Source organism: Muscardinus avellanarius, assembly GCF_963383645.1.
Source record: "Muscardinus avellanarius genome assembly, chromosome: 3".
Taxonomy (NCBI): Eukaryota; Metazoa; Chordata; class Mammalia; order Rodentia; family Gliridae; genus Muscardinus; species Muscardinus avellanarius.
Window position 1 is genome coordinate 72870383 of NC_137788.1, and position 72089 is coordinate 72942471.

Genomic DNA, 72089 nt, shown 5'->3' on the forward strand with positions numbered 1-72089 from the left:
ATAAATCTCTTTTGAAGGTTTTCACATTTTTATAAATTATTTCTAGGTATAAATAGGGGGTATTTATGGCCCACTCGACCTTTCCCTAGAAAGTTTCTTATGAAACTAATTTTTATTTGTTTATGGTATGCTCATTAATTTTTAGAAAATAATTTTCTTTTTTATTTACTTTTTTAAATTTATTTTTTTATTTTTATGTGGAACATATAGAAAATGGCATACATTCAGACTATTAGAAAATGATTTTCACACAAATAATGCCAATATAATTTAACTGGGTGAAAATATTTGAAATCATTAACTGAAATTGTCTAAGTCATCATATATTTTATCACTTTAAAGAGTGATAATTCCACATTCATGTTATGAACAACCAGCTATTTTTCAAGACTGCTTGAGAAAAATACCAGGAGAAAATGATTTATATTTTATAAGAAAGATAAATACTTAGTTTGTTTCATTTTCCCCACAAAAAATTTACCCTCAAATTTTATTGATAATTTATTTACTAGTAAGCTAAACCAAGTTTTGGTTTAGGTACATTTCATATGTGGTTGTCTCCATTTAATATTCTTCTAGAACAAGAAAGTTGTACTGTTGTACTTTGGACTACTGCTTATTCCTTTTTCTGGACACAGAATCATGGGGATCACTACCAAAAGAACCAGAAGCTATCATATATTTATTTAGCTGATTAACAATCATTAACAGAATATTATTACATTTAGTTGTTTGGATGTATATTTTGAGACTTTTCCTCAGGAGATTTTCTCTTCTAATAATTCAGTATTGATTTTTTTTGTCTATAGTCATATTAAGTAATGTTTGTATGCATTTTACATTTTTCTATTTGGGCAAAATTAATGAGAACATGTTTCCAAGTTGAAAATTTGGGGATTTTATCATTAATTTTTTTATGCTAAAGTGAAGCCATAACTTTCTGCGATGAAATCTTCTTGCTACCCATGTAGTATCTCCCTGAACCATGTGTAAGGTTATCTATCACATTAGTACAGAAATAAGTTCACAAGAGAAAGGCAACCCTGTCTTTTCCTGGATTGTTTGTTACATGACAAACAATATATATAGATCTCAGTATTTTTGTTGTTGTTGTTGTTGGTCAGACTATGTAACCTTGAGTTTATTGCTGCCTTGCTTAAAAATTTGGCTGTGCAACCAATATTCTTGCAGGAGTTTAAAAAATATTCATATGAAAATATTCTTGCAGAAGTTTATAAAACTAATTTTTAAAAGTTTATTCCCTTGAAGAGGTCAGCAAAGTACAAATGCCTAAGCCTCACCCATGAAAATTCCGATTCCATAAATTGGGGACAGGGAAGGGGCAACTTTATATTTTAAAACCTAGAGTTGATGCTGAGAAATAAGGAGGATTTTAAGCCACTTTTCTAGGTACTTTAAATTACATTCCTGAATCATTTCCAAGAGTCTTAAACTCCCAATTGCCAAAGCAAGTTGCAAATTTGATTTGAACTTTCTTCACAGCAGAAACTCTGGAGGTTGCATGTATCGGAATAGTCGAAGCCACTCTTCTGCAATTTACTTTTATCCACTTGGCCCAGGATGAGCTCTGGAGCATCAGAATGATACAGATGTATGTTCTTTGAGGTAATTCATTATATGTGATAGTGTCTAGACAGGATGGCAAAAACCAGATTCCTAAGAAATGCAGAGACCCTCTTCTCACTGAATACAACTTTATTAACATCCCTATCAAACATTCCATGTTTCCTAGGGATTTAGCTCTGCCTTAGGTTCTTACATCATTTTGTTTGAATGTCTGTTAGTAGCTTTCATTACACTGAGAGGTAGGGTTCAGCACGTGTTTCTCCGTCTCTCCCTTAGTTCTCCCCTTGAGTACATGGACATTGTCTTTTCAGCACTTATCAACATTTATCATATAGCTTTTCAAGAGGATGTACTCAGTTAAAAGATATCCCTAGGTTCCAAGTACGAGCTGAGTTCTAGTAGCATAAGTGACATTGCTTAATTTTATAAGGTAAATATTATATAATCAAGTTAAACAAGTACCATCTTGTACTAGTTTTCTTCTACTACTATAAAGTCTGCCATAAATGTAGTGGCCAAAAAACCACACAAACTTATTATTTCACAGTTCTGCAAGTCAGATGTCCAGGTAGACTTAGCTAATTCTTCTACTAAGGGCCTAAAAAGGCCAGAATCAATGGGTCAGCTCACTTTTATTTGGAAATACTGGGGGGATATCTACTTCCACACTTATTTAAGTTGTTGGCAGAAACCAGTTCTTTGCAGTTGTAGGCTTCGGTCCTGTTTGCATGTTGACTCCCCTCTCAGATCCTTAGGACTACCTACATCTTTTGTCTTGATATCTCTCCTCCATCTTCAAATTAACAAGCACAAATCCTTATGATTCCAATCCCTCCGATTTTTCTTCTTGATATATGTGTTCTGTCTCTAGCTTGAGATAATTCTCTACTTTTAAGTGCTTATGAACTTAGATTAGAACCTGCATTCTAAAATAACCTTATTTTAATTACTTCTGAAAAGTCCCTTTTGACATGTAATATAAAATATTCATAGGCTTCAGGGATTAGGGCATGGGCATATTTGGGAGTGGAATTTTGCCTATATGACTTTTGTAAACCGATTAGCATTCTACTTCTACTTTCCCCCCTCCATTTGATTTTTACCACTTTAACTCCTAAAAATTTCTGCTATCCTACATCAATTGTTGATGCAGCTACTTAGTCTACTTGTATTAGGATTCTCCAGAGATCCAGAAATAATAGAATTTACAGTATAAAAAGACAGATGATAGAAAGAGAGTAGATAAATAGACACATATAGTTTTTTAGAGGCATTGAGGCATTGAATCACACAATTATGAATGATGAGAAGTTCCATGACATGCTGTCTGCAAGCTGGATACCACTAGATATCAGTAGCATGGCTCAATCCAAGTCCCAATGTCCCAGAACCAGGGAAGCCAATGATTTAATTCTTAAAAAATTCTTAGAATGAGGCTGAAGACCTGAGATACTGGAGTGCAATTAGTGTGAATCCCAGAGACTAAAAGCTGGACAGCTTGGAATTTTGATGCCCCGAAGCAGGAAAAGCGTGTCCCAGCCCTAGGATAAAGAAAGGATTTGCCTTTTCTCTGCCATTTTTCTCTGTCTGGGTCCCAACCCAACTGGATGGTGCCTAACCACTGAGGTAAGATCTTTCCCACTTAGTCCACTAATTCAAATATTAATCTTCTCTGTAAATTTTATCACAAACACTCAGAAATAATGCTTTATCAGCTCTTTAGGTATTCTTTAATTCAGTTACTTTTACACCTCCAATTAACTATCATGCCAATGATAGTTGAATCAAGAAGTTGGTGAAATGTGGCCCCTTTAGGTAGATTCTATATTCATCTGGGAATATTTTTTCTACCATAATTTTTCTTCTCCCCTAAAGACATACTGACTTTTAGACTAATTTTCTTTCTTACTCTTGTTTCATATGAGCCTTATCACACTATAATCCAGAATGTATTTGTTCGTGTTTAATTAACTCTGAGCTCATAGCATGTCTTCATCTTAGAAGCTGCAGAGAATGTTTTTATTAATTTATATAAATAGATATTTTTACTAACAATAATGAATATGAGCAATTTAAAATATATGTGAGCCTCTGTGGATTTAGGCTACCATTTGTTTCTTTAACTGCAAAAAATAAATGAGATACCAGGGATATGTTTTCATAGAGTTTACTAGAAGAAAAAATACACATTTAAATTGCAACTTCAAGATTTGTTTCCTTTTTAAAAATAGGCAATGGCATTTTGTATGAAAGGATGAGGTACTAAAACACAGCCATTTAAAATAAAAGCATAATAGTCTTAAGAGCTATATCTTATCACACTCACTTCTCAAGAGAAAACCGTGTTATATGCAGACAGAAGCAGAGATGTAATGTATATGGAGAGTATTAAGATACCATTGGGAGCCAAAGCTTTACAGCACCTGCAGTCCTTTGTTTGCAAGCAGGGTTTTAAGAATGATTTTTCATCTGTTCAGATTTTTTTTTCAGAAAGTCTCCAAAAAGTATTTCATTATTCTACCTTTTCGATGACTTTCCATAAAGGAACATAAGATGTGATTCTGTCTTTTAATATGTACCATTTGAAGTAGTTATCAATGATACATTAGTCATTCCATCCAGTGCCCCTGTGAGGTGGGTGAGTGAATAATTACAGGTGTCTTTCAGACAAGGGAAGATCTAATGTAGCCTTGAAGGTTTCTAAGTATGGGGTGTTTTGTCTAATGGGTGAGTAGGCACTGAGTCATTTGCATGATATTTGAGAGATCGTTTGGAATTTGTAACTAAAATAAACCTGTTTTTCTTTGCCAGGATAGTAGACTACTGTTCTTACCTGTAATGCTAGATATTAAATATTTCTTTCCTTATTTTAAGATTTATCAAATAAGGGATCTATTTTCCTTCAGGAAAGGACACAGGTAGAGCTATGAGAAGCAGAAATGCTTAATTTAAAACATTCAAAGCCAGGATATGAAAAAGTAAAAAAAAAGATGAATTCCTATTTTCTTTTCTATGGATATCTCAAAAAATATATAATTTCCAATGTCTAAATGTTTAAACCAATTTTATAAAACTGATCTGATTAATTACCTTTAATGAATCATTTATCCTGTTGTTTACTGCATTAAATTTGTCCAACTATTGGATCATATACAATTATGCTATACATCTTCACATCATCTGATGTATGTAGAATATGCTTGACATAAGTGTATCATTTTAAATTTCTGTTTATTCAATAATATCTCCTCTCTCTCTCTCTCTCATTCTCTCTCTCTCTCTCTCTCTCTCTCTCTCTCTCTCTCTCTCTCTCTCTCTCTCTCTCTCTTTGTTTCTGTCTCGTTTATCCTAGCTTGTTATCTTTATTTCTTATTCCTTTGCAATATCTCCTCTTTATCTCTTCTATAGCATTTTTCCCAATTACAAAATTAACATTAGACCCCATAATAACAAGCTTTCATCTTTACCAGACTAACTGTACTTTTATCTTAGATATGGGACATTAAATAAATATTATATTGCTGTTTATATATTACATATACATATATAGATATCAATTAAGTTGTAGAGATTAAAACTATACACTTTTCTCATTTCTCATCTTCTCAACATTTTCCTCTTTCCTTTTTTAAATCCTCTTCATGTTTTCAATGCCCTCCTTTAACTTATCTTTCAGTTTTTTAGGAAAAAATACGAGCAATTCAGTTTTATGTCTGAGTAGTTATGCTAACTTGAACAGTCCTTGGACATCCATTTGGTTAGGTGCTGGAAGCTAAAATGGTAGCAATTATATTTAGTAAACAGCAGAATCAATCTGGTGTCAATCTAAACTTCCTTACTGTAACAACAGCTGTGTGGAGTCCAAGTGTTCTGAAGAAGCTGCATCTAAAGTAAAGATCCTGCTGACTGCTTGACCTTGCCTGACTAGACCATAGCAACTGTAGAGAAAGGGAAGGGTGTAGGTTGAGAGCCAACAGTATCTTTTCCCATCTTAGGGTTTTTAATAATCATTTACTTGAACTTTTGTATCTGACCTAACATTCTTGTGACTATTAGGTAGACCTCTAGAAAATATTTTCTTAAGCTTAGCAAACCTCTAGCCTCCATCAACCCTAAAGCTAAGAATACTGTGAGATAGTATCTGAAACCAATAGAGAAGATTTCCCCACTTCGCTGTAGCCCCCACCAACTTATTTCTTGAGTGCATTGATTTATGACCTTCTTCATTGTGTGGCTATATAAAAGTTCATGTAACCTCTTCCATGGCAAAACATGTTATTCAGGATAACTTAAATCTCTTTTCAGGCCATAGAAATTCATATTTTCTTATATCCCTTAAGGCAGGGTTGTTACTTTATGTTGACACCGGAAAGCAAGCTTCTATGAAAGGCAAGATACACTCCCAATCACTCAATTATTACAATGGCTCAGAGAAATAGATTTACTTAGAAATTACATCATTTATTAAAAGAGGGGCAATGCTATTATCAACTACCTTTTCAGGATTGGTTTGAACTAAACTAAACAGAACAAGATGGACAGGAATAATATTTACAATATCATCTGGAAAGTGGCAACAAAAAACTATAGTATGCATTATTTAGTTAGTTCTCTTATTCATTCAATATATATATTTCAATATATATACTAGTAGTTCAATATATACCTAGATAGATAGATAGATAGATAGATATAGATATAGATATAGATATAGATATAGATATATAATATTGGGCTATATTGAACTACTAGTAAGTACCATAGTGCTGTGCTAGGGCATTTGTCTTAAGTGTGACTAGAATGAAGGAAGATGTGGGTCAAAATGTGAAAATATAATAAAAACCCACTGCCTAAAAACTGTTACAGAATTTTAGAAGGAACACTGGAACACTCAGAAAGAGCTGATTGCTAATGATTAGAGGGAAAATGTAGTTGAACACGACCAACTGAGAAATTCCCCTAGTTCTGAGGTTACTGAGTGACCAAGGTAAGCCCCACTAGAGTTCAGTTATCTTGTGTTCACAGTGCGATTTGATAAGAAGTATAGCTACATTTATTGAATGCTTCAAATCTGGTACATGCTGTTCTAAGAATATTATACATGTTATTTTTCTAACCAACCTATCACATAGATGCTATTAACATGCCATTTTTATCCTTGACAAAACTGAGGCCCAGGAATGTAATTTGGGCAAAGACACCCTGTTAGTAACTGGTAGGAGCAAGAGACTGTTCACTCTTTTCTTCTTTGAAACCTAACTGAAAACTCTTGTAGTAAAAAATTCTAAATTCATTTACTTAGAAAGCAGCTGGAGAAAATTGTCTAAGTTTAATATAAAATAAAAGGAGTTTCTTACAGTGAATTCATTGTTTACATGTTTTTTTTTTAAGCTTATGTTTAGTTTCCATGGTACCCATGAACTTGTGGGGAACAGAGTGTACTTTATTCTAAAGTCAGATGCTTAAATCCTTTTAGACTTCTGACATAGGAGTTAGAGCTAAAGGCAGAATAACTAAATTGAGAGTGGGTGGCAGAGGCAGCATGGATACTCAACACAGAAAATTCATGGCCTTAAAAGATTTTCAAAGGCTCTTCTTGAGTTAGTTGGTGTGATTGTTTCTAAAGCCATAAACTCACCACATGAGGTAGAGTTAAATGAACCCACTGTACTGTCATTCTCTCTCCCCTGGAGTCCATCTGATGGCAGTACCTGTGCACATAGGTACAGAACTAAACTCAACATGGATGGCAAGTAAGCCTGAGCTTCCATACTCACCTTTCTCTCACAGCTCCAGGAGTTCTTTTCACTGCCCATTTCCAAAAGATGGGCATATTTCCACATACTTCATATTGCTTGCAAAGAAAACATGTCTTTACAGAGTCTTATTCAAAGATAATGGTAGCATTTAATTTTCCTGACTCATTTCAGAAGAGTGAGCTGTTGTAAATGAGAAAGTGTTCACTGCTTAGTCAATGATACCATTAGAGCTACACTCATATAATCCTTGAAACCAAGTTGGTTTTGCTGTTTTTTGGTATATTTGTACTCTTTTTGAAAAAATGTTTTGAGAAATTCATAAGTGAGAGATTTGTAGGTATATTCATGAATGTTAGCATTCTTAAAATAGTTATATAAGTTTTTCAGAAAAAAAAATACCCTCTCAATGTAGGTTTTTAATTGCTAATACAGCTGGGATTAAAAAGAAAATCATTAAAGTATCAAATATTTTAATAATGACATCACTGTGTCTACTTTTCTCAGTAGAAAATCTGAAAGCCAATTTGCTCTTGATTGTGTGTGTGTGTGTGTGTGTGTGTGTGTGTGTGTGTGAGAGAGAGAGAGAGAGAGAGAGAGAGAGAGAGAGAGAGAGAGATACTGAGGATTGAACCTAGAGACATTACACCTCTGAGTTATACTCCCAAGCTTTTTAATATTTGTTTTGAAACAGGGTCTTTCTAGGTGGCTTTAAGTCTTGCTAAGTTGCTGAGGCTGACCTTTAAAACCACGATCCTCTTGTCTCAACCTCCCAAAACTGGAATTATTGGCATGTGCCATCATGGCTAGTGACATTATTATCTGACTAATATGAAAATAAATTAGGCCTATGATTTGAATAATATTAATCATGAGTAGAATAAGAAAAATGTCTTTTGAATACCAGTAAGCATATTAAAATTTAAATTTGCATTTAAACATATACTTAAGACTTTGTGATTACTAAAATGACTATTTGAGTAATAAAAGGTGGGTATTTTTTGTGTGTGGTAATGGGCTTCCTGGAAGTCCTTCTACCTCCGGGCTACATTCCCAGACCTATTTTATATTTTTATTTGGAAACAGGGTCTCTCTGTGCGATTCTCCTATCTCCGCCTCCCAAGCTTGGGGATTACAAGCATGCGCCACCACTCCCTACTAAAAGGTGTTTTAACTCTAACATGATACATTTCAGTGAGAACTTCTAAAGCAAATAATACTGTCAATGCAAATAAAGGGACCACTATACAGTGGTTTGGGGTGGGATTATTTGACAGTTTTAATCCTCAAGGTTTTAAAGCCTATAAGTGTAATACGTGCCTTATATTTGGAATGCATTTTCAAGTGTCACAATTTATAAATAATTTTTATGTGAATTGTCTTTTTCTTCCTTAAAATACACTTAAGTTAGGTAAGGCAAGAATTCTGACTTTCCTATCAAGAATAAGTCATTTGAGCCTGGCGTGGTGGCACACGCTTGTAATCCCCGCGCTTGGGCGGCAGAGACAGGAGGGTCATGCTGGTTCGAAGCCAGCCATGCTGGTTTAAGAGACCCTGTTTCCAAATAAAAATATAAAAGTAGGTCTGGGAGTGTAGCCCAGAGGTAGAAGGGCTTCCAGGAACCCCAGTACCACCAAAAAAATAAAAAATAATAATAAAATAAGTCATTTGATATTGGAAAGTGCTGTGCTCTGTTCAAGTTCACAGTCTGACCAACACCTAGAACCCAGGCCTTCTAATTCCAGAATTCTATGTTTGCACAGGGGCATGATCATCTCTCAATGAATTAATGAAGTCATTATCAAATAAAGACTAAAAGAACATCTTTCTTGACTCCATACTTCTGGATAGATTTTCTTTTCTTTCTTTCTTTCTTTCTTTCTTTCTTTCTTTCTTTCTTTCTTTCTTTCTTTCTTTTGCTTTTCTCCATGAAACCCTTATATCTATTCTTTATCTTAATTTAGAGTCTAAATTCATCGCAGGAAGCCAGATGTAGTGATTACATGCTTGTAATCCCAGTACTTGGGAGGCTGAGACAGAAGAATCGCAGGTTATAGGACAGCCTCAGCAAATAGTGAGACTCTTATTACTTAGCAAGACCCTGCTTCAAAATAAAAATAAAATAGGGCTAGGGGGTATAGCTCAAAGTTAGAATGACCCTGGGTTCTATCCCCAGTGTCACAAAATAAATAAATAATTTAATTAATCTCATGATACCAAATAAGCCACTCACCTGAATGAGGAATTGTTGATATTAAAAGGTTACTTGGAAGATTTAATTTAGTCAGTTCAGTATCTTACAGTTGAATCTGGGGTGTGAAGAAATGTAGTAGCTGAGTTCACTAGAACACAAATAAATTACAACAAATACATTATCAGTGAAACTATGATGTTTAACTTCTTTGCCTTAGAGTTTCTCAACTATAAAGTCAGGTCTATGTTGGTACCAACCTTAGATAATGCACATGAGAACCAAATAATTCATTTGATATAAAGATCTTATCAATGTGCCTGGCACATATTAAGAACAAAGCTTATTAGCAATAATTAACTAATATCAATGAATGTTGTGATGATTTATTAACTGTTCCTTTAGTTAGTACAAGGATTCTTAAAAATCACAAATGTTTAAGTAAACTTCCTCATTTTTCTTCCCAACGGTCTTCACACTATAATTTTAAAATACTTAAATTCTCAGACAGCAAAGATAAATTTTATTAAGATTAAATAACCTCTGGGGTGAGAGTTCAGAAAAGAGGGTCAACACTAGAAATCCTGAGTGTGTTTTGGACGGAGATTTTCAGACATTTTGACCCAGGAGCATCCTGGAAGTTTCAGACTCAGCAGAGAGTGCTCTCTTGCTTCCATAATTGGCACTTAGAGTGATAATTACATCAATCATGCTGTCAAGAAACATAGTATTTAGACCTAATGGGAAGAAAACAACTTATTAAGAAAAAAATTCTGTTAATAATGTTAATCTTCTATATTAAGCTCCTGTTCATTTTTCCACAAAAATGGAATCTTTTTGAAGAACTAAAACTTCTCCTCAGTCCAAATTCTGTGCATTGCATTTCCATAAATGGCTTAGTCTTTTGGAAACTGACAATTTGTTGTTGGCTATTTATCCTGAAATGAAACTTCTCTTTCCAAGGATATGCAGTTCAGGTAATAAATGAACTAATGGATAATGTTAAACAGAGGAAAAGAAAGAATGAGGGAGGTAGGGAAAAAAGAGAGAAGGAAGAAGAAATGAAAGAAGGGAAAGAGTAAATAACAAGGAGAACTTAGAATCTGTTTCTTTATAAGTACTAGGAAACAAATAAGGAACTTTGAGATAGTTTAAGGAATAGAGAAATCATTTTCTAAATGCTCTAGTTCTTCACACAACTCAAAATAAAATACACATTTTAGTATTGAAGACAGTTAGACTAGGTGGCAAATACCACCAAGAATCTCTGATAACATCATATTAAAATATGAAAAAGACTGTTCACATTTCTTGGGTTTCATACCTCAGAATCAATCACCCCTTGAAGTTTAACTTGACTCTTTTTTTTCCAAGGCCACAATTGCCAAGGAAAGGATGTACTAGTCTAAGTTTAGTCCAAGGGGAGCCTCGGTGATCAGTGTGAGAGAGGAATAAATGGTGGGTGATCGGCTCAAGTTGGGTGAGTTATCTGCTCTAGAATCAGCCAACTGTGGTCATTGCTCACCTGTTTGATCTTAGTCTTATGAAAGTACAGGAGAAGAGATGCTATTCTAGAGAAGAGAACCTCACCAAGAGCCCTAGAACAATCCACTGAAATCCACCTGCTCATTCCACATTAACACAGTGAAGGTTTACTGAGCCACATCTGTGTGCCAGGCAGTGTTAGGTGATGGGGATTCAATGATGTGATTAAAAAAAAACACATTGAACTTCAGGAGTTTGCATCATCTTCATTAGAAAATGGTTGGGAAACATTGTGGTAACTACCCCCATTCTTTTACACCCAGCTCCAAAGGATTTGTTATTAAGGAAACTTGGAGCTAAAATGACTCCTTATATATTCAGTCTGAGCAGAGGAAGAGATTTGGTTTTAATGCTGATTGTTGTCAGACAGGGGTTGAATGTCAGAAATTCCCATGTTTCAATCTGTATCCTATTTACCTCCTTTTCTTTCTTTATTCTTCCTTCTTTCCTTCCCTTTCTCCCACCTTCTCTTTCTTTTATTTCATTTCTTCTCTTCCTCCTCCTCCTCCTCCTCCTCCTCCTCCTCCTCCTCCTCCTCCTCCTCTTCCTCCTCCTCCTCCTTCTTCTCCTCCTCCCTCCCCCTTCTCTCCCTCCCTTTCTCCCTCCCTCTCTCTCTTTCCTAAAAGGAGCATCTGAGAAGCTTCCAATTGTTTGCTAGGGATTTTGGCTGAGCCTTTTTTGGGAAGTGAAGAGAGGACTAGGATCAGAACACTTAACAGGCTGATAGAGTAGAATGCCAGTTATGAGGTTAGATGTCTAGCTTTGACTCCCATAAAAGGAAACTGAAACCACTATTTCTGGTGAGGTCAGAACTGCTGACCTGCTAGGCCTTGACAAACAGGAAGAAATGACAGGTACTGTGCAATGTACTGAGACAGAAAAGGCTTTAGTAGCTAGGCATGGTGGCATATACCTCCAATCTCAATAATTGGGAGGTTGGGACAGGACGATTGCAGGATCAAGGCCAGCCTCAGCAACATACTGAGACCCCTGGCAACTTAGCAAGACCTTATCTCAAAATTTTAAAAAAAATGAAAAGGGTCGGGAGTATGTCTTGGAGGTAGAATGTTCCTGGGTTCATTCCCTAGCATCAAAAAAGAAAAACAAACAAACTGACAAAATAGCTGTAGTATCAGAATGGGGATACTTTGGAAACGGCACTCAGTCAAGGGAAATGGGATAAAGCCCCAGTTCAGCCGGGAGGAACAAAACTATGAACATTTGTAGAAAGAAAGATTTGATTTCTTTCCTTGCTTCCTTGCTTCCTTCCTTCCTTCCTTCCATTTCTTTTGCTCTTTCTTTCTTTTTTTTTGTGGTACTGGGGGTGGAACCCAGCGGCATTTGACCTCTGAGCTACACTCCCAGCCCTATTTTTTATTCTTTATTTTTAAACAGGGCCTTACTAAGTTGCAGAGGGCCTGAGTAGCTGAGATTGACTGCTAACCTGTGATCCTCCTGACTTCATCCTTCTGTCTCAGCTTCTCAAGTACTGGGATTACAAGCATGCACCACCACGCCCAGCCCAGCCTAGCTTGAAATAAATTTTAAATCAAATACATGACAAGGTGAAAATATTAAAAAAAAATTGAAGGGACAAATATTGCCATTGACCAGTTTGAAATAATCTCTTGTTCACAATGAATGCTAATAAATGCGGTTAAGTGAATTATGTCACATTTTGCTCAATTATGTATTTTGGTAGTTGAAGATTGAACATATAATACATAGGACACTCAGCTTTTAAAAAGGTGATAAAACTATTGCACTGGACAGATTAATATAAATTTGAATGACACTTCGATTGTGAATAATGTACTTTGGCACCATGTATTATTATGCTTAATGAGAAAGAACTTTTAAATTGCTTGCTACTTCACATATAAGAATTACTCAACACATTTATTTAAATAAATTACACTGAGTTGTATAACAAGAAGCCACGCACCAGTTTCTTCTTGAACCAAATTGCTCTGAAAGTGGAAATATTTTGCAAGTTGGTCAGTATTTCTGCATCCTGAATGTAGCCAAAAGATTGATTGTCTCCTCAAAATACTCAGCAGCAGACCTGTGAAGTATATGCCCCTCTCTATGGTATTGCCGTGTTTTGCTATAAGCAAAACTCTGTAAAATAAACACAATTCTCATTGCATTAGAGATGAGGTTGTCACCATCATTCTAGTTCATACACGGTTGATATTAAAAATAGGATTTTTCACAAGGTAAGCAACAGGGAAATTACATTTCCTGAATTCAGGTCCCCTGCACAATTTCCAAGTGATGTAGCATCAAGAAGTTTGATTTTATGACAATGTATTTACAAATATATTAAGGGTGGAATTTTCAGCACCCTGAATGGGAATTGAGATTCAGTTCTTGCTTATCATAACTGCGGATGTTTATCTCCAGTTGTCTCTTGGCAATATCATGAAAATGAGTCCAGTGTTTATTGTTGTTCCTCTTTGGTTTAAACTACCCACCCCCACACACAAAAACCTATTTAGATGATATTTTAAGTGCCAAAAGGACACATTAATTAAATGTTACAGAATGTATGTTCCAGAAAGGATGTCATTCAAACAAAAGGCTTCAAAACGAAGTCATTTTTGAATATGGAGAAGCCCCAAATGAAATATAAATTACAGCAGCTCATCAAAACCAACATATATCTCACAAATCATCCAACAATTCTCCATCTCATAGTCTGAAATTAAAATCCATGTTTTTCTCTAAGGTCTAATCCCAGCTGTCTTATATTTTTGATGGGCAAAAATTTCTGAGATATTACTTTATGTAACTTTCTGTTCCTGTGTTTTATACAATTCTGTCTTATTGTAAACCTTTGTACTTGGCAATGCATAAAAATCGGAATTAGTTCAAAAACTAGACTTTTTAAAAAGATAATTTTTAAATAGATAATAATTAAGGTCAAAGTGGATATGATGGTGCACACCTATAATCCTAGAAACTTGAGAGGATGAGGCAGGAGCATCAAAAGTTCCAGACCACATTAGACAATTTAGTGAGACTGTATCTCAGAAGAGCAATGAAACAGTGATGTACATCAGTAGTACAGTCATTCTATGTTCAATTCCCAGGACTGAAAATAAAAATAGAAATATAATAAAATCCATAGTAATCTTTTTTGGAAAATTTCCTGAAATTATATATATGCATATATTATCTATCTATCTATCTATCTACCTATCTATAAATGAGGCAGGTTCAAGAATATTTGCTGAGCATTATAATGCTTCTGAAGCCATCCAACAGCTTCAGTGTGGATGGTTTCCTTGAGCCAATGTGAAAATCAGAGAGACTACATGACCTCTTTCATTGTTTCCACTTTATCTTGAATTGAGTTTAACTGATACTCTTTGTGTCTTTCTCCTTTCTCCATAGTTTTATTTCTGATTTATGCTGTGATGGGTCCACATCAGTAGTCAGAAAAAAGAGAATCAAAATTCTAAAATTGTGTTTTTTTTTCTGCCTTAACATTACAGTATTTTTCTCTTCTACCATGCTTAATTTTGCTTTTCTTGCAGAGAGAAATTTAAAAAACTATCAAGGAAATGTGTCAGCAAAAGGCAGGATATATCCAATTGAGAGTTAAAACTCTGATTTAAAGAACCAGCAGTTTATTTTGAGAAACTGTTGTGAATTTAGGACCAATTTCTTGTGCTGAATGAAACAGAGAAGAGAGAAAGCTAAAGAATTCTGAGAAATGGTGAACCTTTTGAAATAGGTGGAGGTAGGGTCTTTATCCATAAACAGAGAAAAAATTAAATATCTAAATAGGAAAAAGAAGACTAATAAAAGGGTCTCATATCTTGAGAAAGAGTGTTTTGGGGCTACTCTTTATTATACTGAATTTTAGTAGCCCTGAATTATGGATTTCCTTTCTGCATATCTAGAAGCAAAATAATTAGCATTTTTGTTGTTATTTTTTACATGAACAAGAAAGACTTGGGTTTATATATCTGCACTTTGTACTCATTGTATAATTTTGGCAAGTGAGCAAATCTCCTTAATGCTTGCATTTCACATTGGGAAATAGAAGCTAAGAATATTCACCTTGCAGGGATATTGGAAAGAGAACACAATATATTAAGTACTGAGCACATCTAAAAGTCTAATAAAAAATAACTGTATAGCTGATACAGCTGGTATACAGGATGAAGACTGAAGGGAGGGCTGAGGCCAACGGAGGATGCAATCTTTATCGCAGCCCCTAACACTCAGTCAAACCAGAAATTGCTGATGATCCAGGAGAGTCTACGTCTGGTTGACAGAATAGATGGGCAAAGGGCACTGATCTGGGATCAAGGGTTATATGCAATGGTGTCACTAACCTATGCATCCAGAGCCTACATTGAGAGATCTTAGAGGCCTACAGAAGCTGAGTTACAGCCCAGGCCACAGGAGGCCAAGGAGAAAGTCCAGCCTCGAGAGCAGGTTGAGGATGCATCAGTAGGAAGCCAAAGGCTAACGGCAAGCACCAACAGACCAGGGTCAGCAAGGCAGAGCCCTGCGGAAGCATCAGTACACCTTTCCCTACCAGGAAAACAAACTTTTATAAAGAAATAAGGATAATCTACCATGCCCTGAAAGGCCCTCCATCATTTTGCTCTAACTTTCCTTGAAAATCTCCTCATAAGCCATTCTTTCCTTCCTCTCTGAGCCCCAATCATGTAGGTTTCCTTTAAGAATTTTGAGCATCACATATCTTATATTTAAAGCTTTTTGTTTGTGCAATAATTGCACATGCCTGCCTACTTTAGATCTCATTTTAATGCTTTTTTGCACTCAAACTCCTACCTCCATATATGGCATGATATAATATGGTATCATACTGTACTTTTCCAATTGTCAATAATAGTAACTTAAATATCTAATTGGTCATATAAAGTCTCTTACTTAATATTTTTTTTTATTTTGAAGAAAGGGATTTTGCCTATCTTATTCAGCCAGTGCTTATATCCTTAGCACTACATCTTATGTAGCATGAGAAATTAATCAGTATTTGTTAAATGAATGGATGAATAATAATCAGACAGACTTAAGAGCCTTAAATCTAAGACTAAGAGCCTTAGCAGCAACAATAGCTGAGGATCAGAGAAATCCATTACCAGGAATGGGAGAAAAAGAGAAAGCAGAGTACATGGGAAATGGAATAGAGCTACCTTACCCAATGCTAATAATTTATCCATCTTTGGTGAAATGCTTTGAGGCTGAAAAACACTACACTATAGTTAGACCTAATTTAATTTCAGTAAAGAAAACCTGTGCGTGGTTTGTTCTTATGTTGTCTTGCTTCTTTTCAACTAGTATTACTTGGTGATTACTAACTTGTGATTCAAATAAATTTTAGTTTTAATAAAAACAGGCATTGGACTTTTTAGTCATAGCTTTGGCAACATTGGTGCCTAAATTAAGGCTGTATGCAGCCTTCACTAGAATCTAAGCAGATGCTAGTGTCATGCTCTTGTACCTCCAGCACCGTAAGCTAAATAAGCCCCATACTCTTATAAATTATTCTGTCTCAGGTGTTTAGTGATAGTAACAGGAAATGGACTAAGATAGCTAATAATTTCTTTTCTTACAATTACATGGCTTTCAAAGAGACTACATATTTCACTTATTTCTAGCTCGTGACCAATTATAAAATAAATAAAACTTACAACTTTGCAATAAAGAGTTAGAACTGAAAAAACGTTCATTGCCAGAATCCCCAACTCTTTATATTCATTAATTTTTAAAAATTCTTTCATTTGAGATGTTTATGTAAAAATAATATACTTGAGTCCTAACATGAATGTTAAGGCTTCAGATAACATATATACCCATGTAACCTCCACCCCTATTAAAATAACCATCACCCCCAAGTTCCTTCTTCATGCTTTCTCATAAATCTTCCCTAAACTCCAAAGACAGATACTTGGCTATTTTTTCACTCTAGACTGCTTATTCTAGAGATTAAATAAGTGCAGCCCCACTGTAAGAACTCTTCCATGACTAACTTGCTTCATACAAGCATAATATCTGTAAAATTAACTCTGTTGTTGCTCATAGCAATCATTCATTAATTTTTATTGAATAACATTCCACTGAATTCATATTACAATTTGTTTTTCTTCCTCCCAGTGTTGAGATATGGATTGTTTCCAGTTTGTCGCTCCTGAAAGAATTCGGTTGATACAATATTCTTGTCAAAGATTTTTAATGAATATATATTCTCATTTCTTTTAGGTAAATGGTTAGGTGTAAAATTGTTGGGTTATGCAGTCATGTGTGCATCTTTACATTTTAGATTTCCAACGGTACTAACGTGTGGTCTGGTGTTATACATATCCTTGAGAACTCTTGCTATAGTGGCATAAATTTTAGCCATTCTAGTACCTTTGGTAGTATTTCACTGTGGATTTTTGTGTGTGTGCATTTTTTTTGGAAGCCTTTCGAGTGCGATTGATTGGTTGCATATCTTCCTTACAAAGTGTCTACTCTGGTCTTTTTTCCTTTTTATTTTTTCTCAATTATATTACTCCTTTTAATTATGGAGTTCAGGAGTTATTTATATGTCCTAAATGAAAATCCATTGTCATATATGTATATATGACAGATATTATATATAGCAAATATTTATATATAGTGCATATATATATGGCAAATTTATATGTATAGCAAATATTTTATCCCAGTTTATGGCTTGCTAATTAATTTTCATAATGCACTTTGATAAGTCTAGTTTCATATGTTGATAATAAGTTACTTTTTTCATATATTTTTGTGTACTATCTACGAACTCATTGTTTACTTACAGATTGAACAGTTACTGTTTATAGTTTTTCCTAAAATCTTTATAAATTTAACTTTTTCTCAAATGTTTAGCCTGAATACAATGCCACATTTTTTCAGTAGACTGTCTGGATTCCCAGTGATGCTCTTTTCATGTCACTTATTATCAATGATCCATACCAGCCCTAGCTTTTGCTGCTACTTGACTCCACTTTGCCTCCTATCCTTTTAGTCTAGACAGAAGAATTTAAACACAAACTATGATGTAGTATTTAGAATCTAGTCATAAAGGAAAGCCACCCTCTGTATTTCAGAGAGAATGTAATGAAGAATTGCTTATGAGGATGACAGAGGCGCTAGAGAAAGCAGAGTTTAGCTGAAGGTTAGTAACTACAGAAACCAGAGTCAGAAGAGCAAAACAGAGGCAGGACTTTCCCAGCTTCTGAGAAATCAGCTGTTAGAAGCTCCTGCTGTTGGAGTCAAGGAGCAAGGACCTGTGCTACTTCCTGCCATCAAGAATGCTAATCCTTAGCCGGGCGTGGTGGCGCATGCTTGTAATCCCCGCGCTTGGGAGGCGGAGACAGGAGGATCGCGCAGGTTCGAAGCCAGCCGCGCTGGTGTCTCAAAAATATAAAATAGTCTCAAAAATATAAAATAGGTCTGGGAGTGGAGCCCGGAGGTAGAAGGGCTTCCAGGAACCCCAGTACCACCAAAAAAAAAAGCTAATCCTGTAAAGCATGGCATTGCATACCTGAATCCCAGTACTTGGGAGGTATAGATTGAGATTTGAGACCAGTCTCATCAACTTGGTGAGGTTTTTAGTGAAACCCTATTTCAAAAACAATAAGTAAATTTTAAAAAAAAGGAAAAATAAAAAGAGGCGAAAAGGCTAGAATGTAGCTCAGAGGCAGAAAGCTCCTCAGTTCAATCCCCACTACCACAAAACAAAAAATCAAAACAAAAAAATTCAGCCCCATTGCTGCCAAAAATGAACCTAAGCCTGGAAAGACATAAGAAGTTACTTTTTTCCTTGTTTCTTTCAGTCTACCACCTGTGCTTCTTGTCCACAGAAGAGAAACCAAATCTAATATTTTCAGGAGTCCATGAAATATCATCTGTGGGTTTCTAGCCACTGACATACAGAGAAGAGCATAAAAAAGTACAAAAATAATTGACCGACATAGAAGGCATCGGGATCTATTTCATTAAATGCTTGTGAGGCGGAAAGACTCCAGGTCCACACTGTTGTGTTGATGTAGATGCCTGATAGACAGCACATGTTTGAGGACTTGCCATGCTTCTTCTAAGATTCTTTGTAGCCTGTTTAGAGCCAAGAACCAAACAAAACCCTCAGAATATACTATTCTTACCCTAACTCCTCACAAAATATAAATCAGGACATAAAGTAAGAGCCATCTGCTGAGGATATCCTGAGTAAGCAGGTTCCCAAGGTCTATCCTCATCTATATTCACAGCTCCAGGGCTTCTCTGGGGTTTGAGGTCATTGAGCTGCTGACTGGAGCAATCCGCTGCCTGATGTGGCCAGAAAATGTTTGTTTAGACAAAAAGTACACTCCAAAGCACCCTTCCCATATAATTGCACCAAATGAGAGAAACCACAAGAATGAACTAATTAAAAACATCCCAGGGATAGGAAGCCCTCCAGAATGGTATAGGAACTGTGCTAACTCTTGCCAGAAAAATAATCATAACAGGTAGAAATTCAAAATAAAACCAAAAACAGATCTCAGGAAACTGTCTTAAGCAAATGAATAAATATTTATGCAAGAAAAATAGATGGAATTTTGATGAAAATAGAGTCTGTAGCATTTGGGCCATGACAACCCCCTTCTCTGCCCCAGCTCAGAGCAATGGAAGTCTTACTCAGCATGTTCAGCCAAGAACATAGAGCAGCCCAAGGGGTCTGACTTAATTGGGAACAAAATATGGGGAAGTTCATACCTAAAGACACTGTGGACAGAATGGAGATTTCAGCTAAGTAGAATTTTTAAAGGGTAAAAAGTAAGCCTCAAAGACTGGCCTAAAAAACATCCTACAAAGAGGCCAAACATTACTTCAATTAGATGGTGGAACAATTTATGTTTCGTGACACTGTTGAAGACAAGAGAGCAGTTAACTAGGAGTTAGTGAAGTCTAGTATCTGGGTGTGAACCCATACAAAGACCAGCCAGAAACTTAGAGGTAGATAAGGAAGATTATAGAAAGTTAACAGGCTCAGTCAAAACCACTGTCATCCCAGGGATGGGAAGAGGTAATCAAGGGTGCACCTTCACAGAAAAATTATTATATGCTGAACACTGAATAAACCTCCAAGAATGGACCGACCCCACAAATACATGAGACAATAGATGACAGGAATGAATGGAGAAACAGGAAATTTAAATATAATAGTGGGAGACTTTACCTACCTACTTTCAACTATGGATAGAATAAGTAGGCATGAGATAAAGATATATGTAATTTGAACAGCAGTATAAACCAAATAAACATGATGTATATCTATAGAACACTCAGTAACAACAGACTATATATTCATCTCAAGCGCATGTATTATTTTCTAGGATCATCTACTATGCCGTAAGATAATCTTTAGTAAGTTTAAATGAATAAAAAATCATTCAAATTATGCTCCCTGCTCATGGGAGAATGAAATGAGAAAACAGAAATTTGAACATTTAAAAATATGTGAAAATAAGCAATACACTTTTAAATAACCAGTGGGACAAAAAAGAAATTATTAAAGACATTAGAAAATACTGTGTGATGAATTAAAAAAAAAACAACAACAACATACCAAATCTTATGGGATGCAGGTAAATAGTGCAAAAAGATATAGTTTGGACCTATAAGTATATTGTTGGTTTAAAAACCCAAGTCAGTATCAATTTCCTAATTTATAAAACATAAAAAAGGACCAATACTGTAAGCAGGATGGATGAACAGATAATGGTAAAATGGAAAAGAGAAATGTGAAGACAAATTAAACAAAAGCTTATTTTTATTTTTAAAAATTGTTAAAATTAACAATCCTTTGGGGTGAATTACCGAGAAAAAAAGAGACTCATATTATTAAAATTGAGAATAAAAACTTTGTTTTATTCACATTAATGAAAATGATTAAAAGAAATAATATAAAAATTATACCAAAATCAGGTTACATTAATGAAGTGGGTAAATTCATGGAAAGATTCATAACATCAAAACTAATTCAAGAAGAAATAGAAAATCTGAATGTACATCTAATACATCAAGACTGAATAGACATTTTTAAGTATCTCATTGACAAAAATGCTCGCAGCCATATCCTTTATTGGTGAATTCTTACAGACATTTAAAAAACTACCGTCAAGTCTTCAAAAACACTTTCAAAAAATAAAATAGAAATACATTTCTAATCATTCTGTGGGATCAATATTATCCTGATACAAAACCAGACAAAATAATGATAGCAAAAAATATAGACCACTATTGCAAATAAATAAACATAAGCTTTTTATAGTGGCAAAATGTCCCAAATTGATCTAAAAATTTGACAAATTCCATATAATAGCCAAACCAATTTTTTCACAAGCAAAAATGGTGATGTGGAGAAGAGAAAGGGAGAACTGAGGAAAGACACACTTTAAATAATACTACTTCCTTATATGAAGGTATCACTATTAACCTCACTAACATAGACAGGGAGGGGGATAGGGATCTGAAAGGAAACACTTTATTATGTGCATATATGTTTGTATCACTTTGAATGAACCTCACTATGATGTATAATTATACTGTGCCAATGAGATCATATTAAGAAAAAAATTGTTATTTCTAGGAAAATGAATGGAATTGAGAACATTATGTTAAGCCAAAAAAGCCAAACTCAGAAAGTCAAGATTCAAAGTGGGGGGAAGAAACTCAATAAAAATTAATGTAAACTAATAGAGTAGAGGAAGGAGACCAGGGTGAGTGAGAAGCTTAGGGGAACAAGAGGTGGTAGGCGATAAAATTGACCAAATTATGTTATGCTCATGTACGAATATGTCACAGTGAATCCAATGATTATGTAGAATTATAATGTTCCAATAAAGTTAACTAATAAAATGAAAACATTTGAATGGTTCTTCAGAATACTAAACACATTTAGCAATTCCATTCTTTTTATATACCGGCAGGAATTGAAAATGTATGTCTGCACAAAATCTTGTTTCTGAATGTTTTTTTTGTATGGGTGTGTTTTTGGTACAGGGATGAACCCAGGGATTTTCTACCCCTGAGATGTAGCCACATACCTATTTTATTTTTTATTTTGAAACAGCATCTCACTAAGTTGCTAAGGCTGTCCTCAAACTTACGATCCTCTTGTCTCAGTCTCCCAAGTACTGGGATTATAGGCAGGCATCACCAGGCCAAGCTCCTGAATGTTCTTAGCAGTGCTATATACAATTGCCAAAAGATAGATGCAGCAAAATTCTATCCACTGATGAATGAATATACAAATAGTTTTATACCCATACAGTGAAATTATTAAGTAATAAGAAGGAATGAAGCACTAACATATGCAACAGAATGAATGAAAACTTGAAAATATGTGTTAGGAAAAGAACAAAGCCACAAAATAAAACATATTGTATAATTCCCATTCTATGAAGTATCCACAATAGACACATGCATAGAGATGGAATGTAAAATAAACAATTGGATTTTAAGGTATTTGGATTATACCTCAATGATGCTTTAAAACCAAACAAAGAAACATTGGAAAACAACATTTGTTTCTCATGCACTGCAATGCTTTTCTTGGCTCGTCTCATAAAAGCCTATAAGAGCTGCCATGATGATAAGTAATTTACCTATATATTTTTTCAAGTAATGCTACTTAATAACTATAGCAACTCCAAGAAGTAAGTTTACTATTATCCATTTATTTTATTTTACTGAAGGCTAAATTCATTGGTCATTTTTATATCATTATTAAGTCCCACAGGAAATTCTCGTTTTGAACTGTAATATTATACATCCCATCTTGTCACCTCAAGACAGGACCGTTAAATCCATTTTATTATAAAGGTCTAACACCATGGGATGTTATATAGAATGTTTATCTTCCTTGAGGAAAGTTCAAAATTCCAATGGTAATGTTACAAAGAGATTTCGTATTTTGGCAAACAGCAAGTTTAGAATATTAAACAACTACAGATTGCTTGTGAACTCTCAACTTTTGGGTATGAAAAGAAATGTTTTGAGTCCATAGTTCTAACAAGTCACAGCACCATGTGTGTTATTATTTACTTCCCCAAATAAGACAACATCTCAAAGATACTGATTTATGAAATATCTTCATGGTGTCTCTGTTATCTGTGCAATGGTCCATGGCTTAGGTTTCAGAGCACAGATCTTGGGTACTCCATATTGAAAGGGAGGAAAATGGGGTGGGCATCAAGAGCGTGTGCATGTATGCCATTGTCAACATGATTTACATTATGATTTGAGACTATAATGCACAAATAAAAACTCAAAAAAACTAAGGGGAAAACACATAAGATACAAATAAATAAAAGCATTATTTTAAAGAATTTAAAAAGCACAGATCATAATATGGAACTCAAGTGCAAAGGAGGAATTGTCAATACCAGGTAATGATATCAAAAAATTAAAAATTGAATCACTAGCTCATATGATGTATATTCAACTTTTATTTATACTTGACGTAGTAGAAAAATATCATTATATAATTGAGTAAAAGGAATATTGGTTAGTGAACACTTTAAAAAGATTTATTAATTTTATTTCTGTTGGTCTTGTATTCATGTAAGCATTGCTTATCTCTTTCTCTAGGGAACAATCTTTCCCTGATTGTCTGTGTGTAGTCCCAAACTATACACGTTTATTTTAGCGAAATGATAGAGGTAGACTATAGCAAAAAAGAGGAAAGAATGTTATAAAAGATCTTTGGTGCAATTAAAATTTGACTGATAAAAGCCTTAAAACTAATATTCTCAACATTTAGAGAAAAACTCCATTGAAAAATCAACTTGGAAAATTAAACACAACCCTCTGCTTTTTTTTTTCCAGCAATTAAGGTGAAATTTTACCAATCCTATTACCAAATTTAACAGGGTAACTAGGACTGTAATATTACAACATCCGTCTAAATTCTTGGAAAAGAGAAATTTATTAGAAGAAACTGTTTACATTACATGACGTTAGGCTCTTTGGCATTAAATTTTGGTTGGCTTTGGCATCAGTCCCAACTTATAGAATTGACTAGGCTTTAACATTGTAAACTCTATTTTCTAGATTTTTTTTTCCAGTACTGGAGATGGGACCCAGGGGCCTTCTATCTCTGAGCGATGCCTCCAGCCTTATTTTTTATTCTTTATTTTGAAACAGAGTCTCACTGAGTTACAAAGGGCCTTACCATGTAAATGAAGCTGTCTTTCAACCCCAATACTCCTGTCTCAGCCTCCCAAATGCTGAGATTACAAGTGTGCACCACCACTTCTAGCTAGCATTTCTGATTTTTAAAGACATATATATATATATGTCTTTAAATATATATGTCATATATATATATATCATCCTTTTGGCTACTACGCTCTATTTGTTTATGAATCCTTTTATATTTTTCAGTGCTTTGCCTCCTTAGCTAGATCATTTCTCTTTTTCTTAATCTGAGTATGGTTAATTGATGATCACAAATTAGAAGAATGTTCCTCTGACAAAACCTATAGTCATTTATTTAATTAGTGGAAATAGACACTGATCTCTGATTCCAACGGTAAGAATATTATCTTGACTCCAATAGAATGGGAATAGTATAATAAAGAAATTATTTTAGTAAAATCAAAAGATGTTTTGGTAAGCTATCTCTCTTCTGTATTTGAGGTTACTAGCTATTTTCCCAAATGGAAGAATTATAAGACATCATTCATTCACTCATTTGTACTGTCCCTTATCCAAACCAGTAGGGTTGACATTATTTTATATATGCTGACTTGCTTCTCACCTCCAACCTTTATAAATGTTAAAATCAAGTAGAAAATAACCAGAACATATGAATAGTGAACATAGACTATGGCATAAATATTATAGATGTCCAGGTGTGGTGGCATATACCTATAATTCTAGTACTTGGGAGGCTGAGACATGAGGATCGCAGGTTCATGGCCAACCTCAGAAACATAGCAAGGACCTTGAAACTTAGTGAGACCTTGCTTCAAAACAAAAAGACAAAATAGGGCTGGAGGTGTAGTACAGCAGTAGAATGCCACTTGGTTCAATCCTCTGAAACACACCAAAGAATAATAAATTAATTAAATAAATAATACATAGTGTTTTCTGTGTATATAATCATACACATCATTTAATGACATGCAAATATAATATTTTAATAGTTATTCATGATTATTATAGAAATTTCTGGAAAATATAGAATGATTTTTAGTCATCTATACTTTCACCATTTAGAATTAGACAATCTTAATACTTTTATTTATTTCCCTCTAGCCTAAACAAATATCTAATATAGGAGTTATATATTCACTCTTCATGTTCATTATAACTGACTGAAATTGCCCTATTTGCCACAAAATGAGAATAATATAAAGATCATTTTCTAGCACAGCAGCCAATTAACAGGATGATAAGTCCAAGGGTAGCATAAAGCTTGCTCTTTATGAATTTGAAGTGGCATGTTCAGTTTAGACAGATTAATTAAAACAACCAGGTACATGGTGTTATCATATTCAATTCACATCTTCCAGTATTAAGGTTGTATTAGGTTTATAAAATGAAGAATTAATCCAGAGAGGTGCTAATTAAATGTAAATAAAGGCCATTATGAACTTCTCAATGGGACTCAGTTTGCATTATTATATTAAATAAAAATGGTGTCAATCAGATACCCAGGTGCATGGCTTCTCTTAATTTTTAGTTTTAGATTTTTTAAAAAACCATCATTGATTAGATTAATTTAATTACATATTCCTAGGAAAGGTTTGCTTACCATTTTCTTGGATAGAGCAGAATATGTTTTAATGTAACTATTCCCTTAAAACAAAGGTTTGTTTCATCAACAAAATGACTTTAGTCTATCATTCATATCAAGCTATTAATTTCACCAAAAAAATTTCTAGAGTATAATTTCAGCCATGAATCTTTTCCAGGAAAGTGATCCAAACATATTTCACAGTTTACAAGTGTGTACTATGAAATATGCTCATACTTTCCTTCTCATTTAATTTGGTTTGACCATATCTAAGTGTCTCTAAGTATTAAATATAAAATGTCCTTACCAATGTAATGGATACAGGATGCAAAATTCATTTTTATGAAAAAGAAAATAAAAGATTTAAATGATAGAATTATGATCTTGAAAATGAGTACTTTTGAAAAATATCCTTGAAATGTTATAATTAATAATTAGTCATTAGCATGGGCTTAATCATATAATAATTTATTTTCCATTCTTCAGAAAACTGAGAAATTATAGTTTTGTTCTGCTCTGATTTTAACTATTTTTTATTGCTTATAGGGAACATATGGTTAATTACAATGTTGGAAAACTATGAGAAGCTTAGCTTATCAGCCCACATATTTAGGACTCAAACTTTCAAATACGGTATGACTTCTCTAAAAATCCACGAGTATACTTAGCTATTGATATAAGCCAAGTTAGAAATTTTCTTTAACTAAATTAAGTAACTTTTATACTTCTTAACCTTAAAGTTCTGAACCTTAAAAATATTATTTGGCCAGGCATGGTGGTGCACGCTTTTAATCCCAGCTCTTGGGAGGCGGAGACAGAAGGATCGCGCAGGTTCAAAACCAGCCTCGCTGGCTTAAGAGACCCTGTTTCCAAATAAAAATATAAAATAGGTCTGGGAGTGTAGCACAGAGGTAGAAGGGTTTCCAGGAACCCCAGTACCACCAATAAGCATCCAAATACCAATGCTAGCTACTAATACTGTAAGTTCTTAGCAAATGTTAATTATTTTGAATAAAACTTAAAAGATATAGGATAGGCTGACCATTCTCAAATAATTTAGAGAATGAGTCAAAATGAAACAAAACAAAAAACAAAGAACAATCCTGATGCAAATAAAATCAGAAACATTATTAGGAAGGTTTCTTAAAATTGAAACCATTATATTACTCTAAAGCATTAAGAAGAAAACATATTTGTACTGTGTTTACCTCCCCAAAAGTGGAACTAATTATCTATACCCACTTTCTCCAGAGGGTTTGTAACTGAAATAATAACATCATGTTTTATTATTGGAACAATATATCAAAAGACAACAAACACAAACCTAATTCTCTGTGGAATAATACTTTCAAGTGGGAATTTATGTTCTATTAACCTATTACTTGAGAGGTTATACTGATGGTATTTTGCCTTTAATATTATTTGACTAATATGTGCTTACTAAGTTAACTATACCAATAAAGAAATATGGAATATTTTTTCTGTTACACCTCTGTAGGATTTTTCTCAGTGAGATAAACTAACAAGTCTCGTTTTTTTCCAAGTCTACAGGACATTTTAAGCCAAATAAAACTATCAATAGCATGTCTTCTAAGCCCAGGACTGAAGATTTTGGCCCAGTCTTCAGACAAGGGAAGGCTAGTTATATTTTTTCCCTGGGGCCTTATGTCTTTCCAAAGCACATTAATCAAAGTTTTACCAGGCAAGAAAATCCTCACTCAATGGAAAATTCAAAATCAAAGATTTGTAGACATCATAGTAATGAATTATATTAAAATATTTTAGGTGTGTATTTCTGATGGTCAACAGCTTCTTTCTTTCTTTCTTCTCTTCTTTCTTTTCTTTTTTGTGTGGTTCTGGGGTACCTGGAAACTCTTCTACCTCCGGGATAAACTCCCAGACCCATTATATGTATATGTATGTGTGTGTGTGTGTGTGTGTGTGTGTGTGTGTGTTTGTATATATATATATTTTTTTTTTTTTTAATTTGGAAACAGGGTCTCTTAAGCAGCGCGGCTGACTTCTAACCAGCGCAATTCTCCTGTCTCTGCCTCCCAAGCGTAGGTATTACAAGCGTGTACCACCATGCCCGGCTAAACAGTTTCTTTTTAGAGCAGTTAAATCTAGGTGCAAATTCTGTTCCTGCTCCTCAGTAGGTGTATTCAGAGAAGTTGCTGACTTTCTCTGAAATATAAGGAAAATAATAGCTACTTTTTAATGTTGTTATAAGAATGACATATAACTGCCTAGGGTGGTACCTGGCATACAAAAAGACAGACAGAACAGAGTTTATATCACTGGATTCACTACATGATTTTAAAATGGTTTGTAGCATAAAAATAAGAAAATACAGCCATGAAAAATCTTACACAAATAAATAAAATATTATAAGTAGGAGAGAGATAAGAATAATATTTTCATTGACTATGATTATAGGGTATCCTTGGGAGATGGGTGGGCAGGAAGAGAAAGAAACTCCACATTGATTTTAACTTATTTCCAAAAAACATTGTCATATGTTAATAGTATAGTCTCAATATAAAAAATTAATGCTAAATTAAGAAGTACTCTTGAAATTTATAATAGTTCTTGTGTTAATAAATTGTTGAATATTAAAATAGAGGTGCTTTAAAGTGTAAATATCTATATATCATTAAATAGTAATCTTCCTCCTGGGAAAAAGGTAAATTATTTCTTCAGTGATTCCATCTCTTTATTTTTGCCTTTTCTTTTCTGGTTTGTTAAAATTGCTGACACATAGTAATTATACATATTTGTGGAGTACAATATGATATTTCAAACACATGTATGTGAGGTATAATAATCATATCAGGATAGCTGGCATATTTATCACACCAAATATTTATCTTTTCTTTGACTTGGGAACATCCAAAATCCTCTCCTCTAGCTATTTTGAAATGTAAAATTTATTGTTGTCAACCATGTTTATCCTACTATGTTGCCCTTTTCCAAATTTTTAATGTTCAATTTCTCTTTTCTCCAGTACTTCCTATATAAAAAATATTAAGTAAGCCACCAAAGATATGAATCAAGATAAGACATACTAAAAGTTATTCTTTTAAGTTTGGAATAATTGAATTTGAGAATAATTAGTAAAACTGTTACATTTCTATCGAAGATTTGGTTAACACTTCAAACAAAGTGCTGTATTCAAGGTTGTAAATTATATTTAAATGTAAGAACAAAATTTTTAAGTGTAGGGAAAGTTGTATAAAGTAAAAATAAAAGCAATTTAAACAATAAAATGATTAAGTTTTAAAATGACTTGATTTTTTTTTTTCTACTAGGATTGATCCCAGGGGCGTTTTACCTCTGAGTTATATCGCCAGCTCATTTTAATTTTTATTTTGAAACAAAGCATTGCTAAATTGCTAAGGTTCTCTGCTAAACTGCTGAGGCTAGCCTTGAACTGGTGATTCTTTTGTCTCAGCCTCCCGAGTACTGGGATTAGAGGTGTACACCACCACTTGCAATGATTTGAGTTTTTAAATGTAATCAGACTTTTTTTTAAATGTAGTGCTATCATGAGGAAAGTATACTGGGGTCATGGAGATAGGTCCCCATTCATTTATTTTCTAGCTTGGTAAAATGGGGGAAATATTTTCCTCTGATAAACCTCAGTTTACTCATCTGTAAGCTATATTAATTACATTTTTATATTTATAATAATTCAAAATAATCAGAGGATTATTTTGAAGCTTGAATGAAATAACAAATGGAAAGCACCTAGCATATGCATTACTTAATATCTGTGGGATAATATTCTTTAGCTATAAGCTTACTTAACTATTTACAAAAGGAATTTAGAAAGCTAATAGCAAATGAATCCTGGTAACATAATTACAAGAAATTCCCATTTGAGGAAAATAACCTATATAATAACAGATATATACATACTTCAAGAATGATAAGAGCAAAACGCTTCTAAAATATCAAGTTTTGTGATAAACTCTTATTTTATTTCCTTAGTAAAAAAAAATCATAATATTATCAAATGGTTTAAAATGAGCAAAATGACCAGATAAGGATCTTTTATCAGTTAACTCTCCATGCACTATTATTTAGTGGTTTGACCTTAGGAAAATGGTGAGATTTTGCTTTCTGACCTTTTTTCTTTTCTGTTTCTGCTATTACATTTTTCAAGGATGCTATTAGCTTACAAGAAAAAAAAAAGTTTTATACTAAGGAGTTAGTGCCAAAAAAAGATTTTCATCTCTATAATTATAGCCACTCAGTAATTTTATTTTTTTAAAAAGTCTATTACAATTACAGCTCTGAAGGTCATTAAGTTTGTGTTCTTTTGGCCAGTTTGCTCAACCAGTTTGTTTCTGTTTTTTCATCTGCAAAATGAGGACAAAGCCTGTGGGGGCACTTAGAGTATTAAACATCATTATATTAGTGTGAGTGTGGGGAAAGGAAAGAAAGTGGAGGAAGAAAAGAGGAAAGGAGAATGGAGAGAAGGAAGAAGGGAGGGAGGAAGAATAGATGAAATTATGAAGCAATTCTTAACACAAATGGGTGATTTGTGAATGGTAGGATTTCAGGCTATAATAAACTACTACTATAAAGTGTCTTGATGTGCAATCTCCCTATGTCTAAGATGGACTCTACCTTAAATATTATGGATATCCCTACGATAACTGTATAAGGCAGAGGCTTTTAAAGTGATGATTCCAACTGGGACAAAATAAGGGCTGCTGTTGGCAAGAACACCACCCTCTGCAGGAAGGAGGCTGCCCATCTCTAAATATCTCAAAATTGTCTTACCATGTGACACTTTTTATTCCCTCCTATTTCACATGTTTTTATAGTCTTCTTTAAGGATTAGGGCATATTTTTTTGTTGTTAAGCTGTTTACCTTTCTTCATTTTTTCCTTTAAATATAATCTTGATATCCAAAGAAATGCTACTTGGAGAAGCATTCTTCTGAGAAATATAAATTAGGGCTCTTATTAGAATTGCTCTTAACCCATGATCTTTCAAATGCATCTTGAATGCACAAATGACCCCATAAGAAATCTGTACAACCTTTGGGTAAGACGTGACACCCATGAATTCAAAACAAAACAAAACAAAACAAAACAAAAACCTAATGATGATAAGACACTGTGGCCTGGAACTTATTGGAAATGATATTTATAATACAGAATGACTTTATTTAACATTTAGGAAAACTTATTCTATTTTTAAAATATTTCCCAAGGAGCATGATGAAGGCACTAATGAGTCAGATTAGACATCTGGATTGAGACCAGCCTGGACTCATATTTCAGTTTTGCTTATTACTTAGCTTGCAACCATGAACAAATCACTTAAACTTCTTAATAACTATTTTCTCATCTCTACAATAAAAATATTATTTCCTACACCTTAGCACTGTTGAGAGGATACCATGAGATAGTTCCTAACTTATCAGGTTCAGTCTATCAAAAATAAGTGAGAAATTGTAATACAAGTACTTTGGAGCCTGAGTCAAGAGGATAGCAGGTTCAAAGTCAGCTTCAGCAACTTAGTGAGATCCTGCTTCAAAATAAAAATAATAATAATAAAGTAAAAAGAGCTGCAGGTATAACTCAGGTAGAGTGTCCCTGGATTCAACTGCCAATACCACCAAAAACAAAGTGAAACAATGAGTGTATGTTTTTTAAAACTCACTTTAAATATTCTTCTAATGCAAAAATTATAATTCTTTTGATCAATATAATGTTTTGTACATGAACTTTCTTTATATTTCTGTTGGTTTTTCTTTTATGCCATTCATCTCACTCACCAGCAAATAATACAATTGGATTGCTATTTTGACAGAAGTAAAGGATAGATGTGGATCGAGTGTGTTTGTAGCTCATGGGAGGCTAAAAGTATGAAAAATAATTTGTTTTCCAAGTTGCAATGTAGTTGTCTGTGAGTACACCTCTTATTTATTTTTCCCTTTAGAATTTAAGAAGTGTACTTGTCTGATAAAATACCTGGCAAATGAGGCAGCAATTACTGAAATGTGATCATCTGGCTACTTAATATGATAAAACTTTAAAATAGCAAACCAAATGACTGAGAAAGTTTATGAATATACATTGGGAATATTTTTGGCAATTTTTGTATTTTATGAAACCAATTTAATATTTTCACAATTCTCGTAACTAATAGCTCTCAGCTCATTGAAAGGACAAATGTCTCATTTCCTCCTAAAATCTTATTTTGAGTTTGGGTTGCCTGTTGGGTTGTAAGTGCTATTTGTTTGACACATTCTTTTGTTGCTACAAAACATCTTATTCATGGGCCTTATTTTCAGACTTTGGCTTTGCATATTTTATATAATATGCATTTATCTTATATAGCACACATTTTATATAATTAAAAATTATATGTCCATTATTGCTTGCTTGAAAATCTCTGCTTTGAATCAGAAGTTACTGTATAGTAAACTTGCTTGTTACCTTTGAAATATGTAAATTTCTTTTTTCATGTTCATTGGTCTACACAAACAAAAACAGCCTTACTTCAGTATAAAATGACAATACCTCATGACTATTTTCAGTTTTTACTTTTTATTCAAATATGTAAATCATGATTCCCACTGCATATACTTAAATGTTTTCTTAGTAACCTTGAACAGGTACTGGTAGGATCTAATGTTGGCTATCATCATAAAAATGTTTTCATACTTCCAGTTTATTGAAGAAGAACTTCTTCTTCAGGATTGGCATACCTGAGTATAACTATGGAGTAGAAGGTGGTTGACCATGAGGACATAAAGTCCAAAAACTTCACTTCTGGTCTTTAAAAGATATCATGCCATTCAGATTTTCTTTGCGTATAAGATAACATCCACTTTTCCCTACGTAACATACCAATTTCTCCATAAAATGGTGTCAACATAACTTTGCCTTCTTTAGTTCTACATGATACAGTTCTGTCCTGTGAAAATACTTGTGAATATAGTACAGAAAAATGTCATTATGAAATTATTTTATCCTGGATGAAGATTGTAGAGTCTCAGTGCGGATAGTGGAGTAACATATGGTGTGGTCAGGGATGGACTTTTGGATTAGATGACAACTGAGCAAAGATCCAGCAGGAAAAAGGAAATGAGCCATCTATAGGAAGAATGTAGGAAGAGCAAATGCATGGGTGCTGAAGACACAGGCTTCGTGGAGGGCTTGAAAAACAGCATGGCAGCCAGTATCTCTTGGGTAGAGTGATCCAGAGATATATGGTTAGATTGCTAGGAAAATTAGGGACTGCGGGTTCTCAGCATCTGTCAGACCATTTTCAGGACTTATATTCAGAAATATTATTTTATATGGTTATTATTATTTGATTTTATTCTAGGATATTTTTCTTGGATATTTACTCTGATTTTTTATGTTAGTCATTGGAAAAGCTTGAGTACTTTAGTGACATGATCTAATTTAGATTTTATATGAATCTCTTTGTTAACTAAGTTCTGAACAGTTTATAGGAGGTGAGGATACAATCTGGGAAAATAATAAATCTTTTGTAAGGATCTGAGGGAGAACTGATGGTAGATAGTAACTGACATTGGTAGAGGACTGTTATTAGAATTATTTTGTGTCCTTGCTCAGAAACATTGTTTTAAATTATAAATATGCTGTTTTATAAAATCCTGACAAAGGTATATTCATATATCAATATTATAATCAGTTTCTCTTCCATGCGGTTTACCCTGATATTCTATCTAGGTACTACAAGTTCTATAATGTTTGATTAATCCTTATCCATGGTCTATTTTATAGTATTTACAACATTGACTTATGCTTCTTTGTTTATGCTTGTCTTCCCAGTTAGAGTATAAGCTTGACAACATATTATTTTCTAGATACTTTTCCCATATATGTGCTACCTGGGTGTAGGGGTGAATGCCTATATTCTCAGCTACTCAGGAGGCTGAGGCAGAAGGATCACCTGAGCTCAGAAGTGAGAGACTGTCCTGGGAAACATAGTAAGAACTCATTTTTAACAAAAACAGAATATATATATATATATATATATATATATATATATATATATATATTACATATAATAGCATTCCATATTCAATGCATATATATAATAGTACTTTATATATGATTATATATATTTATATCTACATAACTATATTAATACTCTATATATTCTTGACAAGTTAATATCTCCATATAAAAATTCTTAAAATGACTTTATAATTCATGATAAAAAATGCACCTTCTTTAGGGAAGAGATATTCAACCTCATTCTCAGAAATTTGAAGAACACACTAAAATGAGGAAGGTATGTCAGTCATCTTACCAGAACACAGAATATGTTCTAGTGTCCCTGCTTGTAGGTTATAATAAAAATGTAATTCTATGGGTGGGATAATTTTTCATTTTCTGAAAATTCACAGGTAGTCTCTACTTGAGTTCCCCTGTGTTCATAAAGTGAATGCCCTTATTTTTCCTCAACGGAGACCAGGGAAGTGAGATGACTAGGATGATAGGTGGGATGCACTGAACCATCCCGAAAGGCATTTCTCCAGCTTTTCTCAGGTTTCTAGATGGAGGCTATGGCACAGGTAGTGCCAACATATGGTTATATATATATTTTTTGTTTTTATTTTTGTCCTAATGGGGTTTCTGTGAATTATTAAAGAGTGATACTCTGATAAGCATTTAACTGGAGTCTCATGGAATCTTTGAATATAATGGATTTGGATTACACTTGGGGAATTTGCAGTTGGTGGATGATTGTGTTTAAAGTTTACTATTTAAAGGAGAGACATTAACCGCTGATTCTGTCACCTTCAAAACCCTAAGTGTTTCAAAGACAGTACTGGCAGAAAATTTGTCACAATATGTGGATGATAAAAAAAAACAGAAGGGTTAACAAATAAATATTAAAAAAGAATGTAGTCAGGGTGGAAAAAGGACTGAACTTAATGGGTTGGAAATTATCAAGGATCAATGTACAGCCAGATTTTTAGGTTCTAAGACATAGCTACAAAAGTGCAAGATGAGTAAAAATAAAAGCGATTTTTAAGAAAGATATTAGTTAGGAGCATCTTGACTCTAAGCTTGTCAAGTAGTCATGATTGTCATTCAACTGCCAAGAATGCTAATTTGACCTTAGGCTAAATAATGGAAATATAACGTCCAAGAAGAGAAATAATATTTCCTCTTTACAATACACAGAAATGGATTACATAGAGAATTATATTTCAATAAGCCCTATATTTTAGGAGAAGAATAATCAAAAGTGGAACACACTCAGAGAAGAGTAGTTAGAATGAAGAAGAAACTCAAAACAAGGTTACTTATCGAGTAGTAAAAGCGAGTAGGAATTTTAAGGCTGGAGGGACAAGAAAAAGCTTAATGGAGCATAAAGCAGACAATGAGACATGATGTAGAAGAGAATTAGGGGATTCTGAAAGAATCATTAGAGCAGAAGCCAAAACAATTGGGCTGAAAAATAATGAGTAATTTCAGGTAAGTAATTGCTAATATTTAAAAATATTTCTACTTAATTGGTGACTTCGTTAAGGAGCTGTTATTCCTTCACTGGAGATACTCAAAAGTACTTTGGGGGGATTTTTGTATATGCTTTTCAGCCACATAGTAGAAAATTTTACAAAAAGAGAAGTATTTTTTTATGTAACTGTGAGATGACTAGACTCTATGGTTCCTACTCGCTAATGTTCTATGCTCTTGTCATTTTGTTATAATAAAATCCATTTCTCATCAATATCTGTGATACATATTTAGTTAATGCAGAAAGTGTTAACAGTAGTAATAGAGCTGATGATTAGAGCTATTCATTACTTATAGATTCTAGAGACAGTATATTCACTACAGCAAATTTACAATATAAATTTGAGACACTTGAGGAATAGTGAGCCAAAATTCTGCTTAAATTATCCCTGGTCATGCATATACAGCATTTACCATGCAACCTATTTCTTTACCTCCAAGCCAGATAGGTTTAACTTTGTTATGAGTTTCTGGGGAATCAAAGAATGATCCTTAACCAGGAAAAATAATGGGTAACACTTATATGTTACTTACAGTGTGCAATATATTTTATACTTAGTGCCACATATCAAAGTCTTTGTATAGATGAAGAAACTGATACATAGAAATTAGCTTGATTGTGGTAAAATTTGAAAGTGGGCTAGCTAAAATTCAACTTGTGGAAGTTTTGCTTTCCTGCTCACATGCTTAACTTCTACTGTATAATACCTCTTTAACAAATAGAAGATATTATAATAATGTTATAGAGATCCCCAAAGGTGGGTCAAAGTGCTTAAGGAGCTTTATAGTCTGTTAGTGACTCAGCCAGCCCTTTTCTTTTTTTTTTCTTGATTTTTTTTTTATTGGTGCACTGTATTCATACATCATAGTGGGATACAGACTTTTGTAGACATACATGCACACATCGCCCAGTCAGCCCCCACCCGATCCCCACTCCATTCACTCCCCATCACTCCTTCCCATGCTTGGCTTAGTGGTTGACATCTAGTATTATAGCAATTTATCCAAAATTAAAAATGATAATCTCACATAACAGTTTCATTTGTCTGATACCAAGCTTTTGATGACTTAAAGATAACATTTCAATATTTCTTTTTGCTTTCTTTCTTACCAGAGAATATTTTTTTCTATTTTTTAGGTGAAACTATCATATATTTATATATTTATTTTTCAGAAAAAAATCTATCCTAATATGGAATATGGACTCTAGGTACCCAAAATGATCTTGAAAAAGAACAAAGCTAGAAGATATATATTTTCTGATTTCAAACCATATAAAGCTACAATAATTGAAACAGTTTAGTACTGTTCTAAAGGCAGATATATAAACCATTGGAGTTAAATACAAGCCTAGAGCTAAATTCTTCCCTATATTATCAAGTTATTTTTGACAAGGTTTCCATGAACATTTGGTGGTGGAAATGATAATCTTTTAACTAAATATTGTTGAAAAATAATAATTACATGGAAGAGAATAAAATTGGACCCTTACCTAATCCCATATACAAGTATTAACTCAAAATAGATAAAAGACCTAAATATAAATCTTAAGACTATAAACTTTTAGGAGAAAATCTGGGTCATAAAACCTCACAACACTGAAATTGGCAGTGATTTCTTGGATATGATTTCAATGGCACAGGCAACAGAAGAGTATACAAACTCCCTAAAAAATAAAAAAAAAATATTGTATATCCAAAGACAGTGTAAACAGAGTTAACAGTTACTAATAGAATGGGATAAAATATTCCAAATGCTATATCTGAAGGTATATTAATATTCCAACTAGAAATCCTAAAAATTAACAACAATAAAGGCAAACAATACCATTTAGAGATAGGTAAAAGACTAACATAAATAATGAATCTCCACAGATAACCAATCTTAGTTGTCTGTTGGATGGAAAATCTTGTTTCTCTAGTTCTGGAGTGTGTTACCTCTTTCTTCTTTGTAGTTAATCTCTTTGAGTATTTTCTCTAGTGCTGGTTTTGAAGACATAAATTCCTTCAGTTTCTGTTTGTCATGGAAGCTTCTTATTTCTCCATCTAATTTGATAGAAAGTTTTGCTGGGTAGAAAATTTTTGGCTGGAAGTTGTTTTCTTTCAGAGTTTGGAATATGTTACTCCAAGCTCTTCTGGCTCTCATGACTTGGTTTGGGAAGTCTGGAGTGATTCTAATTGGTTTGCCTCTGAATGTCACTTGGCCCTTTGTTTTTGTTGCCTTTAAGATTCTCTGCTTGGCTTCCACATTGGTCATTTTGACAATTATGTGGCGTGGGGATCCTCTTCTCCGATCCTGTCTAAAGGGAGTTCTATAAGTTTCCTGGATCTGTGTATCAACCTCTTGCTCTATGTTTGGAAAATTTTCTGCTATTACTTCCTTGAAGAGATTATTGATCCCTTTGGTATCACTTTCTTTTCCCTCCTCTATTCCAATTATTCTTAGGTTAGCTCTCTTAAAATGGGCCCATATTTCTTCAATGTCAGATTCCTGCTGTCGGATATTTTTTTCTAGATTAGAAACTATGCATTCATTTTTGGAATGATCATCTTCTAAGAGCGAGATTCTGTTCTTCATGTGGTCTAATTGGTTGTTTGTGCTTTGAATTGAGGCCTTTACTTCATTAATTGCATCCTTTATCTCTTTTTGGCTCTCTCTGAGTTCTTTTCGAAGCACCTCTATTATTTCTACAGTTATTTTCCTGATTTGATCTTCTAGAAATCTCTGATTTTCTGTTTTATCAGGTTCTGATGTTGTGGGGTTGTGGGCATTCATTGCTCCAGTGTTATTCCTCTTTCCCATGATTTCGGAAGTTTGTGCCTTCTCTGGGTTCTTCCCTTGGGTCACTATGACTTCCCTTAAGGTGCTCTGGATCTCGAGTCTGTAGTATCTCAGACCTCACTACTCCTTTATTGGGTTGTATCACAGAGTCTCCGACCCAGGGAGTCGGTAGAGGCTGCTTTAAACTATGGGGGATGCCAGGTTGCACGTTCTCCTATGGTGTGATATCTCTGCCACCGCCACTCCCCCGCTGGGTCAAGTCCCAGGAAGTAAAGTAATGGGATTTCTCCTCTGGGGCCCGCAATTTGACTCACTGTTCTTGAGTTCGCAGACATAGCTGTACTGGACTCGTTGAATTCGCTGCTGCTGCCGCCGCTGGTGGCAATATGGCGCCGCTGCTACGCCCTCGGCTGTGAGGCTGGCTTATTTCTTCTTGGTTTTGAATTCCACTCTGAGTCCTTACAGCGTGTGCTGAGCTCAGCCACTGGGAGCTTTAGATGCTCCCTGCGCTGAAAAATCCCGCCTGGCTGTTCCGCAGCGGCTCACCTCGGCTTGCTGTAGCTGTCCAGTGAATTCGCCACTGCTGCCGGCCGCCTGCCCCTTTTTCTAGACATAAGCATCAATAACAGCCCAGTATCCACCCATTGCTGAGTTGGGCAATAAGTCAAGAGTGCAATACAATGGTGAGTTCTCTGTTTTACAGTGCCTGACTTTGTTGAATTCAACTGTTTATGCACTTGAGTTAGTTTTATAGTTTCTACCAAAATACCAGGTTGCCTCTCAAAATGATACCTGGCCATTTACACAATGATAAAGCTCATGTATGGGATATAGTTTCAACAAAGAGAAAGCACTGCAGTCAGCAACTGGCCGGAGTTCAGACAGCAGGATAAATCTCTGGGATTAACCATTTCCATTGCCACAGTTTTAAATTGCTGGGGTTAATTTGAGGGTGAACAGCATTCATGTAAACTTCTTCAGGGACTAACTACCTGGACTGGCTCCAAGCATCATGCAGGCAGTGCCCAGGCATTGCTGGCAGTGAACACAATACTGACCTGCAACCCTTGTGCTGTCAGTGACCATGGTGTTCCACCATCAGAGTCTGCCAAGTAAATTACCTCATGCCAAAATGTAAGAACCGCACAGATATCCACCAGGCTCCATATTGAACATTATTTGTGGTTTAGTAATGTCCAGGGTCTTTGAAAATTCCCACTGGCAAACCGTCTCTCTCTCTCTCTCTCTTCCTCTCTTTCTTTCTCATAAAAACTGAACCCCAAAGAGGCTCTTCAAAATTGAAACCTAAGATATCTTAAAAAGTTCTTCAGTGTGCTTCGAGGTACTTGCTTTCACTGACTGCTGAGTTCAGCCATGTCTCAGGGGTACCCTGGAGATGTTTCTTTTGCCCATGAACTTGATTCAGAAATGATTAACAGAGAGAGACTGGAGCCCACAGTGGCTCTTGCGGAGTTAAAAAGTTCAGTTCTTAGAGTAAAGATTTCATTAAGACCATAGAGTTTGGATATAGACCTGTCACTTTAAAACGTACTTGCTTGACTGCTTCCACTCTGATGGACCTTTGAAAGTCTTCTGTTCCAGAGCCAGAGAGAAGTGGAGCCGCCACAAGCATATTTTAAAGTGACAGGTCTGAATATTTAGTGTGAATGGAATCACTGTATCCTAAACCCCAAAGTAAATGTGGGAGCAGAAATGAGATATTCTGTCAGTCTAAGCTTTCGAATAAAATTGTCACAGGGAATTGCCCAGAATAGCCAAACTTAATTGCAGGAAAAGACTGTAGCAAGACTAGAGAAGTATGAAGTAAGCCATTTATATTCCATGAATCATTGGTCAGCAGAGATTATCTATGAAATACTGAAGGTCTAAAGTTAAATTGTCCATGATTGATTTAGTATGGAAATAGACTGCTATTTGTTTTATTTGATTCATATACATATAATCTATACATATATTAAATCCCTCTATAGATCATACATAGATTCCATGAAAGTGATAACTTACCCCTTATAAATGAAGAATTAACCTAAGGCATAATTGATATTATTTCAGCTTTCCCATTAAGCGTGTGTGTGTGTGTGTGTGTGTGTGTGTGTGTGTGTGTGTGTGTGTTTGGGTGAAGGAAGTGTCACATATGCCTACCCTGTATGCTCATACTCCAAGCCAGACTTTCTTACCATTTCCATGTATTTATTTGATTGACATCTCCTGTAGCCTTTGCCATAGCTCTAATAAAGGGGAAAGGAAGTGTGGTATGGTAAACTTTGGAAATTGTCACTGTATTAAAAAAATCATATCAGATGTGCAAAAATGAAAATGGACATTTTTAGAAAAAATGGGGTCATGAGAAAGGATGCAGAAGTTGAAACATTTTTCATTTGTAGAGGTTTTGCTTCTTCAATCACTTAGAACAGAAAAAGTATTGCTTGGAAATCGTCTTTCATTTTGGTTCATTCTCAGGCTTCTGTCCTTTGTTCACTGTTCAGATAGGCAACCCCACATAGTGTATTCTAAATAGAAATGCTAGACCATAAACAATTATTCTGCCACTTTTTAATTTTTTGGAAGATTATGTTTGTATTTATTTTCATCTTGGAAACAATATTTGTATTATTTGAGTGTTTCTTTCAAATTCTGATCCATGTTATTAGAATAAATGTGAAATATTATAGATTTACATGTATAATTGGGCATTTTGTAGCAATATTTATTTTGAAAATATCAGACACCAAGCTTTTACAATATCATAATACTTGGGAGCCAGATGTGGTGGCGCACGCTTGTAATCCCAGTACTTGGGAGGCTGAGACAGGAGGATCACAGGTTCAAAGCCAGCCTCAGTTACTTAGGCCCTCCACAACTTAATGAGACCCTGTTTTAAAATAAAGACTGAAAGTAGGTCTGGGAGTATAGCTTAGAGGCAGAATAGCCCTGGGTTTGGTTTAATCCCTAAAGCCAAAAAAGAATAATACTTAAAAATCTATTATCAGACAATATAAACAAGATTGTTATAATGTATTCATGCATATGACTCAAGAAAACGATAGTAGGCATTAAAAATCACCGCAAATATTATATGATTATTATAGAATTCAATTATAAGTTATGATGACAGTGGTTTCCACTAGAGCAAAAGAGAATGCATAGACCACATGTCGTAGATAAACAGAGAAAATAAACCTACCAAAGCTTTCTATGGTTTCAGTACTAATGAGCATCAATGAATAGTTCTTATTTCATTTAGTAAAACAGCTTTTGTTTTCATGAAAAGAAAGGTAGGGTTAATGTGACATTTGAATAAAGTTTTATATTTTGAACAAATATTAAAAACAAAATTAAAGGTTACATTTCTCCAGTCGTGATTGATAATAATTGCTCGGTTTAACTGCATTTTATAGGTTAGGTAGGCAGTTTAAGTTAAAAGTGTCCTACACAAACATGCAGTCTTGAAAAGAAGTGAAAATTAACAGCTTTTTATTACATCTCTAAGAAACGGAATAGAATTTTTTTTTATTTTTTATTTTTTGGGTGGGACTGGGGGTGGAACCCAGAGACTTTCTACCTCTGGGCTATACTCCCAGACCCATTTTATATTTTTTATTTGGGAACAGGGTCTCACTAAGTTGCTGAGAGCCTCACTAAGTAGCTGAGGCTGGCTTCGAACATGTGTGATCCTCCTGTCTCAGCCCCCCAAGCCTTACAAGCGTGCGCCACCACGCCCAGCTCAGATGGAATTTTAAATCTCTAGAGATTTGAGAAATTAAAAGAATATATTTTGTGGTCACTTCACATGTTTGAACATTCTTTTTTCTTGGAATAATATTTTTACTATGATCACTAAAGCATTTCTTTGGATTTTGCAACATGTTGGAAATATATTTTATTATAGCCAAGTATATTGCAAGACACCCTAGGTAGTCCCTAAGGAAAAGTTTGCAAAGTACACCTTTCTGTCTAAAGATCCTACCCAATTAACAGTTCCTCTTGAGGATCAGCTGGTTACCTCAATTAAGACAGCTAGTGAGGGTTCTGTAACTATGAGATTACAACTAAATAAGGTATTATATTTTGTGGCCTAAAATTTCAGCTGTCTGCTATTGCACTGTATATAATCCAAGTCTAGAATATTATTTTTATTGTCCTTAAGATAGTATTAAACTAAACTTGCAGGGCTAATAAAACAGCCTATGATTTCAAGAGAGGTAACCATAAGTGAGCTAAATGCATTTCTTTATACACACATATTTTAAATATGTGAAAAAATATTATTAGTTTTTCAAATAGTCTCTAAAATATTATTTGAACTCAAAAGTTTTATCTGTTCTTCAATACTTGTACACATTTCATTCCTTAATTACCAATATGCACATTACAAGTATGTTTGAAATTTCCTCTTTAGCTTTATTTGTAAGCTTAATTAACACATTTGAATATTCTGATTGATATGATATTCTAAAAAGTACATGCCTTCCTCCAAAGTTCATTCTACCAAATGAATAAAACAATACATAATTGTAGAGTTATTAAATTAGGATGCTTTGGTTTGTACAAATAAGAAATATTATAAATGAATACCAGATTTTATTTATATATTTAAGCCAAATAGCATAATGTTTTGATATACACAGGTTTATATTATATCATTATACACAAGTCATTATAGTAAAACCAGTTAACAGAGTTATCGTCTTGCACAGTGAATCCTTGTTTGTGATAAGAGCATCTAAATGCACCCTCTTAGAAAATTTCAATTATCCAATATATTATTTCAATTAAAGTCCTTAGTTTTTACATTAGACCTCTACAGTAACTCATCCCTGCTGTTTTGTGCCATTTCTTCCTTTAATATGTGTGTGAAAACAAAATCTCCTTAGACTTTACACATTTCAGTAGACATGAATATTCATAACTACTACCAATTAAAAAAGATGAGATTAAATTATTAATTGGTCATTACTTGATTTTCACTTCATTTCACTAATATTCTTTTAGAATGGGTATCTTGGCCAATACTTATTTTATGGCTAGTAAAGAATGGTATACCTCAAATTTTCTTATGAATTTATGACAAAGGTTTATATATGTCAGGCATGGTGGTATATGCTTATAATTCCAGCATCTGGGAGGCTGAGACAGGAGGATCACAGTTAGTGGACAGCTTCAGCTACTTAGTGAGGCCTTGTGCAACTCAGGAGACCCTGTTTCAAAATAAAGAATAAAGAAAAATAGGGCTGTGGGTATAACTTGCAGGTAGAATGCCCCCGTGTATACACAATCACACACACACACACACACACACACAATTTTTATGAATAGTCAACTAACTTATTTGGTAATAAATTCCCTCCTTAAAATAAATTACATGGGAGGGCTTGGTGGTGCACGCTTGTAATCCCAGCGCTTGGGAGGCTAAGACAGGAGGATCGCACAGGTTCGAAGCCAGCCTCAGCTACTTTGTGAGGCCCTCAGCAACTTAGTGACACCCTGTTTCAAAATAAAGCAAAATAATGGGTCTGGGAGTATAACCTGGAGGTAGAAAAGTACCTGGGTCCCCCCCCCCAGTACCACCAAAATAAATAAATTACATGGACATTTATTTGTATATTTAATAAAGAGAAAGAATATAAAATAAATGTTTATGAAATAAATTTTATAAGTACACTGCAGCAACTCGGTAGTTGAAGCCATCTCCTGATGTGCACACCTGCATAACATCAAATACTCTTGTGTATTGAATATACTATATTGTGAATTATTTTTATTTACATAGTACATTCTTAAAAGTGTTTCTACCTAATAAAAATGGTAAGTAATAATTTCACTTTGTAAAACTGCTACTTAATTTTGACAATATTCAGAAAAAGTTCTGAGTTTTCCAAAAGTCCAATTTACTGAGCTTCCTATAAGGCTGCTATATGGAGGAAAAAGATGAAAAATAAAGCCTTAGAGAATTATGTTTCTTTTGTAAATAAAATAACAAAAAGTTGACAGTTTATTTCAGTTTTAAATATGTTTTAAATTAAATTAATAAATATATTTATTGGTGCATTATAGTCATATATCTTAATGGAGTACACAATTTTAGAGGCATATATGCAAACATCACTTTAGCCCTTCCCCAATTCCCATCCCATTCCCTCTCCCCTCCCTCCTTTCCATGTTTGCCTTAGTAAGTGACTTTGATATATTTGTGAATGTACATCATGTACATTAGGGAATTTCTCTCTTCTCCCCTCCTATCAGCCCCAGTTAGGCCTCCTTATTTGCTCATCTACAGTTTCTCCTTCTTTGTCTAGATTTTCTTCTGCATATTAGGGAGAAACATCCAATTTCTTACTTTTGTGACTAATCTCACTTAGCATAATGTTCTCCAATTCCATCTATTTTTCTGTAAATGGCGTGATTTTGTTCTTTATGGCTTGAGTAAAATTCCATTGTGTACAGATCCCATAGTTTTATAACCCATTCATTTGTTGATGGCCATCTTGGCTGGTTTCATAGTTTGGCAATGATGAATTGTGGAGCTATGAACATAGATATGCATGCATTTGTTTGGTATTTTGGTTTCTGTTCTTTTGTGTAGGTACCCAGAAGTGGTATTGCTGGGTGATATGGGAAGTTCATTCCCATTCTTCTGAGGATTCTCCATACTGTTTTCCAAAGTGGTTGTATTAATTTGCAATCACACCAACCAAAAACCCAGAATAGCCATAGCAGTTCTGAGCAACAAAAACCATGCAAAAGGCATCATTAATACCTGACTTCAAACTATACTACCAAACCACAGTAATAAAAACAGCATGATACTGGCACAAAAATAGACACATGGATCAGTGGAGCAGAGTACAAGACTAAAAATCAATTTAGCCAATTGATTTTTAACAAAGGGACCAAAACATACACTGGAAAATACAACAAATGGAGTTGGCAAAATTGGTTAACCATATGCATAAAAATTGAAGTAAACCCCACTTTTTCACCCTGCACCAGAGTCAAATCAAGATGGATCAAAGACTTGGAAATTAGACCAGAGACCTTGCAGTTCCTTGAAGAGGGCATAGATCCAACACTGCAATATATAGGCACAGGTAAAAACTTTCTCAACAAGATCCCAAAGGCACAATAAACTAAAATCAGCACATGGGATTGCATTAAACTGAAGACCTTCTGTAAAGGAAATTATTAAAAACCCCAAAAGATAGCAGACAGAATGGAAGAAAAATTTAGCCACCTACTCCTCTGATAGAAGACTGATATCTAGAATATACAGAGAGCTCAAGAAACTCAACACTAAGAAAATAAATAACCCAGTCCAAAAATGGGCAAGTGAACTAAATAGACACTTTACAAAAGACGAAATTCAAATGGTAGCCGGACATGGTGGTGCACGCTTGTAATCCCAGCATTCGGGAGGCTGAGACCAGAGGATCGTGGTTTGCAGACAGCCTCAGCTACTTAGTGAGGCCCTCCACAGCTTAGTGAGACCCCGTTTCAAAAATAAAGAATAGCCGGGCATGGTGGCGCACGCTTGTAATCCCCGCGCTTGGGAGGCAGAGACAGGAGGATCGCGCAGGTTCGAAGCCAGCCGCGCGCGCTGGTTTAGGAGACCCTGTTTCCAAAATGAAAATGTAAAAAATAGGTCTGGGAGTGTAGCCCGGAGGTAGAAGGGCTTCCAGGAACCCCAGTACCACCAAAATAAATAAATAAATAAATAAATAAATAAATAAATAAATAAATAGAATAAATATAGGGCAGAGAATGTAGCTCAGAGGTCAAATTCCCCTGGGTTCCATCATCAAACCTGCAAAAAAAAAAAAAAAAAAAAGAAAAAGTTCAAATGGCCAATGAATATATGAAAAAATGCTCAACATCATTAGCAATCAGATAGATGCAAATCAAAACTACCCTGATATTTCATCTCACTCCAACTAGAATGGCAATCATTAAATTAATATTTTTAAGTTTTTAAAAGAATGAAGAAGTGAATGTATTCTTGAGATTTAGTTAATTTCTGTGCATCAAAATATTTTTATTTGAGAAACAAAATCGCAAAATCTCTGAAATATCAAACATTTTCCAACTAGCTACACTTCTGCTACTATGTACAAAAATTCTGATGTCAAATGTAAACATATAAAATACAGTAATCAATAATTATGTTAAATAAATTATTTGAATAACATTCCTAAACCTGATATATTAGTAAAAATTTCTAAACTTCTTTGACCTTTCTAAATCTTAACACTCTTCTTGCCATGAAATGATCTCCTAGAATTGAATTTATAAATAACATAGGTTTGTATCTGGAAAATAAGAAATTCATTTGTGTTAGTATAATTATCTAATCAATATACATAATTTAAGGGTATACTTTTACTTCACATGGACCATTAGCTTGCCAATTCCCATTAGAACCTCTGAAATAGCTATTTTTCTTAGCAAATGTTTTCAAAGATTCTTCAGCTTGCATTTACATAGCAGATAAGAATGGATTCACTGTGTCAATTAAATAATTTGCAGTAGTCCCTAAATAAGCACTTGTGTGGATTTATACTTTATATATTACCAGTGTTGCAATTATATGATAATGCTAATTTATAATTCCCTAGACATGTGTTTGTAGGACAATGTAAAATTTTAAACCAGAATATCTGTGAAAGCACATAGCAGTATTTATGGAATATCAATATTTTAATTCAGTATAGTCTTATGATAATCATTTCAAAATTTTAAAACTACTTAAAAGCCCAAGAGAAATGATTAACTTCTAATATAATGTACATTTTACATGTAAAAAATAAACTAAAGGCAAAATTCGTGCATAAATGTTTCCTTTTATCAACTATACAGACTCTTCCAACATTTCATTTTTCATAACATCCTATATTAGAGATTAGCTCATATCAATACACTAAGAATTATTTCTCTCTTATGGATTCATGATATTTTATTGTATGTATTTCACTAATTTCCTACTGATGAACATTTGGGTTGTGTCTAATCTATGATAATACAAAAACTGATACACTAAATATCCACATGCATTTTACATGTGTACTTTACATAATTATTATTAGTGTCTTCCAACTTCAATATGTACATAATTTTACATTCTGTAGATAAGAAAATAATTACATTAACTTTCCACATACATATATTTAATAAAAGAAAAACATGTGTGGTTCTAAGTCTTATTTAGAAAAGGGAAGCTCTTTTGCTGGAAAACAAAACAAAAACAGTGAGAGGATAAAGTTGTCATGGTACTAAAATGTTATACAATATTTTGATTTTTTTATTTATATGATACTCCAGCTGTTTTAACTGTCAGGTACTCCAACATCTAGCCAATATTATATATATATATATATATATATATATATATATATATATATATATATATATTAATAGAAAACTAATTTAGTGCAGATGCTCAATAAATATTAATGAAGGGAAATATCTATGCATATAGAAGATCAAAAGTTACAGAAACATATCTCTTCATTTTCAGTGAATATTATTCATGTTAAAAATATTTAGGTTGAGGAAGTAATTATCAGAAACTCCATTATTTAGAAGCATTGTTGTCTCATTTAGGATTCATGTGTTTTCTCCCAGGAACATGCTTCTCCCATATATTTTTAAGATTTAAGGCTCTTGAACAGTTTTTTAAAAATATATTTCTGAACATGATAGTTGTTGCTGCTTAAAACGAATCTACATGAATAATTTAATTGTAGTAATTTACTCCTCTGGAATACAGAAAATAATTTGATTAATTTACTCTTCAGTAAATAGAAGTATTCACTTCACTGGAAGAACACTGGTTATATTTAGAAACATATATGGCTTTTTGCTTTGACAACTGCCAGAGCTACCATATTCAAAGACTTGATGATCTACTACTGAATATGAAAGGGAAAACCACAAAAAACTTACAAGCACACTACAGAAAGATGTCAAAATTTCCCAGAAGAGGTAGATGTGACTGAATAGTTTAAATGCACTGTCATGAAATTCTAGACACATTGAACTTAATGCAAACGAGTAAACTCATGAATTGGAATGAAGTAACACTTCTTTAAGAATGCAAATTAAAAAGGAAACATCAAAATAATGAAATCTGCCATTTTTTTTTTCTCCACTGAGAAAATTCTTCACCGGATCTCAAAAACAGGGCAGGCTCATTGGAAAACAATGATAGAAAAACGGTATTTGATGTAGAAATGGGTATTAAGAACTCTCCCAAGACACTCTAGTTAGTATTTTAATAACCTTATAGAAAAACTACTGTAATGAGTTGTATTTGTTACACATAGTTAAATATTCATTAAATTGGAGTATACTATAGTAGAAAATGAATTTATTTTCAAAAACATTGTAGAAATCAATTTAAGAGTGTGATTATATCCATCTCTGATTATATCTATAGATTAAAATAGTTTCTTTGTCTGAATACATGTGTATCGGTGAGACTTTCTCTTAGATAGGGTAGAATTTAGGATTATGCATTTTAAATATTCTGAAAATTATAAAACTAAGTATAGAAGTTATTTCAAATATTTTTAAAACACAGAAGTAACATGTAATATACATTATTGGGAATTTAGACATCTTAGGAAGTTGCAAAAAAAAAAAAAGAAAGAGATTATATAATAGCCACTACCTTTAGTAGTTATCATGAATAACTATTCTTAATAAACTAAACTATTTAATTGCAATATTTTCTACATATGAAATATAGTGTTATTAGCTTAAAAGACCATAGTATAGTTGTTATAAAATTATTATATATCAGAACAATTAAAATAAATATTTTTATGTAAATATATCATCATGAACCAATTTTTATTTAGATATCTATTAGCAATTTGGGGGAGAAAAACTCAAAACATATGCATGGAGAGGGGGGTGGGGTGGGTTGTATAGCCTCCTAGTAGCTTCATTGTTTTTATCTGCTATACTCTTGGTCAGCCTTAAGTGCTGCTTCTCTTCTGTTTTTACTTAGTAGCCATGACTTTCTTTGCAGTATCTTCTGAGACATATTCAACCTGATTGACCACCTAAATGATCATCTCTTTGAATATTTCTTCAAGTGCAGATTTGAAAATTCATCCAACATTTATTGTGAGAGTGAAATGGATCCATCAATATATCTTCTTCAAATGCTCCTTGAGTGTTCTTTTATAGTGTAGAATTTGAGAATCACTCCTGATATAGCTGTGATTATTCTCAATTAAGGGAATTAGTCCAGAGCACAGCCCTCTGCTTTTCTTTTCTTTTCTTTTCTTTTTTTTTAACGCAGAAACCATGACTACTCAGTCGAATTTGCTTTGAGTCATGTATCCAACACTAGCTATATGACCTTGGGCAAGTTTATTGGATTCTCACCTGTCCAACTTTATGTGAAACTTTGTGGTTCCAAACCTGATGAAATAGAAGGTGCTCATCAAATTTTAGTCTCTCTGTCTCTGTCTCTGTCTCTGTCTCTCTCTCTCTTTTTTTTTTTTTTTTTTTTTTTTTTTTTTTGGTTGTGCTACTGGGGTTTCTGGAAGCCCTTCTACCTCTGGGCTACACTCCGAGACCTATTTTATATTTTCATTTGGAAACAGGGTCTCTTAAGCCAATGCATCTGGCTTCGAACATGCGCAATCCTCCTGTCTCCACCTTCCAACAGCGGGGATTACAAGCGTGTGCCACCATGCCCGGCAAATTTAGTCTCTTTACTTCAATATGTGAGAGGTAATTTTAAAGTTCAACCAGATTTATTCCTAATTTTGCACATGGACAAATTAAGGTTCAGAGAAATTTAGTTGCTAAAAGCATCAGCAGATTCACCTGGCATTCATAAATTATGGTAAATTATGTAGAATCAAAGTAAGATATTTCCATGTGCTTGAAAGAGAGTTGTGTAAACAAAGTCTCTAAGCCAAGCATTGTGGCCCATGCTGTAATCCTAGCACTTAAAAGCCTGAGACAGGAAAATCAGCATGGGTTTGCAGCCAGCCTCAGCTACTTAGTGAGGCTTTCTGCAACTGAATGAGACCCTGTTTTTAAAATAAAGAATCAAACAGGGCTGGAAGTGTAGCTCAGAGGTAGACTGTTCCTAGGTTCAATCCCTAGTACTAAAAAAAAAAAAAAAAAATCTCTTATAAGCACAGTGGGAGGTATGAAGCAAATGTGAATATACCACCTGTGTAGTAACATGAATTCTATTAATCTTATTGCACAGGAATTCCTAAAAAAGCCATTGATGCCATACTGGACACTAGACTTTGAAGATGAGACACAAAGGCTGTCCATGCAGATCTACTGCCCCATCTGCTTTGAGGCCATGCATCTTTCAGGTTGTTCACTGTGGTTAAATATGATAAAGAGACCCAGGCTCCATCGTGAGAGACAAGGGGCTCTTGTCTGACCGTTTTGCGGGGCCCTAAGTGGCCTTGACCAGGAGCATGACAGTCTACGATGCTTCCATACAATCTTCCCTTTTTTGCTCCTTTGTTCTAGGTTAAAAAAAAACCTACACCCTCATCTGATAGATGTCTGAGCCTTGTGTGGCTGCTTCATCTCTTTGTTTCATTTTCATTCCACCTAATACAATCCTCGCACAATTAATCACATCTTGGCATTTGCTTTGGGTATGATTTGAATTAACATAGCTGCTGAAGCTCTAACTTCACTTCATCCAAAGCGTACCATACCTTTCTAGGCAGCAATAACTAATACAGCTTTGTATATCCTATATTTTGGAGAATGCATATTGGAGATTCAGGTATTCATTGTGTGTGAAGCACCACTACAACATGTTGTTGATAGTGACTAGATGGAGTAAACTCTGTCAACTCACTGCTATCCTGAAGTCCTTATCCAACAGTCTCTAAATATTGTTGGGCAAGTGGAGCATATGTGTAGGTGCAGCACAAAAGCACAAACTACTGAAAAATATAGTCTTGTTTTTAACCAGATTTGGGGCCAATAATATAAGCTTGAGTGAGCGTAGACAGGCAGAGGAGCCAAGCATGCTACAGGAAGATACTTGTGGAAAAAAGATCCTTGTGGGAAGACACAACCAGGTGATGACTCTTCAGCGTTTTACCCAGTGTCAATAAAACTTCATGTGCTCTTGGCACGCCTGTAGACTACATACACAATTGAATATATAATATATAATATATAATATATAATATATATGTATATATAACAGTTTTCTTTGTTCATATAATGCTTTTAAAATTAATGATTAATTAATAGTAAGATTTTCTGTCAATATGCATAATCTCAATTCTTAAACCAATTCTTATCAATTTGGAAAAGTAATCTTTTTGACATTAAAAAGAAATCTCTTTCAAAAGGTTGAAATACATTACATTAGAAAAGGATTGAAAATAAGAAGAAAGAAAAATTATGAGTGAGAATGACTTTCAGGAGAAAACAAGATTTGAGCTGGGTTCCTTAGAAATGACTAGTGCTTATCTTAGAAAAGAAAGAGTGAAGAGGCAGAAAGATAGAATAAATATTTATAAATTTTGATCTTCACATTCTCTGTGATGTTCTAGGTACTTCATATTATCACTTATATATCCATCATAATTCCATTTTAACTATGGTAGTAATATGTCAATTTTATTTTATTTTTTATTCTTCTTTATTTTGTGCTTTTATTGGTGCATTAAAGTTTTACATTATAATGTAAATCCTATTGACAATGACATATATACACAAGTTGTTGGTGCCCCTTCCCTATTTCTCATCCTCCTGATACAGAATACCCAGACTGCCGTTGGTATATATTCACACATACACACATAGTCTATGATAGTATTCCTTTTAATGAATCTAAGTCTTAAAGATAATATAAATGAAGTTTGGTAAGTTAACATGTTCAAGGAAATCTACCAACTAAAACCAGAAAAAATAAAAAACAGAAAAATATCTGACTGAAGCCAGTAATAGCACAAATGCCTCTCCCTACCCAGGCATTTTTTTCCAGTATATGGGACTCTGCAATTTATTGCTAGTTAGGTCTGTTGAAGGACACTTGGTTTTCCAGGATACTGTTTCCTTTTCTACCCTCACTGTTGTTATTCACTTAAATAAGAGAAAATTAATAAGAGGAAGGAATCATTACAGTTTATGCAAGACACTATGCTATTACATGCTCAGTACAGAGAGAGAAAGCATATACACTTCATATAATCAGTGATTGACTGGTTTACAATATTCCTTTATTAAAAAAATAGACAGTCCTGGTGTCCCTGCTTAGCATGTAATTAATAAATAAATAAACAAATACCTGTAAGTTACCTCTAATATAGAATAAAATTAAAGAATTTCAGTATCTACTTATCTTTATATTATCTATATGTATATAAAGAGAGAGAAAAATATAGAGAGAAATATCTATATCTATATATCTATATCTATATCCATATATATATATATATATATATATATATATATATATATATATAAAGTTATGGATGTAAAATGGGAAGTGACTTCTGATGGGGAAGGAGGAAACATTCTATAGGAAAAACATAAGTAGGTTTAAAAGGTAGTAATCAAGCAGAAGCAAGACTTAGCAGTGCTGTAGGCAGAGGAAATGGGGAAAAATTCTAAGAAATTTTGGTGAAGAAAGAAAAATTTTAAGAACAGAATTTGATGATAAAGATATGTTGATATAACCAATCAAAACAGGCAAACAAAACCAATTTGGTTCTCAGGGGTTCTTCACATCAAAATTATAGAGCATTCATTCCAGAATAACAATTTCTGAGATACCATTTATCAGTAAGGTCTGCCTCTCATTACATTGTTTTCACTGTTTGTAAGCAAGAACTTATCGGGCTGCTCATGTTGGACCAATAGTTTCCCCAAACAGTACAATCCTCAATCTGTCACCATGTCAGTCAACAGCATTTACTAAGTGACCTGCATGAGAAAAAACAACATTCAAAAGGTGCTATAAAAGGAGAAGCCCAGTGCTGCTCTTGAGATTATAGCCCCACAAAGGACGCAAGGTAGACCTATAAAATCATAAAGTCAAGTGACAGAAACATCTGCCAGATGGAAGCTGTAAAGAGACATTTACGTAAGTGTTCAGTATTCAGAGAAATGAACAGGAAGAAGTTTAGAGTGGCTGAAACTAAAAAAAAAAAAAAAAAAAAAAAAAAAAAGCCAAGTGGGGTTAGTTGGGAGATAGCTTTAAAAATGTGTAGATTTTTTTTGGCTCACTTACAAAAAAGTGACCTGATTGCACCAACTCTATTATTTATTTGCATTATTCCCTAGATGGATGCTTTATTGTGTTGATGTGGTTATGAATGTCTTGATTCCCTCCTATCATTTTTTTTAGAGAACCACCTTGTCATGACTATATTGGCTGAAACTCTATCCCAATAAAAGTCCTGGATCACAGAGCTGTCTTCCATTGGCATCTATTCCAAACATAATATTGTCCCTTTGTTTTTCTTACACCTGAGTCTTCTCTCATTACAATCTCCAGGGCATGTGGCCAAGTCTCATCTTTCTACCTCAGTTCCTAGCAATAGAGCCATTCTATTCTATAATGTGTTCTCCCTAAAGACCCCCCAGAAAGGATTTTAATACCATAGTAGATTTTTATTGGGCCAAGTTAAATAACCCGGAAGTACATATCAGAATTCTTCCTTGTATACCAGATTTAACCTATGGGATTTGGAAGAAGAGTGTGAAGAGAAGCCATGATCACGTTACATCTGGATGGTGGGCACGGGCATGAAGCTGGGTTGTACTTCAAAGCCCATCCTCACACATCTTCTGGCCTATCCTGAGGATGTGGGAAAGCAGACCTGCCTGTAGCTTTTGCTCTCAGCTGATCAGCCTCCAGTTTCTCTTGGGCTGGGTGTATGTTTAGCTGTGTTGAAGTAGGACAACTTTTTCTGTAGGGCACCAACATCATCTAAGTTGGAGGAAGTGAGAGGAAGAGTTCTGTGTTCAAAACCATGAGTTCTAGCTCACATATGAGATTATAATTTATCCAGTTGAAACATCTTTCGTTTCTATGGTCCCTGCTGACTTCTTGCTTAGCACAAGACAATAGCTTCTCATAGACTGCTAAACCAGCTACCACATCATCTAAGATTCAATCCCCTGCATAAATCCATGTCCACATGTATATATGGGGATATAGACACACATATTTTGCAATTATATGTATGTACATATATGCATATGTGCAAGTTATTCAGCTTGTTTTCAGCTTGTTAACCTTGGTTCAGTAAAATAAAGAGGATCAAGCTCTCTGTGCCCAGCTAACTCCTTTTCCTTTCATTATCCAGAACTCTGTTGCTCCTCTACTAGAAGAACCTTTCTTAATCTTACAATTATTTCAAGTGGCATGTGTTCCTCTAATTCACAGAAGTCTTTACAATTTATATTACGCATAAATAGTAATTGAATGTATTATTTAACATTGGTTTTCCTCAATAGATGGTAAGTCATAAGGGACCACATCTGTTTTGCTTGTCATCATTTCCCAGAATCATAATTTCATGTTGGGACTATATTAGGTGTCCAAAAGAAATTTATTTAAAATTTTATTAAAAGGCTGTTTCATCCAGGGATGATGGTACATGCCTATAATCCTAGTACTTGGGAGGCTGAGACAGGAGGCTATCAGGTTCAAAGATAGCCTTCTCAACAGTAAGTTACTCTTTCAAAAATAAAATAAAATAAAATAAAATAGGACTCAGAGTGTAGTTCAAAACGAAAATGCCCCTGTATTCAATCCCCAGTACCACAAAAAATAAGTAAATAAATAAAATGCTATTTCATACTCTTTTTCCCTCAGTACTCTCTCTACCCCCTATTACTTGGTTTAGTAAAAACAACCATCCATCTTGTACTTAGAGAGGTATGTAACATGTGATTATTCTTTGTCAATAATTGCCCCACTTTTTAATTTTCAGAATACTTGATTTTTTATTATTGCTTGAAACATTTCTTCCTTCAACATCATGCCATTTAGTAGCAGTCCTCTTCTGTCCTCTTGTCCTTGTCTTCTGATCATCTGTCTGTTCCCTGAATATTACTCTCTGAAACTAGAACTTTTTATGTTTTCATATGTTCCTTTATACATTTATTCATAGTTCATGATGTGCCAGAGACAAAAGGTTATAAAATATGCCTAGATGTCCCCTATTTCCTGAATATGAAAGGAAATCTTGAGCAATTTCCATTTAATTGCCATCCTCTGACCATCTCAAGTCCTCCTATTCATTACTGATGCTTAGACATTTCATAAGCAGAGGTAGTTAAGGGGGTAGAGGAGTTCATGTGAAGTACCTAGGTGATCTGATAAAGCTGTGGAGCACCCGGATCTGTGAAAGTCTGGAGACCTACAACAGTGGACATGGTGTCTTCACCAGTGTGCCATAGGAGCCCATGATATGTTCACAGCCCAGCCATGCTTACACTGTGCTACCTTGTGTCTGTGTAGCCCGATTGATCTCTTTTCCTAACCTGCTAATAATCTAAAATAGTATCATGGGCTCTTACTGAGTTATGCTTTTTAACTTCCAAAGTGGTTTTGGTGGATGTCCACTTACAAAAGCACTCTGCTTTTACAAATTATAACTTCATTTTCACAACTTTACAATTTTTTATTTTTTGTCTGAAATGTGCTGCAAGAGCCTAACTTTAAGGTAAAAAGGTAAATATTGATTCTTTCATTTCACATTGTAACTCATTTATCACAGCACTGGTAGGTGGCTCTGACTCATTAGAGAGAAAGTCATAGCAAAAAAATATTAAAAAGAGCATTAATATATTTTAAAATAGAGTTTTACCTCACTCTGGATGGTATATTGTGCTACAAGTTTAACTAAATTGAAATTAATGAAAAAGAATGAAGATGATGAATTTGTTGTGACAAAAGTCTTCAGAGTTGTGTGAACTCTTCTTACAGCACTCAACATCTTCCTAGAAAAGGCAGACATTAGGATGAATTAGAAATCAGTATTTTCTAGGTAATTAGGCCTAAGGATGCCTACTCCCAGCTATGGTGAACACTCCTGAGAAAGAGACTGAAATAATAATCTACAAAGACTAAGATAAAATAATAGAAGAGGCCAAAACCAAGCAGAGCAACTGGGGGAAGTCAAGTCAATCAATACAATGAATATCTCCATGGATCTAAGAGAATGACAGTGTAATGATAGAATGAGAAAAAAAGAACGAGTGTCAAAGAATTGGAAAATTATGATTTCTGACAAGGAAAAATGAAGATCTATGAATGGACATAAGTATGAGTGGATAGAGTAGAGGATATTATCCTTGCAGTGGAGAGGTTAAAGAACTTATAAAACTGAAATGTCTGGTTATTGTCAATTTTTTAGTTATTTTCCTCTACAATCTTCTAACTTCTTTGAAAAAAATATCATGACTGTTTAATGTACCACACTGTCTAACATTGCCCAATAGATAGTTGTCACTCAATAAATATTTGTAGAAAAATGATAAATTAAGGGATCACTAATTTAGCCATTGAAGAAACTTGCAAGCAATTTTCAAGACTCACCATGTTAAACCATGTTTTCTCTTGCCACCTAAACTTTCTTGGCTTTTTGTTCTCTAACCATAAAAAAAGTCCATACATACATTTTGCTGAATAATATCAATCATCTGGTTCTCAGATTAGTCATCAATTCTTATAGTAATTGCCTTTTTTGTATCACCATGATTTAGTTATGTCTTTCCTTTGTATTTTCAAAGCTTCCTAGACTTCCTCTATCCTCAGACTTACCCTATTTTAATGTAATTCTTATTTAATATATGGTTCTTGCAAAAGACTGAAATATCAGACTGATAAAGAGCAATGTCTTGTTCATCATTATTTTCTCTACTCAATTATAAAAAAATAAACTAAAACAAGTTACTATTTTCTTCTCTCCCCTACTAGTGACAAACTAGTTAATCTTTTGTATTGCATACTCTTAGTGAGGAAACCCCAAAACAGATAAAATATTGTTGATAGGATAAGTGTATATTTTCAATAAAAATATTAATATAAAATATTAGAAACATGTATTCTTCAATTACATCTACATCAGTAGACTTTGCATACTTAAAATAATACAAACAATTTAAATGACTACCAACAAAGAACTAGAGACAAAATTATGATGTATCCATATAATGATATTACATATAAACATTAAATAAAATAGAGTAGGTATCTATATGTTTCTGTGGAAAGTCTTGGTAGAGACTATATATATTCTGATCCTCTCTGTGTCATTTTTAATAGTATTTATGTATTGATTATATTGTCAATTTTTTATTAAGAAAATAAGAATCAAATAATTATTTTACTTTCATCTTTTGAGGCAAAAGGCTAAAGATATTTAAAGACTTACTGTTTATTTGTTTACTTACTACTTACTTTTTTTCGAAATTGGTAAGTAGTGTCATGTGTAATTTTTGTCGTTTTTTATTTCATAATCTTCACAGTTTGATTTTTTTGTTTTTAAAACCTTGCGATTATTTATTCATCTTAATTACCTGAGCTTTCACACACAAAAAATTAGCTACATCTATCATGTTATCCGATTGTTCAGTCTCTGGAGCTTTTGGTCACTGACACAAATATATCTAGTCTACACCACTTTCTTAGAAATTAATCCTTAGCTCCTCATCAACTGTTGATTTTGTTTCCTAATTCATCAAAATAATAATAATAGTAATTATTATTATTATTATTATTATATAATTTAGGCTCAAATGGAATTGCCTCAGGAATTCTTCTCAGTTTCTATAGGTGTCTTTAAGAACACCCATCTTGTTTTCCTATGTCAGATGACTAAGGACTCCTCCCTGGCTCAAGGCCAATACTTTGGTTTTGATCTATCCATAAATTGCCTACTCTTTCTCTTCTTCCCCATTGGATATTGGCCCTTATAAAAAAAAAAAAAAGCATAGTTAAGTGTCTTCCTTCCTAAAGGAAACTAAACAATATTAGCAGTCAATCTTTTTCTAACCTTGAATCAATACGCCCTTTTCTGAGCCAAAATTAGATGATACACCTCAATGCTTCTTTCTTGATTAATAATATCCTCTCCATTCACAGACATAGAGTTTTAGTTATTAACAATCTACTGAAAGTTTTCTCTAAAAATCATTGAAGTACACATTTCAAATCTAGATGCATAAATTTGTTCCTTATCTTGTCTTTCTACCATACTGAACACTGATTTCTACTCATTCCTACCTAAAAGACTCTGCTCTAAGATTCTGTGGCCTTGAACATCCTTTGATCATCCTCTGATTATCCTCTCTCAAGCTCTTTTTTAATGGGTCTTTCTACTTGACCAAGACTTTATTATAAAAAAGTGCAATATGGTAGCCATTGTTTCATTTCTTTAGGCCCACATAGTGTTTAAAAAGCATTTGGAATCATTATCAATATTTAAAATTGTTTAGGATTTATGTAGAAAATTGAACTTCACCATTTCTCATGAGAAATAAGAATGTATGGTAGTAACTCTTTGCCACTGCATATTCTCATGTCAAAATTTCTTTGGATATATAAACTCAGTCTCTTACAGGAGTCATGCACTAGTCATTTCTCAGTAAATTTAAATTGCCAATAAACTATTCCACATATTTTTATTACTTGTTTTAATCCTATAAACCAGGGAACTCTAGGCATTTTGATTATACTGTTATACAGTAAAAATGTCTTAGCCTAGTTGATCATATATGTACCTTTTTACAAATAAATTATATCCCAATACTATACTCGCAATTACTAATAGGTCTTTTTTACATCTCTTATATTTTTGTTTTGATACTTTACTTGTTTTTATTTTCTTTTTTATTAGTTTTATCTCTCCTGATATTGAATGTTTCTTAGATTTTTCATTTGTTAATGCAAATACTTAGGCAATGTAAACCATATTGTATCTCCTGACTCTCAGTCATGGTTGAATTTTTTCATGTGTTATATGATTTATTTTTATACATACTTCCACTGAGAAAATTTTGGTAAAGTCCTGTAAAACTTTAGTAAAGGATAAGTCTGTCCAAAGTTTAGCCTTTGCCTCAAGCAGAATGAGACATTATTTTATGCCAATTTTGTGTTTTGAGGATTATAGGATTACTAGGTATTTGAAAAGTAAGTACAAATTTAGATCATAGACCTGAATATTGGTGGATCCATCATTAAAAAAGTCTCAGACTCATTTCTTTTTACCTTCCTTCCTTCTTTCCTTCCTTCCCTCCTTCCTTCCTTTCTTTCTTTCTCCTTTCTTTCTTTCTTTCTTTCTTTCTTTCTTTCTTTCTTTCTTTCTTTCTTTCTTTCTTTCTTTCTTTCTTTCTTTCTTTCTTCAGTTTGTACCCTGAGACAGAGAAGCTTCCTCAATAATTTCCTGAAGTAGTAGTGGTCCATTCTTCACAGGATCTTAGTTTCATAGTATGTGGCCTAGATTTCTGAACCTGCATAGGCTTTAAATCATCAGCTCTGAACTTAGAACTGGAGCAGTACCTGTTCACCCCTACCCCATGCTGCTTTTGAGGGGTCACCTCATTTTTTTAACCTCAAATTTTTCTGTATTTCCTGAGGAATAGTGATATACATTTAAGATTGTATTTGTTATACAACATCTAATTTTTCAGACAATTAGTAGTAATAGTCTTTTCAGGTTATTTAGTGTACCATATTTGTGAAAACAGAAATTCATGTTTAAAAATATTTAAGTAATATTGCCCTTGCCGGGTGTGGTCGTGCAGGCTTGTAATCCCAGCATTCGGAAGGCTGAGACTGGAGGATCATAGTTAGCATACAGCCTCAGCTGCTTAGTGAGGCCCTCTGTAACTTAGACCTTGTTTAAAAATAAAGAATAAAAAAATAGGGCAGGGGGTATAGCTCAGAGATCAAATGCCCCTGGGTCCTATCCCCAGACATGCAAAAACTAACTAAATAAGTAATATTATCCTAATATGTTACATACCATGTGAGCCACATACAAAATGAAAACTAAGAAAAGGATGGAACATACTTTAAAATTTAATATTCTGTTTATTATTGATGGCAAAACTATTATTGCTACCTTTAAAATAATTTTGTTAGTAACATATAGTTGAATTAACATAATTACACATTAGTTTAAAAATTCTGCTTTAATCATTGTAAAACAATGATTTAAAGACATATTTCTAAAACAAGTTTATTTTAAAATCATTGTCATGGCAGGAGTGAATATTTTGAAAGCATACAGAGTAAGTGAAAGGAATATACCATTATTGACTCATTTTCTATTTTCTCTCAAAAATTATTTTAAGTTGGGCATGGTGGTGCACGCTTGTAATCCCAGCGCTTGGGAGGCTGAGACAGGAGGATCATGTAGGTTCGAAGCCAGCCTCAGCTGGTTTAAGAGACCCGGTTTCCAAATAAAATATAAAATAGGTCTGGGAGTGTAGCCTGGAGGTAGAAGGCCCCTGGGTTCCATTCCCAGTACCACACACACACAAAAAAAATTATTTAAAATTTTATTTTAAATGTTTATTTTAAATATATTTATTCTCTGATAGAAACCAGTTAGTATTGCAAAGATTCAGTAATATTAAATAAAACATTTCATTTGAAATATTTTTTAAATACAGCTTTAAAATTCTACTTTCAGGTTCCTAAATTATTCACATGTGAGAATTTTATTGGGAGACAATCTTTACATTTATAAGATCATATAACAGTGAAAATTTCTGAACTTTCTCTATGCTTTATTACGCAAGTTTGATATTTTTCTTTAAAATATCATATTTATATTGAAATAACATTTATATTTTTCAAAATGTTTACTAGGAAACTACTGACAGCTACTTATAATAAACATTGTCAATTTGAAAGTAAAAACACTCAATGGCTATTGAAAAATTTTCTTTTATGAAAAATTTTAAATGTTCACAAATATAGAGAAAACTATAAAGCATAATATTGGTTCAATCATCTAACTTTAAAAATATTTTTTATCTATAACTGCCCTTAGATTCAAGTGTTTTGAGGCAAATTCCAGATGTCATGTAATATATATGTATATTACAATATTAGATAATATTTTAATAGAACAATAATATCCATCATACATAAAATATAATTTATTTTAGTAATTAGCTGCATAAAGATATAGTTTACATATTACTTAGTTCAATTTTTACAAATACAATTGAGTGATTTTTTAAATGTTATTTTGAATTAACTTTAGTCTCACAAATGAATTTCACACAGTACAGAGAATTTTCTTATATTCTTCATTCAGCCTCTTCTAATATTATATCATAAAACCATAAACATTTAGCAAAACTAAGAGCTTATAATTGGTATAATATTACTCACTAAACTGTATTGTTTATTCAGATTTTAATAGTACTTCCTCCACTAAGGTCTCTATGCTTTTCCAAATTTTCATCAGACCTTGTATTTATTTTATTATTTTATTTTATTTTATTTTATTTTATTTTATTTTATTTTATATTTGTTGGTACTGGAGATGGAACCCTTCTACCTCTGGGATACACTCCCAGACCTATTTTATATTTTATTTGGAAACAGGGTGTCTTAAGCCACCAAGGCTAGCTTCGAACCTGCGTGATCCTCCTGTCTCTGCCTCTGGGGATTACAGGTGTGCGCCACCACGCCAGACCAGACCTTGTATTTAAATGTCATTATCTCCCTAGTCTCTTTTCATCAATGAGTTTCTCAGTCTTTACTTTTGATAATTTCAAAAGTTTTGAAGCTAACGAGCTTTCAATTTGTACTTTTTTGATAATGCTCTGAGTTTGATGGTGTAATATCACATTCATGGTCGATCTTATTAGAGGATCCCATGAGGTTCATATTTGATGGCTCATATTAGAATATGTGATGCTGACAAGTTTTATTGTTTGTGATAAAAATATTAATCACCTATGTGTGGTGGTATCTCTACTGGAAAACTTACTATATAATTAATTTTATTAAATACCTTTTTGTCATCTTTGAAGATTATACATAAATGATAACTTATCTGGATAGGTTTTCTAATACTGAACAACCTTTGTATCCCTGGAATAAACTTCACTGGGTCATGATTCAATAGCTCTCTTAACTACTGTGTAATGAGGTAACCAGAAAATCATTTTTAGTTTCATAGAGTTTTCAAGGTTGATAAGCATGTCATTAGGAAGTATGATCCTATTATTTGAGATAACATTTGGAAATTCTCTTAACAAAGTACTACTCTCATCATTTTGGGATTTTCTCTTCTCTCAAATTACCTTATTTGGCTCATCTTACATTTTATTGAGGAACCAGTTGAGTAGGGTAGTGGTAATATTCACAATAAATAAGAATAATATCTAACCTGTCACAATCTCTTTTCTAAAAGCATTTCTGTAACTCACATACCTTACCGAACCTTATTGGTGAGCACGACATACAATATATTACATATATGTACGTTATATGTTATATATTATTATATGTATATTTTTCATGCTGTATCCTTTATTACTTTATTGTCCTTTTCTCCCTATTAGCAGCATCACTATCTCCCAACCTTCCAAACGCATCATGATAGGCCTGCTTTATCTCACTAATCCTTTATCATACTGCAATACGTAGTCCAATCATTACTGCCTCTGGTAAATCTACAGATCACCAAATTATGAAGATATGTATATTTGCTGTTATCTAGATCCATCATCAAACTGTAAGATCCTAGAGGGTCAGACTTGTATTTTTTGATTTTTCAAAGTCAGACACTAGCACAATTCTCGTGCATAAAAGTAAGTATTTAATAAATGTTCATTGAATTCAATTGAAAAACTGACATTAGTAAAGGTTGGTGGATTTGATTTTATCTGCTACGACACAGCTCTTATGAAACTACCAATTAACTGAGGGGGGCCCTCAAATAAAGAATGCTTTCGGCATTCTTTTCTCTGAACATTTACCTTTAATTGACTAATTTAAAGACTTTTTTTGGTTGATTATTTGCTGCAGAAAAGGCAAGTCCCTAGGCAGCCAAATCTCTTCAAATTCATTTTCTGAGTCCCAAAAAGAAAAGAGACCTCTTTATTTATGAACCTTACAAAACATCCTTATAACATTTGATGCACAAATATTGATTCAGGAAGGTGTTACCTCCTGTGGTTACCCTGTGGGTTTCCACTTTGAATGCCAGAGAACTCACACTGAAACAGGAAAGCAATGTCATGTTATACGTCCTTTTTCTAATGCTTAGCCATGAAAGTCATATTTTTTTACATTCAGAATAACATCTGAAGACATCCAATGTCAGAAAAATAGAAGAAAACAGTATAGTTCTAAAAAACTCTTGTCACTTTTAAAACATTTCTAAGTGACACAGAAAAAGTTAACTAATTAATTCATGAATAATCAGTAAGGTAAAGTTAAATTGGAAAATGTTTGATTTGTTAATAAAGAGTTGTTTTAATGGTCCATTATTTCCTTCCCACAAAAATTGTGCTTTGTTCTTACAATCTGTACATTTAGCCAAGAAAGGAAGTGTAAATATGTTTTTGTTCAGAGATTAAAATAGAAATAGCAAAGATTTATTTTTTAATCTATGGTCAATATTCATTTCACAACTACTTGCCTTTAGTCAGTTTATAATTGAACCACCCACGAAGACTGTTGAACTTAGGCTGGGAGCTGAGCTCAGTGAGAGAGCTTTTGCCTAGCATGTAACGGCCCTGAGTTCGATTCCCAACAGCACAAAGAAAAGAGAAAAAAAGATTGTCAAACAAATATATTTTCATATAAAATTGTGTTTCATTTCTATTTAGTAAATTTGATTAAATTTAATAATTGTTTCAATTATGATTACTGTAAATTTATATATAGTAGTTTCATGCTAGAATGAAAGTCTATTCAAAAAAGTGATTTGATTCAGTAAAATATATGATTGTATGCATAATTCCATAACTTCAATTTCATAAGAGAATTAATGGAATGATAGAAAGCAATTCAGTGTTTAGCAGTTTCCAAACATGTAACATGCGTGGAACCCCAAAATATTTTTATTTAATTAATTGCTATTAATTCTGTAAACAATTCCCTCAGCCAAATAATAGAGCTTGGTCACTAGTTGAAAACTGTAGGGAACAGATTTTATCCAACAAGAGAAAATACTAAATACTCTTCCTAAGAAAGAATGTATCTTCTTTGGGAAGAGCAAATAGGACGCCTATTCATTGGAAAAGAAGGGAAACTTGGAATATAGTCCCATAATTCATCAGTTAAGGCAAGGTATTTTACTAGGAGTGTCTCCAACTTTATTGCAGGACCACGTAACTCAGATTTGAATATTACTAGCCTCCTTGAACAACTTTTGCTCTTGGTTCTCTCAATATTTACCATATTACAAAAAGTGTACAAACTGAAAACTCCAGCACCTATATTCATTTAGTTAAAGTAACAATATCAATATTAACAACATTTTTGAAAACTCTTCATATTAAAAAAAAATTAAGCTGGACCTGATGCCACATACCTGTAATCCTAGTACATATGAGGCTGAGATAGAGAAAACTACAGATTCAAGGATAGCCTCAGCAATTTAGCAAGACCCTATTTCAAAATAAAACATAAAATTGGGCTTGGAGATATAGCTCAGAGGTAGAATGCCTTTATGTTCAATCCCAAAGAGAAAATACACACACACACACACACACACACACACACGCACAAACACACAGATGAGTGAGAAAAATAACATTGGTTTGCATCTTTTCAAATCGCTTTTATATCTAGTATAATAGGAGACAGCTAGATTGTCATACATGTTTTTGCATTCAATCTGTTGAATAGTTACATGTATGTCCTCTGAAAAAGTCCACAGCAAACTATCATTTCCCAGCAAGTCACTCTTCCAATTTCAATTCCTAACCATAATAATATCTGATTATCTGACTATTTTTTAAAAAGAGAACCAGTATTCGGGAGGCTGAGACAGAAGGATCATGGGTAGTGGACAGCCTCAGCTACTTAGTGAGGCCTTTTGCAACTCAGTAAGACCCTGACTCAAAATACAGACTAAACAAACAAACAAACAAACAAACAAAATTACAGCTGGAGATGTAGCTCAGAGGTAGAATGCCCAAGTTCCATCCCCAGTACCACACAAAAAGAGAATTAAATATAAGACACCTAACTTTGGTTGTTCTTTTGCATTTTTGGTTTTTATAAATTGTGTATTTATTTATCTATTTATTTATTTGTACCAGAGATAGAACGTAGGGTCCTTTTACCTTTGGCTATGCCTCCAACCCAACTTTATTTCTTATTTGGAAACAGGATCTCCCTAGGTTAATGAGAGTCTCCAAACCTGCAATCCTTCTATTTTAGCCTCCCAAGTACTGGGATTATAGGTGTGAGCCACCATGCCTTGCTATAATTTGTAGATTTAAGCCATAAAAATAATAAATACATGTTAATACTATGCATGTACTTATTTAAAGTTGTATCCTGAATTCAGTATCAAATAAATAAGTCAGTTATGTTTGTACCTCTGAAATTCATTAGGAATATGGCCGCAGAAAAGTTTTTTAATCTCAGTGACTGCATACCTCACATAGATGTTACTGAGATAAAGGAATAATGATGAGAAGGAATGATTTTATTGATTCATAATGATTTCTGTCTCTCCTAAGTTGCAATAATCATTTTGTGATTTCTTAGGAAGGCTTGATTTTGTATCTTTGTGTCTCTTTACCTTTGCCATGTTTTCTCCTTGTCCACTAAATATTTAGTGACATGGCATTCATGTGTCTTGTACAAGATGTAATTATTTATTCAAAATAAGTTTTATTCTTATAAAACACAATAATAAAATATCAATAAGTATATCAGCATATCAATATATAAATAAAAGGACATTAACTGTGACCCCCTGAGGACAGGGACCTTATATGTTGTATGCTTATAATACAATGATGCCCTAAACTTCAAAAGCAATTGCTCTCTGTGTTTTTGTTGAATGAATGAGCAAATGAGTAAAAGAAATTATGTCTGAAATCACTATGTCAATTAGTTTTTCAAATGTTGCCATGGATATTTCTAAATATAAATACTATGATTAATATAAAAATTATAAATCCTTAATGGAATCCTGGCATAAGAAAGGACTTTAAAAGACATCTGTTTTTTCAATTCAAAAATTCTTTCTATAATAATACTGACAAATGGTAATCTATTTTCCTGTTGAAAACTAAATAATGGAGAACTCATTCCTCATAAAGCACCTCATTTCACTTGATAAAATGGTCTTTCTCACACTTGTCTCATCTGTTTTCTAATGCCTAAATTTTAAGTGCTTGTATTTTCATTTCTTTGAAATTCTTGAGTAGATAGAAGCATTATGAGCATAACCTCCAAGCATAAATTGAACATCTATAAAAATAATTACTACCTGGTTATGTCTAATCTGTCTATATTGCCTTTCTGCAACCACAGGAGAGGTAGGGTGAAGTCTTTATGTGCTGGAGGTGAGACTCACTTCCTGCACCATTCTGTGGCCATAACTATACCCATCATGTTTTATCAACACTTCCATTCATTGCCAGCCATTATTCTCCAGTTGAAAAAGCTGAGTGCATAAAGAATAACATGAAAAAATTGAAATCAACCTAAACTATTTTTTTTATTGTCATGGTATGTCGGAGATAAACATAGTAGAAAGACAAAGTTATGGTTCCTGTCCTGAGCTATGTGACACAGGCGATAGATACACACACAAACAATAAAACTTTGCATCAAATAAGATAGACTATCAGAAGAAATGTTTCAGCAGATAAAAAGAAAGTGATTACAAAGATATAAAATTCTGACTAGAGATATGTTAAAGAAAACAATTTATGAATTGTTGGAATTAAGTATGAATGTAAAGAAACTAGTGCCTTTGATAAAAAATAGTCATTTTTAAACATCCAGCTAATAAATACAGTGTATTTTTTTATCAATTTTTATCCAAATAAAATTTTTGCAGGATTTGGTATGATGACTTTCCTTCTATTTCTTGATTTTTTTTCTGTTTTGTCTACCATGTCACATGATTCTTATCCCCCATTTCTTTTTCATAATGGACATGACTTCAATGCCTTCAGTCCCTTAAGTGGAGAAATTGTCTTCTCAAAGTGACTGATCACAACTCCATCACACTCAGTGACTGAGCACAACTCCTTCAGACTCTACTGTACCTTAGCAATATCAGCAGTATTCTCCTCAGGTACCTTTCTTTTCCTGAGCTGAATTGCAACATACAAATTGGATTTCATCATTTACAACTTGAACAGTGAGTGCTTTGTTATTACTGAGTTTTCACAAGTTCCAAAATAATTTTCTGCTTTCAATAAATTGCAAAAAATATGTTTACCTCTACAATACAGGATTCATTCATATTCTAACATGCCTTAATCAGGGGTATAGTGGGATGTAGTGTATGTAATGAGTACCACATAGAAATTCCAAACCCCAGCCTGCCTCATCTTGCACTGAAAAATCTGCTTTATTTTTCTGAATATTTGGGGAAAAAGATTCATCTACACCCTTGGGGGTGTTGTACACATGTGTTTGGCATTTTCATATGTACACAGCATGGTAGCATGAATATTTATTATTGTCTCAAAATGGGTCTAAGTCAAAGCTTCCAATATTTTCCATGGCTTGCTCTTAACAATTTTAGTCAATCATACATAATGAGGATGGTATCAATGATTTAAAACTAAGTTAATTTTATTTTGGGGAGCAGATGAGGCTATGACTTAGCCAAAGCCCTTTGTTTATACTTATTCATCTTTTATTCCTGGCAGTCCATGTTGCTAAATATATTTCCTAATCCTCCCTAATTCAATTAAATGAATTATCTTCCACCCAATTAGTTCACCAGAGTCAAAAAGTCACAAACAGCCTGTTTGGAATCTTTTGCTCATTAAGAGATCTCACATCTACCCAAATCATTAACAGAAATAGGTTTGTAATTGATACTTTTGTTTAAAAAATACTACAAATAAAATGCAAAATCTGAAAAAATAATACTGTTCAAGAGTAGAATTAATTAATTGTGATTCCTGTTATTGTTAACAAGATAGCAAAATGTTTGCCACTGTCCATGCTCAGTTGTATATATTTGATTTTTACCTACTAAGTTAGTATGACAAATTTTATACATGTAATTTTGCAAAATGACTCAGTTTTCTACATCTCTGCTTATGGAAAGATTATCTATTTTAGGTACTATAAAATTTAATATCTGTCAATGAAAATACAGATTGTATTGGTTATATTTATAAATGTGAAGTCCTTAAAATATTTCCATCGCTAATTTAGGATAAAGTATTTGCTTTTTTTAACAAGCAAAATCAAATAATTTTATAAAAAGTATAAAGTTATGCTGTCAATATTGTCAAATATGAAAAACACTTTTGTTTACCTGAACAAATAGATGACAACCATTATCTTAAAAGCCACTACACTTTCCCATAGCAAAATATATCACCAAATGCATATATTAGAGATGTCTTACTATTACTTGATAATGAACTAATCAACACATTGATATAATAAAGAATATGATTTTCAATTTCAAGAATAATTTTAATATTCCTCATAGATTTCCTTAAGCCATGAAAAATAGCATAACTCCAAAGAAATAAGATGGAATTATTGGGAGAGAGTTGCTAAGACTGAATGTGTTGTTTCTGGAAATCGATTATTGCTCTGGAGCCAAATAGAGCTGGGATTTGTGTATGTCTACCCAGTGTATCATGAACTGGAAATTTAGCCAATCTGTAGTTTATTTGATCAAGTTAGACAACTAATCTAGAAAATGCAGGTCCTTTAGTGTCTCAGTTAGCTTGACTGTCTCCACTGATCCTATTATGGGCAGGCAGCCAAATCTATACTTCATTTTGGGCTGTGGAGACAGCCCTAAGAAAAATGCATGGGAGTTATTTTGTTGTGAGTTTTTAATCTTTTAAGTTTTCCACTGGAACTTGTTTCATTAAAATAGGAGAAACCTGTCAGAAAGCAGCCTGTGTAGTTTGTACTATTCTCTTAGAGTTGGTGATCTGCTTTATGTATAGAACCCCCCCACCCCAAGATGGTTTATTGTGCTTTGCAAGCCATACGTTTTTTGGGCCATGTTTTGAATTTGTGATGACATTGTTTTGGTTTAATTTGACATCTAATGTATGTTTTAGATTAGTTTGATTCTCATTTAAGGTAATATTTAATAATAGCCTGAGAATTTGAAGGTTTTTCCACCACTCATATGTAGAATAGTTACAGGAGATGCCAATTTATGCCAGAAAAAAATACCATTTATGCCTTCAGTATCTGCTAATTTGTTCTTTAAAAAAAAATGAATATTTTGACTGGAGGCAGAAACTGTCCTTTTCCTCAGCGGAAAGCTATTTTCAAATTTTACCTTTGATCAAATTCACAAATACTTTTTAAAATGGATCAGTTTTGTATGGTAATATTATTCTCAGGAATATAAATGTGATGTTTCATTTTGTGACATTTTCTTTGGGAGTAGAACATTATGGCATGGCAAATAGAACTCTCTGGGCTTTTTGACTCGTTTAAATTCATTTGCTTTCTATTGTTCAAGATTTGGATTAAAACTAAGCTTGTCTCTTTCGGTACTTTTTTTTCCCCTAGGCATAGATTCTAGGCCTTTTAGATGCTGCAAGAACACAGGTTGTGGATAAAAGCACTTATGGTTACACAAGTTTAGATTTAATAATGGCTTGAACAATTATTTTGCTCTTCTTAATTCTTTTTTAATATGCTTTTATTGGTGCGTTAAAGAAGAGAGTAGATGATAATATAGGGACTGATGTTAGATGATTAATTCAAGGTCACACAGGGCAGCAAAAATGGGAATTGTGTGTTCGTAATAGTCTACTAATCTTAATGAGCCTTCTCAATAGCTATGATTGATGGATTACACCTATTAACACTTAATATCTATGGTAAATTGTCTCGGAACTTACAATGAAATACAATGGGCTTTATGTATGGTCTCCATTATCAATAAATTTTAAGCCAATGGATAAAGAAAGATTCCCAGAGGTGTTTTATTTAAGAACCATAGACTGAAGTTTCGTAGGATGCTAGACACTGTGCCAAAGATGGGGAATGAAAAGATTGGTGAAGAAAAATATGATCTCTATACTCAGAGAAAGTCCAAAGAAATAGTCATGTACATGTAATTACATTGAAAAAAAAAAGCAAGGTAAGTGTTGAGAGAAAGTAAGCTGAAATTAAGATGAAAAGTGAAAGATCTACCTATAAAAACAGAATTTTGTCTCTATTACATTAAAATTCTATCTAGATGGTAAATTTGATGGTGGTAAGACCTTTACCTCACACTGTTTTTGCATCCTCAGTTGGACCTATGAGAGTGCTCTACTACATATAGTTATCCTTAACATCCACAGTGATGGCTCCAGTAATTTCAACAATTCCAAATTTGAAAATATTCTCCAGAAAATACTTTTGCCACTAGAATAGAGTGACAACAATGCCACACATTTTTCAGACAGTGACTCTCTCTTGTATATATAAGTAGTGGCTTCCCCCATAAAAAATATCTACAATTCAAGAAAAAAAAATCTCATTTTATATACCAAGGATCTTTGTGTCCAAGAGGTCAAGATTTGAATGTTATATTATTGAATGTCCAATAATAGACAATAAACATTTTATAATTTAACTGAGGTACATCACTAAATGCCATACATTCAGGGTTTATTTTTATAAAAATTAATCATCAGAAAAGTATAATTGAAAGTATAAAGAGCATAATAAAATATTTTACTTATTTAGCATGAGTTTACAATATTTGAGTTTAGCCTTTCCAATAGAGTTTGCCTTTAAGTTCCCTGAAATTCTAAGTACTTAAGTCTAAAAATATTATTAACTCATTCTGCCCTATCACTGTATTAGAAGCCCTACAGTTCTCAGGCCTGATGAAAGGAAACAAAATAAACATGCAAACAAACAAAACCTCTGCATTTGGTGAGTTCGAACCCAGCTGTACCATCAATTGATGGTGTGATAAATGATGGCATAATCTCAGACCTGTAAAATTTAACTTCCCTATATGTCAGCTCTTTATGTATAAAATGTGGAGAGCAACAGTGATCTGATAGGTTATTGTGAACACTGATAAGGACATACAAAAAGCAAACAGTACGGTGCCCAGAATGGGTGTTAGGAGATTGAGGTATGGCATCCAATTTGAGCGATATTTTATATTGTTCAAGAGACAGTGATGTTGTTTTCCTTCATCTGACACAAAGTATGTACTTAGTAAATTGAGTGAACAAATGAATAAATGGTCCCAGGCAACTGACAAATAATCAACAAAACAACCTTCATGTTATATACTAAACAGTAAATTAATTTCATTCAACTACAAACAATGACATGTAATAATCTACAAAATTTTCGAAGTTTGCTAGTAAATTTGGCATGTGTCATTTCACCTTCCAGAAATGCATTGATCAAATTCTGATATTTGGCTGAGTTGCCTACAGGAGCTGTTCACTGGCTGAAAAATGTGTGGCGTTGTTGCCACTCACTCCTAGGGGCAAATGTGTTTTCGGGAGAATGCTTTCAAATTTGGAATTGTTGAAGTCATTGGAGCGACCATTGTGGATGTCCAGGATGGCTATATGTAGTAACCAGCCCATGCACTTAGCATGTACTCCATTGTATTTTATAATCAAGACAAACAAGCTGGTGACTTTAGTTTAGAGATAACCCTCCTTGTGTAGGTAACTATAAACATGACAGTGCATTATACTTGCTATCAACTTTACAACTTAGTCCTCTGACAGTAATAATGACTATT